We start from the raw sequence: 72,089 nt of genomic DNA, 5'->3' as shown, positions 1-72,089 counted from the left end.
GTAGCTCGAGCTATTGTAATAAAGCCCTTTTGAATCGGACACCACGGACTCTGCCTCTCATTTTATGAGCAATCCCTATTAATGTATAGAAATTATGACTGGGTAATTAATTATTTTTGAAAGCGTGCACTGACGGCTGGTGGTGTGTGTGTGCCTGGTGGAAGTGTGCACTGCCGGCTGGTGGTGTGTGCCTGGTGGAAGTGTGCACTGCCGGCTGGTGGTGTGTGTGCCTGGTGGAAGCGTGCACTGCCGGCTTGTGGTGTGTGTGCCTGGTGGAAGTGTGCACTGCGGGCTGGTGGTGTATGCCTGGTGGAAGTGTGCACTGCCGGCTGGTGGTGTGTGTGCCTGGTGAAAGCTTGCACTGCCGGCTGGTGGTGTGTGTGTGTGCCTGGTGAAAGCGTGCACTAGCGGCTGGTGGTGTTTGTGCCCAGTGAAAGCGTGCACTGACGACTGATGGTGTCTGTGCCTGGTGAAAGTTTGCACTGACGGTGTGGTTGTGTGTGTGGTTGTGTGTGTGGTTGTCTGTGTGGTTGTGGTTTTGTGTGTGGTTGTGTGTGGTTGTGTGTGTGGTTGTGTGTGTGGTTGTGTGTGTGTGTTGTGTTGTGTTTGTGGTTGTTTGTGGTTGTGTGTGATTGTGTGTGTGTTTGTGTGGTTGTACGTGTGGTTGTATGTGTGGTTGTGTGTGTGTGGTTGTGTGTGTGGTTGTGTATGGTGTGTGTGTGTGTGGTGTGTGTGTGTGGTGCATGTGGTGGTGGTGGTTGTGTGTGTGGTTTTGTGTGGTTGTGTGTGTGGTTGTGGGTGTGGTTTTGTGGGTGCTTGTGTGTGGGTGCTTGTGTGTGTGTGGTTGTGTGTGTGTGTGTGGTTGTGTGTGTGTGTTGCACAAATACTTTACTCATTGCTTTGGATGATAAGTCTGCCCGCTCTGCGCCAAGTCACCAGAGGGTGAGCACAGGTTATCTTCATTGTGTATCTGGCTTACGCTGACTAGAGTGGGGTTTTTTTCCTGGCTTAGGTACATAGTTTAGCCAGCCAGAAATCCCATTTTTAACTGGGACCTTTCATTGGATAACCCCCTTAGGCAAACCGCGGCAACAGAGGAAGGAGTGGAGGTAGAAGAAGCTTCCTGTCCATGCCCATCAGATCTTTATGATTCTGCCTCTTCGCGCCTCTGTGGATCATCCAGGAAGTCCCTTCAGTTGTATCTTCTCTGGGTCTTTGAAAGGCCTCGTTGAAATCTTACAGAATTCTTTAACAAGGAAGGCGAACAATACAAACTGCACAAGGGTGTGTTTGAGCCTCATTTATCCCACAGTTAAAAAAACATTTTTTGAAGAAAAAATATTTTTTCCGGCAACAAACAGAACAAAATGTGCTGCCTGTATTGTAAGACAATGAGTGAACACATTTTTCAAAGATTTGCACGGTTAAAAAATAATAAAACATCTAAAAGGTGAAGCTCAGTGCTCCAGGTTTCTTGCAGTAGGAGCTGGAAAACAAACTAGTGGCCCACCTGCAATCTACAGGGCATGATGGGATGCTGGAGGTATCCTATGCCTTCAAGGAGCAGCAGAGCTTTACCAGCTTCTCAGTCTTGAGACTATTAGTCAACATTGTACCTGTTTTTTTTATCCTTCCTTTAAAAACGCTTTGTATACCTAGTGAGTACCTAAGAATTGTTTTTCGGTAAATAGCAGAAAATTGGCCTATATAGCACTTCATAGGTTGCTCTAAAACTTTTCTTCTTCTTTGGTGTTTTCCAAAATAAAAGCGTAAATTGATTTCTCATTTGTGTTTTTTTAAGAATTGCTTGTGGATCAGATGTATGATGTTACAACGCATGTTATTACAACGGGTGCTGTTACATCGTGGTCGTTACAACGACTGCGATGTTACCACGCTATGCCTTTACAACGCAAGTCTTTACATCGACTTGCGCTAGGTGGCGTGCTAACATTATAAAAGTGTAATTTACTATTCCAATTCTAGTCCACTTATCAGTACGGAAGGTGTTGGGATAGTAAACTACACTACTTTTAATGTTAGCACGCCATCTAGCGCAAGTCGATGTAAAGACTTGCGTTGTAATGGCATAGCGTGGTAACATCGTGGTCGTTGTAACAACCGCGATGTTACAGCATTGCGGTGTACTGTCCACGTTGTTAATGATGTTTCCCTGTGGATCCCACACGTGGGTGGGTCAGTTCAGTGCTCATGTCTAATAATGGCGATCCCCTCGGGGGGAGCAGAGTTGAAGCCACAGGGGGTGGCTGTGACTCGATTGGGATGAGGAGCTGTAATCAAGGGCTCAGACACACTTGAGGTGGATGACCTGTTTCAAAAGAGACAGAGTGAATGTGGGGCCCAGGTTGTGACTAAGGTGCTCAAGGAGCGGCAAGGGCCAAGGTTCTCCCTGTGGTCTGTATTGCTCTGATTCTGATTCTTAGGTTAACCTTCGGATTTCTTGAAGTTTGCCTGTAGTTCCACTTGTATGGCTGGTAAAGAGGCATCCAACGCCATCATTGCTGAAACAGGATTATTTCCCTACGCATCTCCTGGAGCCGCAGTTTGAGTCACGTCACCTGGGAAGCAAAACTATTGTGCTCAGCTTGCAATCAAATCACTAGCCTGCTTCTCCACAAGCAGATTTTGTGAATCATCCCAGTCACTCTCCTGGTCTGCAATAACATAACGTGTATTTGTACAGTGTGCGTTCACCCAGAAGGGCCTCTTGGCACTGAATAATAGAGGTTTATTGTTACCCAACTCAATGGTACTCATTTTATCAAACTCAGAAGGAGTAAAGGCTGGGTGGAACCACCGGGATTTGAACCTAGGACCACAAGGTCAACGACTGGCCCCTACAGAGGACGCATTTGTCTATTAAGCCACCAGACCTGGCTATCAATCACCACAGTAGCCAACTTGTTTGACTCAAAAGAGTGCACATGACCTGTAAGCCCCATATGTGTCACAGTCAAATCAGTGCCCTGCTTTCTGTGGTAAATTAAGTGAGCATCTGTCCATATGCACATGGAGAACATGGCGGAAAGGACACATCTTCACTAATATAATTAGGGCTCCCGGTTTTATGGTATTTATTTATTTATTTATTTATTTATTTTTTTGGTGTAAAAACTTTTATTGATGTTCATCATCCATTTTACAACAAGACATTTACACAGCAGTCATGACAGGGGAGAAAAACAGGATGTCCCGTAATAATACACAGCTATTTAGCCGACAACCCTCCGGTCCGGCAGCAAAGGATGAGGATGATAAGGCAGACCATAAGGAGAATGACATCGGAGATATGAAGTTTTACTTTTTTTTTTTTTTTTTTTTAAAGTGCATTTTCGTTAACTGTTCCATTTATAAAACATTGAAGAACAAACCAAACAAAGTGGCTCAATAATAGTGCTTAGATGCGAAGCAATATAGAACAGGAGACGCTAGTAGGACACACCGACCCCCCACCCCAGGCCTAACCCCTCCACCCCCCGCGGAATGTGAGCAATAGTTCCCATTATATGAGTACAGCACAAGTCCTGCCCCGTAGCAGCCCACAGGTTAATCAATCATCCCCTCCTCATCTTCCGAGTCTTCATCTTCAGCCTCCGGAAGCGGGTCACACAGGTCCCCTCTATATCTATTCCAGGCCTCCCACACCCTATTCCATTTCTTTGGGTTCGCTCTCAGTTTGTAGACAGTTTGTTCAGTTAGCATCAATTTGTCCATGTTTTGGCACCATAGCGACAAAGTAGGTAATTCAGCCACCCCCCACCTCTGTGCCATATCACGTTTAGCCAACATTGTTCCAATTGTAACCCATTGCTGTTGTCTAAGGTTAAGATCAGTGCCCTCCCAAACATTCAGAAGACAGAGGCGCGGTTCGGGTGTGAGGGAGGTGTCAAGGGCCTGGGAAATCGTGCGCATGACCTGTTGCCAGTACCGGGCAATGAGAGGGCAGTCCCACAACGTGTGCAGTAGTGTGCCATCCTCCCCACAACCCCTAAGACAACGAGGGGAGTCAGCCCTGTGCATTTTGTGTAGGGTGGTCCTCGTGTAGTACGTTCTGTGTAGTATTTTCAGTTGTATGAGTCTGAACCTAGCGGAGATGCCACAGCAGCGTTCCAGTCCGTCTCATCCATAGCACCCAACTCATCCTCCCACTTTTCTCGCAGGGTCTGTAGGGGGTCAGGGAGATTGTTCAACAATTTACGGTAGGTGAGTGAGGTGGCTCTGGTTTGCATGTAATCTGTGAGGAGCCGGTCTTCTAGGGGCGAGGATTCCGGGATTGTGGTTCCCGGCTCCAACACCGCCAGGAGAGCGTGCCTGATTTGGATGTACCTATATGTTTCCGTGGGGCCCAGCGAGTATTGTTGTTGGAGTTGCTCGAATGGTACCACCCCAGTGGACGTCCAGAGGTCTCCCACTGTAGAAATGCCGATGTTGTCCCATTGGGTGAACCCTTTACTGGTCCGCAGGCAGCCCAGTTTTTTAGTATCCCAAAGCGGGGTAAGCTTCGTAATGACTCCCTTCCATTGTAGCTTGGTGAGTGCCCTGTACCATAGGGTTATTGTGTGTTTAGTGGGGCCGATCAGGTTCTTGAGGAGACTGGGGTTGTAGAGGGGGGCCAGGAGGCTCTGCGTCCCGAGTTGGGCCCTGTCCGCCATGTAAGCCGGGTCAGTGTGTGGTGCATGGATCCATTGGTTAAGTACTTTAAGCTGGGATGCCCAATAATAAAGCTGTACGTTCGGTAGCGCAATGCCACCATCGTACCAGCCGCGGTTCAGTTTGAGGTGCGCTATCCTCGGGGGACGTTCACCCCAAAGTAGAGTGGTAACCATCGCGGTAATTTTCTGCAAGTAGGAGGGCGGGATCATTACTGGCGCATTTTCAAAGATATATAGGAGGCGCGGGAGCGTCATCATTTTGAACAGCGCAGCGCGGCCTAGGAGGGTGAGTGGCAGGGACGACCAGTGCCGCACGTCTGCCTTCAAACGGAGGAGGGGGGGCGCCAGGTTTCGATTAGCGAAGACGGTCGCATTGTTAGTGACATGGATACCCAAATATTTAAAGGAAACATCTGTCACTACCAACGGACAGTGTTCCGGGAGGACTGGTCGGGGGCCCTTCAGGACATAGAGGACCGATTTCGTCCAGTTAATTGTGTAACCAGAGGCCGCACCGTGTTTGTCACAAAGCGCCAATAAAATCGGGACACTCAGTTCGGGTGCTGATACATACACCAGCATATCATCCGCATACAATGATACTCTATCTTCCCAGGTCTCCGTCCATCTGATGCCCTTCAATAGTGGTGTCGTTCTGAGGACGATCGCGAGGGGTTCAAGGACCAACGCGAACAGCAATGGGGATAGGGGGCAGCCTTGGCGGGTCCCACGCGCCAAAGAGATCGCGCGAGAGATATGGCCATTGGCCGCTATGTGAGCTACTGGACCTGTGTAGAGTAATCGGATCCAGGATAGGAACTTCAGACCGAAGCCCATCCGGTGCAGGACTGCGAACAGGTACTGCCACTCCACCATGTCAAAGGCCATCCTGGCATCCAGCGACAGGATGGCTGCTGGCTCTGTCAAGGAGTGCGCACGTGCCAACGCGCCGTGTACTCTGCGGAGATTTAATGCAGTGCTCCTGTGAGGCATAAAGCCGGATTGGTCTGGGTGGATCAGCTGACCAAGGTGTGGGGTCAATCTAGTAGCGATCACCTTCGCCAGGATCTTCGCCTCTGCATTGAGTAGCGAGATCGGGCGGTAGGATGCACAACATTCTGGAGGTTTCTCAGGTTTTGGGATAGCTACTATCGTTGCCAGGCGTTGATCCAATGGCAGCGTCCCGGTCTCACGACAGTTCTCAAACATGGCCAGTAGCGGTGGGCCCAGTGTGTCGGACATCGTTTGGAACCATTCGATTGGAATTCCGTTGGGGCCCAGCGCTCTGCCCGTGTGCAGTGCGCCTATCGCCATACGGAGTTCCTCCACTGTGAGATCTGCTTCCAGCTCGGTTTGCGCCTCTGGCGTTAGCACCTCCACCTCAATCTCTTGGAGTGCTAGTTCCGCCTGTTCCGGCGTGACCACCACTTCTGGGGTGTACACTGATTGGAAGTGATCTGCCAGGAGGTCAACTATCTTGGGAGGGTGCGTGTGAAACGTCCCCGTGTGGTCTTGTAACTGTAGGATATGCCTGCCTCCTTCCCGCCTCTTGTCCAACCAAGCCAGCAGCTTGTTGGCTTTGTCGCCTACATCGTAAACCCTGCATGCCGTCGATTCGATCCGCTCTAACACCCTACGGCGTAGAAAGTCGTCATGTTTTAGCTGGCAGAGAGTCAGCGCGTGCCTGGTGGCCTCTGACGGTGTGGCCATGTGAGTCGCATTTGCTCGTTCCAATTGCAGTTCCAGTTCGACCAATTCCAGTTTTTGTTTACGTTTATGGTCGGCTACGGTCGAAATGGCCTGGCCCCTGAGCACCGTCTTGTATGCTTCCCAGAGAACCGTCGGCGAGGATACCGACCCAGAGTTCTCCTGGAAGTAGAGTTTAGTGGCAGTTTTAAGGGATTTTCGGATCAGGGGAGTTTTAAGATAACTAGGGTAGATGGGAAAGAGACGGGTGCGGGCCGTGGCAGAGCAGGACAGTGTAGCGACCAGGGGAGAGTGATCTGAGATATCCCGCGGTGCGATGTGTACTTTGTCAAAAGTGAGTTTACCGCCCCCCAGTGTGAGAAAATAGTCTATGCGCGACAGACAAGCGTGAGTGGAGGAATAGTATGAGTAGTGGCGATCAGTAGGGTGAAGCTGCCTCCAAATGTCTACCAGACCTTGTGCCTCTAGGAAGTCCCTGAATTTCGTTGGGCCAGTAGGGAGGGGGCGGGCCGGGAACCTGTCCATATCGGAGTCAGCCAATGCATTGAAATCTCCGCCCACTAACAAATCCCCTTCCGGGAGCTCCAAAAGAAATTTACCCAGGGCCGGAAGTGTCGATGAATGTAGCGCCGGCGGGATATACGCAGACACCATGTTGATGGGCACGCCCTCCCATTGTCCGCACACCGCCGCGAAGCGGCCATGTTGATCTGTTTTTGTGGAGTGGTGAATGAAACGTGACGACCTTTTTACCCACACCCCCGTTCCCCGGGATCCCGAAGTAAAGTCCGAGTGTATCAGCATGCGGTACCCTCTCCTATCCAGGGCTTTGGTAGCAACCCCCACTAAATGTGTCTCTTGGAGGAGGGCGACATCACAGTTCAGTCTCTTAATACATTGCAGGACCAGCCCTCTCTTCACTTTATCTCCCAACCCCCGCACATTCCAGGACACTACCCGAAGCGGTGGTACCGCCCCCACCCCAGTGCCATGCGGTATTACATCAAGTCTCGGGGGATTTGCCATATTGTGGTCAAGTGTACAGTTGAGTGCCCTAGAGGGTGGGACGGAGTCATAACAGATAGGGAAGTCCCCAATCCTGTGCAAGTAAGCATGTGTGTGTACCGATACGATGATCCAGGAGCAGAGGCAATATGCCCGGTGTAAGGAATATGGTCAAGCGTGAACACCAGCAGTTCCAGAACAAGAAGTTGAGCCAAACATTTCAAATTAAACAACCAACACAACCCCCCCACTCCCAACAACCCCACCCTCCCTGCTTCCCTGCTACACGGACTCCAAACTGCCCGCCACCCCAATTTAGCAGAGTGCTTCATCCCACCCCAAGAAAACACGAAGTTACTTGCTCGTTGGGGGTGAGGAGCGCTCCGGAATCAGCGGCCCCTCATACCCTCCACGGAGGCCCTCGGCCCAGTGTCCATGACGGTTCCAGCCACAGTTCCAAACTTTGTTACAGCATACTCATGTGGTCAAGGGTCCACCTCCAGACTCAAAGCAGTTTCATCTCTTATCGGTGAGCTTCTGCCACTGTTCGTACCCTCGGCCCCTGCAGCGGTGGAGTCAGAGTGAGGCGAGCCGGTCTTAGTCCGTCCAGGACGACGAGAGTGAGAAGCAGGACGCCAGCCGTCCAGCCAGTCTCGCGCAGTGCTAGGGTCATCAAAAAACCATGTCCTGTTTTCCGCCACCACCCGAAGCCTGGCTGGGAAGATCATAGAATATGGAAGTTCCCGTTTCCTAAGTTCTTTTTTAATGTCCAAGAATGTTTTTCGCCGCCTGGCCACTTCCGCCGTGTAGTCCGGGAAAAAAGCTACCGTTGAGTTAAGAATTTTCACCGGCGGCGATACACGGGCCGCCTGCAGGATAATGTCCCGGTCACGGAAGTTAAACAGTCTCGCTAGGATCGGTCGCGGCGTGGCCCCCGGTTTCGGTTGACCACCCGGGACTCTATGGGCTCGCTCCACAGAAAAGAAGGCCGACAGGCCCTTGGGTTGAAGATGAGTCTTAATGAGTTCCTCCACGTAGAGATTCATAGCCCTCAGACTCCGGAACGCCAAGAATGCGCACATTGTTCCGCCTGGAGCGGCCCTCCTGGTCGTCGAGCTTGTCCTTAAGGTGCTTGTTCTCCGCCATGACCGCTTCCATGGCCGTCTGCAGTTCCGAGACATCCTCCACCAGCGACTTCGTGACGAGCTCCAGAGAGCCTACCTTTTCCGCCATTTTGTGAAAGTCGGCGCGGATTAGGGTGATTTCTGTCGAGATGCAGCCCACCGTTGCCTGGACCTGCGTGAGAGCCTTCATGATATCGTCCAGCGTCGCCTTCTTCGGTCCCCCGGACTCGCCTGGTTTCACAGGGGGGGTTTTTCCCTCCGCCGGAGGGGAAGCGGTCCTGTCGTTGGTGAAGCGGTCAATGCGAGTCTGGGTTGTGCCGCCTTTCACACCTTTCCCGGCCATCGTTCGGTCACGGAGGGAATACAGTTCGTCGGTCCGGTGGGGAGTCAGATAGTCGGGCGGTTGCTGCGCTGCTCCCAGTGCCGGATGGAAGGACCTCCGTCGCTAGAAGTTAGACTCCCGTACTGTCTGTCGGGCAAAGTACGGTTGATAGTTTCGGTTGTTTGCGGCCACTTTTCCAATGAGTCGTCGCTGGAGAGAGCGAGTCGAATGACGCAGGACAGGACCGTTACTGGGTGTGGGGCTCCTGCACCGATCACTTCCTGTCCGCGGCTGCCTGGCAGGCTGCACTTCCGGTCGGTCTCAGATAGCACTTGAGGGCCCGGAGGTGGGCCTAAGCTCCGGTCGATTCAACTTTCGACGATAACTCTGGCATTTAATGTCCGATTGTCGTCTGGAGACCTGCCGCCAGTCCCGCCCGGTCCGGGGCGTTCGGTGCCGCCGTTGGAGGCAACAAATCTTCACGGATTATCGTGCGGATAGATGGAGAGGTCGCTTCCCCGCCGGAGCTAGTCCTCTATGCTGCCGCCATGTTCAGCCGCCAGCCACGCCGGTATTTATTTTTTTAACATTTCCGTCTGTATTTATCCTTATTAATTTTGTTTGTCATTTTATCTGTATATATTCGCATTTATTTTTGTCACAAGCCAAAAAAGATGCTGCAACTAGTATTTTTCCACATTTATTTAAATAGGCAGTGCACACAGTTGTTATAGGATTAGCTATATGTATATGTATATATGTATATATGCTCCAAATTAAGTAAACACAATACAATGTGTGAGAGTCCATTATAGACATTTGGAAGACCAATGTTGTGTATGTTTCATACAACTTTCACAAAAAAAAACTTTACTGTTAGATCGAAACAGCACCTCGCATATGTGAAATGGGAGGGTGTCACAGAGATTACTTGCAGTAATATTAGTGTCAGCTACTGCTGTGTTACAATATTGAAAACACTCTCACAGGCCATAATAAACACTTTTAGAATATAGATGAGTGCACATGTGCACTTTCAGTTACCTGGCCAAAGATTGCATGAAAGTGCTGTCTGCGTTCTTCATATATTACAGATACTGAATGCCTCGTTCTCCTTATTGTTAGTTTCATGCGTCTCTCTGTGGTGCGCGCTGACTATCCACAGCTGAGAGAGTAAACTACCTCCTCTAGTCTGAAGCAGGGAACTCTCATTTCAGAAATAAATCTCAATTTAAGGCCTGAAAGTATTCCAAAGCTAATGCAGCTTAATTTACCTAATGTGTTTATGCCTCCGGACTTTCTGACCTTTTTGGGTCACACTCATTTCTGCCAGTCCTACATTTGCGCAAAGTACTTGCGCTGCTAACACCTTTCGCCGCCTTCTCAAAGTTAAACTGCCTTAGAGGTGCAAATACATATTCACCTCCACCCCCACCTTTTCACTTCACAGTAACTTAAAACAGACTGCTGTGCTGGCGCAGCGCTCACTACAAAGCCAGAGCTCCGGAGATGATGAATGATCAGCTGATTGGCTAAAGAGATGTAACAGCCACATCATCAGGGCTATAGTGGGCAGATCAGAGGCAAGAGCTCCTAGGAAATGTTTTCCCGCGCCTACCAAAGATTAATGGCCCAGCAGGTGTTAAAGTGGGCAGGCATACAGGGCAATCAGGAAGAGGGGCACGGGGAGGCATCCCTGGCTGCAGCACGATCGAGCAATTCTCAGACTCCAATTTGGTTGTATTATTCCGTTTCTATGTATAAATACAGACGGAAGAAAAATATTTTTCCGTCTGTATTTATATGTAAAAATCTGTTTAAACGGAAAACCGGGAGCCCTAATTATAATGTAAGAAGGCGTTCTTGAGAGTGTTAAAGTATAATGACATTCATCCTGCACTCACATAGAATTACTGCCTTTAACCAATTCATCTTGGTTTGTCCGTCAGACGATATAGTCGTAGTTAACGAAGAGTTTATCTCCAGGATGTTTCTGTTTAGCCAGACACATTATATGACAGGTTCGATTGCGATCATTTCAGCAATAGAGAACAGTTGTTTTAAAAATTAACTGCTGCCCTGAAAAACAGCTGCACAATGAAAGACTTGCAGGCACTGATTACGACTGAATCAAGAGGAATAATTCTGGAATATTATCTATTATCGTTCACAAAGATATATTTTGGTCCCTCTCATATTATTTGTGTGCATCGACATAAGTACGTGTTTATAACATCACAGTCAGGCCTCTCTGGAACAAGACCGAAAAAAGATAATTTTACTGTTTTTATCAGTGCCGGCATCCAAATCTTCCTGAAAAATGGGTTCTGCTGTAAGAATCTCCCTGGTATATTATCCTTGTGTACTACAGAAACAGACAATGAAGCTGATCAGATAAATAATGACTACACATACAAAATCCCACCAATTTGCCTCTTGAAATGCAACAGGTTAGCTATTACTCACCTTATACAGGCATATGTGAAGATCTTTACAAATATAGAAACATATTTTACTCTCACTAAGGTCCACTCACTAATGCCAGAAGAATTTCTTGCAACACAGGTGTCCATATTTTGCACTGCCAACATTCTGACATGTGCATTCCACACGTTTTGAGCAAACTGAAGGACAAGAACTCAGCACCCCTCAGTAAATCAGCTGTTTGAATAATACCCTTGAATGACCTCCATTATCAGTATCTTCTTCCGAAGTGATGGGGATTCATCCAACCACTATATTTTAATAGGAACCGTGTCCGATGACCGGAAAATGTGGATTACGTGCACAGTGTGGCTTGTGCCTTAGGCAGACCAGTAGCCATGGACGTTGCTATGTGAAAGATCACTCGGCGACTTCTACATCAATAAGATAGATTTCTGCACACAGTATACTTTTATACTTGTAATGTACTTGTAACACTTAAATACTTGTAACGTACGTGAAATACTTGTATACTTGTAATGTACGTGTAATATTTGTATACTTCAAATATACATGTAGTGCCTGCATACCTGTAATATACGTGTAATACTTGTAATGTAGCTGAAGTACTTATATACTTGTAATGTAGGTGAAATATTTGTATACTTGATATGTATTTGTAATACTTCTAATGTACGTGTAATACTTGTAATTTACATGTAATACTTTTATACTTGTGATGTATGTGAAATACTTGTAATATACGTGTAATACTTGTAATGTAGCTGAAGTACTTATATACTTGTAATGTAGGTGAAATATATGTACACTTGATATGTACGTGTAATACTTGTAATGTATGTGTAATACTTGTAATGTATGTGAAATACTTGTATACTTGTAATGTATGTGAAATACTTGTATACTTGTAATGTGCGTGTGATACTTATAATGTACGTGTGATATTAGTAATGTACTTGTGATACTTACATGACATATTCTACATCATGTCAGGTTCAAGGCAAAAGTAAAATCTAATGTATATCCATTTACTGTGGATTTGGGCCAGTGGAAAAATGTCAATGTTTACTGGTAATGTCAACAAATATATTATACTAGGGAAGTCCTATTACAAATAAAAAAAGAAGAGAGTATTTTCAGTGTATTCTACATTTGCAATACATTATACATACATGGTTGAAATGTACTTTATAAACTGATTAATTTCTTGGCTAATTATATAAATTTAAATCAAGGTGTGATTGTTTCCATTACAAGATTATCAGGAACTGCAAAAGGGCCCATTTTGTAATTGTTTAAAAGAATTCTGAACAAAGAAATGTGTTTTACCTGCACTGCAAGAGGCAGGGAAATACTGATTTAAATGCAATTATTCCCTAGTAAAACACAGCAGATTACAAAAAATATGTCTTATGAGCCAGTTAGTTCAAAGACCACGTAGGGTAGTACAAAATTACATATAATGCTTGCAAAATTTTAGTTCACTCTGTTGAAGGAGAAGTCAAACGTCAGAAGACCGGTCGCCGAATGAATTAAGGGACAACAACGATGCTGTACGTCAGTGCATTACATAAGATCAATGAATGTCAGCAGAAAACGGGATGTTGCCAGCATAGTTAAAGGATCTGTGTCCTTAAGGAGCTGCACTCTCCGTTACACCAACTCCATCTTTCTTCTCCACGTGGAGTCTCAGATGTCGTGAAAGAGATTGTTTTGCTGTGAAACTCTTCTCACACTCAGTACAATTAAAAGGCCTCTCTCCTGTGTGTGTTCTCTGGTGTTGTATTAGAGTTGTGCTCAGACTGAAACTCTTTTCACAGACAGTGCACTTGAAGGGTCTTACACCTTTGTGTGTTCGTAGGTGTTGTATGAGGGATGGTTTCAGAGTAAAACTCTTATCACACTCGGTGCAGTTAAAAGGTCTCACTCCTGTGTGAATTCTTTGGTGTTGTAAAAGAGCGGTCTTATCAATAAAACATTTCTCACAGTTTGTGCAGTGAAAGGGCCTAATCCCCTTGTGAATATTTAGATGCCGTAATAGAGCAGATTTAACAGTGAAACATTTTGCACACTCGGTGCAGGTAAAGGGCCGCACTCCTGTGTGTATTGTTTGGTGTTGTGTAAGAGCTGTTCTCACCCTAAAACTCTTTTCACACTCCGTGCACTTGAAGGGCCTCACTCCAGTGTGTATCTGTTGGTGTCTTAGAAGAGAACCCTTTTCAGTAAACCTTTTCCCACATTCTGTGCAGGGAAATGGCCTCACTCCGGTGTGTGTTCTCTGATGATTTAGGAGATTTCCTTTTTTAGTAAAGCTTTTCCCACAGTCAGTGCACTGAAACGGCCTCTCTCCTGTGTGTATTCTTCTGTGAATTACGAGATCAGACTTTAGAGTAAAGCGTTTTTCACAGTCTGTGCAGGGAAAGGGTCTCAGACCTTTGTCGAGTCTCTGATGTGCCTCAAAAAATATCTTAGTCCTATATGCCTTCTCCCACTCACTGCTGGTCAAGCGTCTTTCTGATGTCTGGAGATCGTATTGTTGATTTAGGATGAAATTGTCAGTAAACGCCTTACACTCCGTGGATGTACTGGTCTCTCCCCTGTTCACACTTCTTTCTTCTGACTGGAAGGCTGCTGAATGAAAAGAAATGTAAAAAAACAGGGAAACAGTTTACATAAACGAGCACCAATGTGTGATATTATATCTCAGTGGTTGGCAGTACTGCTACAGGAATGTTTTGCATGTTACAATGAGAGACAGTACCAAGGATTCCTATGATACACAAATGTTGGACACTCAGGTTATTTCAGATAGATAACAGACTCTTGTCGCTCATGAGACATACTTATGTCAGTCATGTGACAGACCCACATTAGTCAAATGAAGGACGCATGTTGGACAGCCATGTGGTATGCCATGTTATGCAGATTTGTAGATGACACTGTTCTGGCCCTGAGCAGGTTTGAGTCTAACCAAACCTATGGACTAGTGGGACGACTCGAAAAGTCAGGTCTTCATCTTATTGTTGCATTCAAGAAGTGAGGGGGAGGTTCTTATGTGTAGTGACAGGTCCTTCCACACTTTACGAGTGAAGTAGGAGATGGTGGGACTGGCAGATATGGTTTTTCGTGTCTGTGGGATTTGAGCAAGGAGTGCGGACGAGCAGAGGTGTCTGGAAGGTTTCTTTGAGCAGATGCAATTGTTGAGGCATGCTGGCCCAGTGCTATGTAATGCTTTGAAAGTGTGGGTGAAGAGTTTGAATTGTGTTCGTTTGTGTATGGAACAAGAGAGGGGGTCCTTCAGGTGAGGAATGATGTGAGTTCGGCATGGGAGCTTGAGCGTAACTGGCCTTAGAGTTCTGTGAGTTTTTTGTTGATCCTGGCATAGAGGATGTTCTCGTAGTTCAGCTTGCTTGTCACCAGGGTGTGCATGACGGTTTTGCTGGTGCTGATTGAGAGCCGTTCAAAAATTATCTTCAGCATCTTCAGGGTATGGAAGCATGAGGTTGTGACGGCCTTGCGACCCACCACCACCCGCAACAGGTTCCCCGACGGAGCTGGAGCAAGATCACCGCCGAGCAGCTCACCGCCTCCCTCAGCCAGAACACCCCCACCAACACAGCGGACCCCAACGAAGCAGCCAGCAACCTCACCAAGTGGCTGACCGCCTGCGCCGACGACATCGCACCACTAAAGAACCCCCCCAGCAGACCCGGCAGCAAGAAAACCCCCTGGTTGACCAGCGAACTCAAGGAATCCAAGAAGAACTGCCGCACCCTGGAGAAAGCCTGGCGGCTCAACCAGACCACAGACAACAGGACCACCTTCAAGCACGCCACCCGCAAACACCATCAGCTGATCCGTGCCACCAAGAAGTCGGCACTCAAAGAACGACTGGACAACAACGCCCACGACAGCAAGGAACTTTTCAGCATCGTCAAAGAGTTCTCCAACCCCAGCACCGGAAACAACGACATCACCCCCCTCGCAAGACCTCTGCAACTCACTCGCCGCGTTCTTCCACCGCAAGATCGCCGACATGCACAACAGCTTCGACGCACAGACCACGCACCTTCGACGCACAGACCACGCACCCTATCACCGAACCAACGCCCGCCACCACCACCCTCTGCAACTGGACCCCGATCAGCACCGAAGACACCACCCGCACGATGAACTCCATCCACTCCGGATCACCAACCGACCCCTGCCCACACCACGTCCTCAACAAAGCCGACGCCATCATCGCACCCCATCTCCGGAACATCATCAACTCCTCCTTCCACACCGCCACCTTCCCGGAGAGCTGGAAGCACACCGAGCTGACCGCCCTCCTGAAGAAACCAACGGCGGACCCCACCGACCTCAAGAACTATCGTCCCATCTCGCTCCTTCCCTTTCCGGCCAAAGTCATCGAGAAGACCGTCAACAGACAGCTTGCCGTCTTCCTCAGGACGAACGGATCCCTCGACCCCTCGCAGTCCGGGTTCCAGGCCAACCACAGCACCAAGACCGCCCTAATCGCAGCCACCGACGACATCAGAACCCTGATCGACAACGGGGAAACAGCGGCCCTCATCCTCTTGGACCTCTCTGCGGCGTTCGACACCGTTTGCCACCACACCCTAGTGAAGCACCTCAGCAACATCGGGACCCGAGAGAAAGCACTGGAGTGGATCATCTCGTTCCTCGCCGGAAGAACCCAGAGAGTCCGCCTCCCCCTGTTTAGATCCGAGGCCACCGAAGTCATCTGCGGCGTACCACAAGGATCTTCCCCCAGCCCAACCCTCTTCAACGTCTACATGAGCCCCCTCGCAGCCGTCGCACGCCAACACAACCTCAACATCATCTCCTACGCTGACGACACCCAGCTGATCCTCTCCCTCACCAACGACCCCACCACCGCCAGAGCCAACCTACACGAAGGGATGAAAGACGTCGCCGACTGGATGAGGAACAGCCGCCTCAAACTGAACTCAGACAAGACGGAAGTCCTCATCCTGGGATCATCACCCTCGGCCTGGGACGACTCCTGGTGGCCCCCGGCCCTGGGCACCGCTCCCAAGCCAACAGACCACGCACGCAACCTGGGCTTCATCCTGGACTCCTCCCTGTCGATGACCAGACAAGTCAACGCCGTCTCATCTTCATGCTTCAACACCCTGTGCATGCTCTGCAAGATCTTCAGATGGATCCCCACTGAAACCAGGAAGACCTTCACCCAGGCACTCGTCACCAGCCGCCTGGACTACGGGAGCACCCTCTACGCCGGAACCACAGCCAAACTTCAAAAAAAGACTCCAGCGCATCCAGAACACCTCCGCACGACTCATCCTGGACATCCCACGACACAGCCACATCACCGGACACCTGAGAGGCCTGCACTGACTCCCCGTCAGCAAGAGGATCACGTTCAGACTCCTCACCCACGCACACAAGGCTCTCCACGACCTGGGCCCCAAGTACCTCAACGACCGCATGACCTTCTACACGCCCACCCGCCAGCTACGATCGACCAGCCACGCCCTCGCCACCGTACCACGCATCCGCAAAGCCACCGCCGGTGGAGGATGCTTCTACCTGGCAGCCAAGACCTGGAACAATCGGTGAACCCAGGACCATCTCTCCTTCAGAAGGCAGCTCAAGACCTGGCTGTTCGAGCAGTAGCGTTCCCCCTCCCCCAGCGCCTTGAGACCCTCCCGGGTGAGTAGCGCGCTTTATAAATGCCGTGATTGATTGATTGATTGACTTGAGCTGTCATGTTGAGTTTGCTGTCGATGACAAGCCAGAGGTTCTTGGTGTGAATGGTGGGGGTGAGTGTCAGTCCAAAAACTATTGCCCACCACGTAAAGCCCCATGGTGAAGTGCTCTTCTCAAAGATCATGATTTCAGTCTTGTCAGCTTTAGACAACTGGTCTTCATCTAGTGGGTGATTTCAGTCATTCTGGTCTGTGAGGCAGGGCTTGAGCTGTGTGTCGTTGGCATAGGAGAGGATGTTGGGAGAGGGGATGATGCTGGCTAAAGAGATCATTTCTGCGTTGCAGAGGGTCAGGCTCAGGGAGGATCCTTGCAGAACTTTGCAGATGAGGTCACCGGCATCCGAGGAGTGTGGTGTCAGGCTAATTGCCTGGGTCCATCCAATCAGGAAAGAGCAGATCCATCAGATTGTGTGTCCTTAGATTGCAATGTTGTGCAGGCTTTGGATGAGGATGGGGTAGGGGACTGTGCCAAATGCTGCAGAGTGTTCCAGGAGAATGAGGCCACCATGTCTCCTCCATCCAGAGTCATACGGATGTCATCTGTGGCAGCGATGATGGCAGCTTCTGTGCTGCTGTTGGGTCTGAAATTAGACTGAGTGATGTTGAGCTCTGGTCCTGTCTCCTGATATGACCTGACCTCTGGTCACCCCCCATGCCGCACGGCTCCTCCTGGTTGCCCGTGACTGCCCCACTGCTGCTGCTGCCGAGGGTTCGCCGCAGGTGTTCCCCTGGTACCTGTTTCGTTGGTTCTGTATTGTTGCTCTGTTTTTTCCCCATACCTGGCTGTTTGTTTTGTTTTACTGTTCCTCTGATTGCCGTTCCTTTGCGCCCTTGCCCTCTGTGCCCCCTGGCTCCCCGCCGCTGTTCCCCTGCGGCACCTCCCGCTCTTTCCTTCTGTGTCCCATGCCGCCGCCCCGCTCCCGCCTCCCAGCTGCTCCTCCTTCCCACTTGGCCTCTTATAGAGGGCGCCGCGCAGCAGTGAGTGTGACCTCACCTCTGGTCACCCCTCACGGCTCCTCCTGGTTGCCCGTGACTGCCCCACTGCTTCTGCTGCCAAGGGTTCACCGCTGGTGTGCCCCTGGTACCTGTTTAGTTGGTACTGTATTGTTGCTCTGTTTTTTCCCCATACCTGGCTGTTTATTACTGTTCCTCTGATTGCCGTTCCTTTGTGCCCCCCCCCGCTCCCCGCTTCCCGCCGCTGCTCCCATGTGGCCCGCCCCCTCTTTCCTTCTGTGCCCCGTGCCCTCGCCCATTGGCCGCGCCGCTCGCGCCTTCCAGCTGCTCCTCCCTCCCACTTCGCCTCTTATGGAGGGCGCCACGCAGACGCGCAGCGGAACACGCAAAGCGGGCACGCCGCTGGAGCACCGAAAGCGCGCCAAAGGCAAGCCCGTCTGCGTCCGTCCCCGCCTGGACCGTGCCCAGCGCCAGAACCCCTGGACCCTGCACCCCCGCAACACCAGACTGCCGTACGACTCCAGCACCCTCCACGCACGCAACACCGGACGAGACCACCCCTGCTACCAGGCCACCCCAAAGCGCACCCAAGGGTCCTTCACCTGCCGGAACTGCAGATACACCAGCATCCGGCCCGCCTAACCATCAACCAGAGAACCCAACCACCTCCGATGCATCCTCCTCAACACCCGCTTCACTCGCAAGCACGCCATCGAACTCTGGGACCTCCTAGACTCCACTGCCCACGACGTCGCCTTCCTGACGGAGACCTGGCTGAACGCCACCTCAGCCCCAGACATCACCATAGCCATCCCACAGGGCTACAAGATCTCCCGCAGAGACCGCACCAACGGAGTTGGAGGGGGAATCGCCATCATCCACAAGGACACCCTCAGAGTCTCAACCAGCACCGACGACACCCTCACCACCGCCGAGCACATGCACTTCCAGATCCACACCGACCCCAACACCACCTTCAGAGGGACTCTCGTCTACAGACCACCCGGACCATGACCACAGTTCTGCGACACCATCGCCGACCTCGTCAGCACCCACGCCCTCGCCTCCACAGACTACATTCTCCTCGCGGACCTGAACTTCCACCTCGAGAACAACAACGACGACGCTAACTCCACCGCCCTGATCGCCAACCTCGCCAACCTCAGACTTAAACAACTCGTAACGACACCCACCCACGCAGCTGGACACACACTAGATCCCATCTTCTCCACAAGCCCCCAGGTCTCTTTCAACCGCACCACCGAACCCCACTGGACCGACCACAGATGCCTCCACTTCACCTTCAGGAAACCCACCACACACCACCGCACCCAACAGATACCACGCCGCTGCTGGGGCAAGGTCACCAAGAACCAACTGACTACCACCCTCGCCCTGAGACCACCCGCCGACCCCACCAACCCAGACACCGCCGCGACCAACCTCAAACAATGGATCAGCGACTGCGCCAACACCCTCGCCCCTCTCAAGACCACCACTACTAATCAACTCCGACACCCCCACACCCACCACCGATTCCACTACCCCTGCGATCACCACCCGTACATGCGCCTGACCGCCTGGACTCACGTCAGCGACGAAGACACCATCAAAACCATCCGACCCCTGCCCTCACCACGTCTTCAACAAAGCCAGCACAACCATCGTACCCCACCTCCGAAAAACAATCAACAGCTCCTTTGAGACAGCAACCTTCCCGGTTAGCTGGAAGCACACCGAGATCAATGCCCTTCTGAAGAAACCCAAGGCGGACCCCAAGGACCTCAAGAACTTCCAGCCCATCTCCCTGCTCCCGTCCCGGCAAAAGTGACAGAGAAGATTGTCAACAAACAGCTGACCCGTTACCTCGAAGACAACAACGTCCTGGACCCATCCCAATCTGGCTTCCGCAGCAACCACAGCATTCAGACCGCCCTCATCGCCGCCACCAACAACATCAGGATCGTGATGGACAAAGGAGAAACAGCCGCCCTCATCCTCCTGGACCTATCAGCTGCCTTCGACACGGTCTGCCACCGCACCCTATCAGCCAGCCTTCATGACGCCGGAATTCAAGAGAAGGCCCTGGCCTGGACCACATCCTTCCTCTCCGGCAGAACCCAGAGTGTCCGCCTCCCTCCCTTCCGCTCAAAAACCACCGAGATCATCTGCGGCGTCTCACAGGGATCCTCCCTCAGCCCGACGCTGTTCAATATCTGCATGGCTCCACTCGCCCACGTCGCACGACAACACAGCCTGAACATAATCTCCTAAGCCAACAACACCCAGCTGATCATATCCCTCACTGAAGACCACAACACCCCCAAAGCCAACCTCCACAGAGGAATGAAGGCCATCGCCGACTGGATGAAGGACAGCAGACTGAAGCTGAATTCAGACAAACCAGAGGTCCACATCCTCGGACCCACCCCATCAGTCTGGGACAACTGCTGGTGGCCCACATCGCTAGGCACACCCCTGGAACCCACCGACCATGCACACAACCTGGGCTTCATCCTCGACTCCTCCCTCTCCATGACCAAGCAAGTCAACGCCGTCTCTGCGTCCTGCTTCAACACCCACCGAATGCTCTGCAGGATTTTCAAGTGGATCCCTCCCGACACGAGAAAAACCGTCACCCAGGCCCTCATCACCAACAGACTCGACTACGGAAACGCCCTCTACTCAGGAACAACAGCCAAGCTCCTGAGACGACTACAACGAATCCAGAACGCCTCCGGACTACTGATCCTCGACGTCCCCCGGCGCAGCCATATCGCACCCCACCTGAGAGGCCTGCACTGGCTCCCAGTCAACAAGAGGATCACCTTCAAACTCCTCATCCTCGCACACAAAGAGCTACACAACACCGGACCATCATACCTCAAAACCGGCTCAGCTTCCACACCCCCACCCGCAACCTCCGCTCTGCCACACTCGCCTTCGCCACAGTTCCTCGTATCCGGAAAACCACCTGTGAGAAGTTGGCCTGATATATAATGTTCACTATTCTAGTGAGCACTTTGTATCAGTCCAAACCAACCTTATTGATGATTGGTTGTAAGTCAACCTTATAGACCAGCTATCCTAGTAGCATGGATACGTGCAGTCTTCGGGCTAAACTCTAGAGGGCGTGTTAAGCCAGCTGTAATACCATCACATATACCCCTTGAACACCAAGTGAAAGGACACCACACAAGTGTTATGAAAATAAACAGTGTATTTATTTAGATCACAACAGCCCTGTACTCTTTATGAGGACAGGGTACTAAGCACACAACAAAACTCTTACGAAAATATTATAAGTTGCACAATTTACACAAATGCCCGAGAGGCACGAAAAACCATATACTATAAAAGTGGAATGCGAAATTACTAGCAGGTAAGTACTAATCTCATAGGGTTTGGAATCGCTAGGACTGGACTACTGAACCTTCAGATTACTAGCAGGAGGCCTAGGGGACTCGGGTGCATAGTGTGCACTCTCACGCGGGATGTGGGACAAAGTCTATGGATACTAGTAAATGCAAAGTTAGTGTTCTCGGGCGAACCCGACTACGTAGGTCAAAAACGAAAGTGGATCTAGGCACTTAGAGAGTTGTTCTACGCTGGAGCACCGGGGTACTCGGTTTACCTAGCCCAGGGGCTGCGGCTGCATAGGGTTCAAGTGTCGTCGGAAACCCTCGTTGACGAACCAGGAGCCTGAAAGAAGAAGTTGCTGGCAGGCGACCAGTGAAGAAGTTCGAAGTGATCCAAGCCTGGATCGAAGATGGAAGACACCTGTAAGCAGAGGGGACCAAGTTCTGAATCACTAGCCAGTGATTAGCTGGGCACCAGGATGGCACCGGACGAAGTCACCTCGACCAGGTGAGTGGGCGACGCTGGGCTTTGCAGTCTCACGGACCAGGAGGCGTTGTCGGCGACAAGGATGGAGGTGCGAGCTGTCCCACGATGGTATCTGCTGTCGACTTCGCTGGACCCAGGATTTGGGCAACAAGTCTTGGCAAATGCAAGCCCACGCGGTGGAATTAAAATGGCGTCTGGAGTGGACCAGGAGGGTCCGAGGTGGTCCTCTTTTGGAGGGGAGCAAGGGCCAGTCTGGAGCAACCAGACCAGCAGCGGGCTAGTAGCCAGAATACGCGGTGAGCAGCAAAAAGCAGAAGGGCCCCACGCAGATCTGGTGGATGCTGGAGGGCTGAACTTCGGTGCTGGAGCTGCTCAGGGCTGCAAGCGTCGTGCAGTCTTGAAGATGGCCGGTTCCTCGAGGTCTCGTCGCACCCACGGATCTCAGCTGAGCTGACGATGTGGGTAGAAGTCAGTGGTGCCAGGGAAGCAGGGTCTCGTCGTGCTGGTCAGTCGGATTCCGGAGGAAGGACGTGCAGCAAACCGCAGTGTTCTTGGATGGTGCCTGCGGGTGCAGGGTGACTACTCCTTATTAACAAGGGAGAAATCTTGAGAAGAAGTCGAGAGTTCCTTTCGTAGAAAGTAGTTTCAGGATTCAAAGATGATCTCATTTGGAAGGGGGCCCGCTCCTATCTTTATACTAGGAAAAGGGGCTGGCACGCGACTAGGTCCTGCCCATGGGTGGGACCAGGAAGGGGGGTGGTTACACCCCTCTCCCATGCCGGACTTTCCCCAGCTCAGGGGCTGGTGTGCCCCTGGAACTGGTTCTAGCCGGCAGATGCATAGTGAGCACCGGGGTGCCACTTGCAGTCACCTTCCTCTAAAGCCCTGCCTACCCAGGATACACAAAACCCTGTCTGGGATGGTGCTAGCACCGCCCCTGACAGGAAACCCTTTGTCCAAGCTCCCCTTGCTGGAAGGACTCCCAGCTGCAGGGGGTCAGACTTGTGTCTGTGGTGGCAGCATCCATTTTGTGATGCTGAGGCTTGAGTTAACTTTAACCGGGGTTCACAGTTACATACATGTCATGTCCCTCTAGAAGGGTGGAATGCTAACCCCGTCGCCAGAATTGGCAAGGGGTTAGTATTCCAATTCGTATGACACCTTACTCGGCATGTTTTGATAAAGCGATACCAGAGATAGCATATAACCGCAAGGATTATAATGCACTTAAGAGTATATGGTATGCGTTATCATGGAACAGCTATTAGGACTTGGTTCCGCAAGCTGCAAACGGGCTCAGCTCATGCCAGAGCACCATCTCACACGATTCCAAGCACTCTGCCTTCAGGATTGATAAGGCCTGCCATAGGAGTGACTGATAGGAATACATGTGTCCATTTTAGGGTTAGATATAGGAATACTATATCTAAAGCAAAGGGTGTTTACACCACCTTGCCCCAGCTGTCGTGCAGCCAGTTGTGTCAGATTTAGATGGCCAGCCAAGGGTAGCATAATACATGCTGTAGCCCCTGGTAGGCCCTGGGTACACCTATGCCCTGAGTTACAGGGTCTGATAAGGTGGCCCAGTACCAATTGGTTATGTACCTAAGGTACAGGGAATCCATTTTACAGAGAGAGCAGTAGGCCTGGGGCCCTGAATAGCAGGGTCCCAGGTCAACTAAGTCGGAAAACCAGCAAAACACCAGGCACAAAGTTGGGGGCAACCATAGTCAGGATCTACCTTCCTACACCACCGCCGGCGGCAGATCCTTCTCCTACCTCGCCGCCAAGACCTGGAACGATCTCCCTGCCAGCCTACGACAGACCCAGGACCTGCTAGCCTTCAGAAGACTTCTCAAGACCTGGCTCTTCGATCAGTAGTAGCCCCCCTTCCCCCCCCCCACCTCAGCGCCTTGAGATCCTCACGGGTATGTAGCGTGCATTATAAATGCTTGATTGATTGATTGAGAAGTTTGTAGTCATTGAGGTATTCAGTGGGGAGTTTGTTGATGATTTTCTCTAAGATCTTGGACGGGAACGGTAGCAGAGAGATTGGTCTTCAGTTGGTAAGCATTGACGGGGCAGTGGGGGGTTCCATCAACAGTGGGAGGACCAGGAGGAAACATTCAGAATGAGTGTGAGCATGGTGCTGATGGAATGCAGTACTCTGGAGATGGTGTGGTAGGGGCAGGGTTCTGATGGGGCTCCTGAGTTGATTGACTTCACGCTGGGAGCAGTTCTTATGAGGTGATGGCGAGCAGAAGTTATTTGGATAAGATCGGGAGGACTTTGGAGAGGTCTGTCTGGTACATTTGAGGGATAAAGTTGCTGTAGATAGTGGTGATTTTGTTGCTGAAGAACTGAACGAGTGTTGCAGAGGTCCTGCGAAGGGGTGATTGAGTTGAAGGCAGCCGCCTGTGAGGTCAAATCCTTCACTACGGTGAACATTTATTTGCTTCTGTTGGTGCTGGTATTGATGCGATCCACCAGAGCGGCACGTTTGGTGGTCTAGTTCCTTTGGTGGACTTGTCTGAAGGTGGATTTGGACGGTGCTCCTGTCTGCATTGTCCTGGCTCGTTCTCCGTTTGCTCTCCAGTTGTTTGCAGTGGTGATTCATCTGTCTGAGTGTTCGTGTACCAAGTGTCCTGGGGTCTGGATCTTGCTGTGCTGCTGTGTTTGGGGTGAAGGGGGGAGGAGTCAGTGCAGGAGGTGACAGATGTACAACATTGGGCAGTGGTATGACACACTCATGTTGGACAGTAATATGATAACTGTGGCAAACATGTGATATACGAATGTCAAGGCATCATGTGACAATCACATGAGGGACAGTTATATGACACTCCCAAGTGAGACAGACATGTGACAGATCCATGACAGTCATGTGAGAGACCCATGTCAGATTTGCAACAGAATGATGAAACAGGCCCATGCCAGTTCTGAGTCAGACCCATGTTGGGCATGTGACAGACCCAAGTCTGCACTTTTAAAAGTAGACAGAGATCTCCTTGCAGGTAGGTGCAGTGAGTGACTGCACCGGCCAACAAGGGGACCCCTATGAGTCCATGGTGCCCATTCCCCCCTCCAGAGGCCTGCTCTCAGGAGGCGCACTGTCAGCACAACTCCTGACAGCTTCTTTGCCTGTGCGCCCGCGTCCCATGCAAATGAGAGAACACACTCTGGTGATAGCATTGGCACTATATTGGCGCAAGCACTATCTGTATTACAAAAAGGACAGCACAAGCATCTGTGGCCCCTTCAGTAATACCAAAGTGCCCCAGGGCACGTAAAGTGGGCAACCATGTTCATTGTGCCTCTGGGGCACTTTCCATAATACGACCCCGTAAGTGTAGATGGCCAGGTGCTCGGTTGGTGCACGTCTTCCCCTAATACCAGAAGTGAGGATAGGCAGACCCTTACTGGAGGCATGTGTCACTGTAATCCCAGCTGGAGCCGTCAGCCTGCGCGTGATTCTATGTAGGAAAGCATCATTTCTTACCTGGAGCACAACTGACATTTTGTGTTTCCTCTGGCCTCGGATAGGTAGTGGGATGGCTCTCCTCCTCCTCCTCCTCCTCCTCTTTAATGACGACCGAAATTATATTGGTCATCGTCCCATAGCCTAAAATGAATTCAAACCAAAAAATAATTACAACATTTACATTTCAATGTACTGTCTGCATGAGTGTGAAATGTGCTGACTGACTGCATAAAGCCCCAATACTCTGCACAACTGGAACATAGAACTCCAACTTGATGAGCAAAGAATGAAGGGAGAAGGAACTCTTTACACAACTCCCCTAAGTGTATCTGTGCAGGTGCCGTATTATGAAAAGTGCCCTGGGGGCTCAACAGGCATGCGTGCCGGCTTTGCACGCTCCTGTGGCACTTTGGCATCACAGGAATGGCCGCAGACGTTTGTGCGGCCCTTTCTGTAATACAGATAGCGCTGACGCACACATAGCGCCAGTGCAATCACCAGAGGACGTTCCCTCATTTGCATGGGGGCATGGCTTCTTGCAAATGAGGGAATCTCTTTGGCTCTGAGCCCGCATATGATTATAGACATTGGCGCGGAGGCAAAGAAGGTGTCAGGAGGCGCTATGACAGTACGCCACCTAAAAGGTGGTGCACTGTCAGTGCACCCCCAGAGAGCAGCCCTCTGGAGGGTGGAAAGGGGGGTTTTATGGACCCCTCAGACATCCCCTTGCAGGCAGATGCAGTCACTCACTGCACCCACCTGCAAGTGCAGGCGGGTTGCTGCCTGTCCAGTGAAAGACGGGGGGCTGCTTCAAAGCCGCGCTGTATTTCACTTGAATGCGCAGCCCCCAGGGCAGAGTCTGCAGCTGCCCCGGAGGGCAGCGCATTGAACATAAGAAGGCACACTTTCCCGGGTTGCACCTGGCACACCTTTTAAAAGCTCCACCCGGCACTAACAAGGAAAATGCACCACATTTAAAAACGCATCTCCAGGTCTTCATGTGCATCTTGGCTATGAAGCCGACTCCTAAAAGTACAAGCTTCTCTTCCTCCTGAACGATGGACTGACACACTCCTCTCTCACCTCCTAAGCGTGGCATGAGTTACAGTCAAAGTGTCTGCTGCGATGTTGTGATGCATCCAGCGTTCAATCAGATTGACGTTATTGTTTATTGCAGTCGGATCTTGGTTTGTATCTTTGGTTTATGTGATTTGTTGTACGGGTGTCAGTTGAGGAGTTAGATTGGAGGGATTGGATATGTTTTTCCGATGCGGATTCATCCGCTCGTCTTTAAACCAGCGGCCGCCACATCCCTCACCCTCTCTAGTAAGACAGAGGTACCCAGATTGTGAAAAGTCCCAGAAACACAAACACATCAGTCGCTGGGGTGAAAATGATACTCTTTCTGGGGTGGTTTTGAGCAGAAGTTTGAATCATAGTTGGAGGCCTGACAAACACCGGTCTCATCTGAATTACGCCCCTACCCAGCAGTAACAGCAGACGACAGGGTGGAAAGCAAAACACTTAAAATTTGTTTAAATAATTGAATGGAAGACAGCTTGTCACACCCCTTTCTACCTGATAATCTGTATATATTGCACCGGTAGAGTTCAAAGCAGGGGAGCTAAAACCAACTGACACCGAAGTACATCAAACTGATTAAATGGGTTTGCAAGAAATTTCAAACTTGTATTAATGTAATCTGTTTTGTGAAAATAAAGACATGTACTATCCATGTCTCATAACTCAAGTGACCTCTGAGTTCCATTATCTTGCAAAACCACTTGCCCTTCAGCCGCATTCATCTGTTGCGCAAGGGAAGTCCTTGGTGACTAGTAATATGTTTATAATTACAGCAGAGGATACTTCATCCTGTTTTTAGGTCTCGCCTAGGCAGCGCTTTCGCTGTCTCTTCGAGACAGGCAGTATCTAGGGTAAGGGATTGAAAAAACGCCCATCTTTTTCACTGGCTCCTATTGCTGTCCTTTAGAAATGCTGTCGTTTCATTGGAGAATACACTTAATAGTCCCTGCTTTTAGAATGTTGTATCCTCCCATGAGGACTGGCACTCTTTCACATGTTCTTACTGTTCAGGGTATTTATACTTAGACAGAACTCATTTTTTTTATTGGGCTGTGTCTTTGCTCCTTAAGTGTTCTGTTTACTTGTGCAAATAAACTTCCTTTTGCTTAATTTGCTTGCAGTGGGGTCCCAGTGCCTCCCCCTGACTCCTCCCACAGCACTACTCCAGACCCCGGCACTCCTCTGAGGCCGTTGATGTTTTCCTCACAACACTGCTTTTATGATATTTAAAAAATGTTGCTTTTATTTATATAGCGCACTTGCTCATGGGGGGGAATTAAAGAATCCAGCTGACGGCAGACTCTATTCGGGATCCCCAGCTTCCCAGTTGGCAGCTTCCACCGCTGCGCCATATCCTTTCCTCGGCCAGGTTGCAGGTGAAGTACTATATGCGGTCAATAAGATCCCTCAGGACACCTAGTGACAATCTGTGGTACTGCACCCTCACAACAATGCCTGTTTTTTGCTGAAGTGAGGCTCCTTGCATTGCAAATGTTTGGACCGCATAAAGACAAGCTACATTCTTGCAGGGAACAACCAAAAAATAAGTGTTCTTTGTGAGTGCCAGAAGCACCTGTGTGCCTCTGCTTGTGCATGTCGTATGTTTGAGTAAGGGGAGTTTGGGAAGTTGCCGGAGTCCTTCCTGCTCGGTTATAAAGAAGCTTGCACAGCCAGTGCCCAGGCTGCACCTGTTCTGTTTTAAGGACTCATAGTTCTTCTGCCTGCACTGTAACTAATCTGCGTGCGAGGGGAGCTTGGAAACCACCCATGCCTATGCTCCTGTCCATGCCACCCGTGCCTATTCTCCTGCCCATGCCACCCGTGCCTGTGCTACTGCCCATGCCACCCGTGTCTGTGCTGCTGCCCATGCCACCCTTGCCTATGGTGCTGCCAATGCCACCCGTGCCTATGCTCCTGCCCATGCAAGCCGTGCCTATGCTACTGCCCATGCCACCAGTGCCTATGCTACTGCCCATGCCACCAGTGCCTATGCTGCTGCCCATGCCACCAGTGCCTATGCTGCCGCCCATCACACACATACCTATGCTACTGCCCATGCCACCAGTGCCTATGCTACTGCCTGTGCCACCAGTGCCTATGCTACTGCCCATCCCCCCCATACCTATGCTCCTGCCCATGCCACCCGTGTCTATGCTCCTGCCCATGCCACCCGTGCCTATGCTGCTGCCCATGCCACCAGTGCCTATGCTGCTGCCCATGCCACCCTTGCCTATGCTGCTGCCCATCACACACATACCTATGCTACTGCCCATTCCACCCGTGCCTATGCTACTGCCCATGCCACCAGTGCCTATGCTACTGCCTGTGCCACCAGTGCCTATGCTACTGCCCATCCCCCACATACCTATGCTCCTGCCCATTCCACCCGTGCCTATGCTCCTGCCCATGCCACCCGTGCCTATGCTACTGCCCGTGCGACCAGTGCCTATGCTACTGACCATGGCACGTGCCTATGCTACTGCCCATGCCACCAGTGCCTATGCTACTGCCCATGCCACCAGTGCCTATGCTGCTGCCCATGCCACCCTTGCCTATGCTGCTGCCCATCACACACATACCTATGCTACTGCCCATGCCACCAGTGCCTATGCTACTGCCCATGTCACCCGTTCCTATGCTACTGCCCATGCCACCAGTGCCTATGCTGCTGCCCATGCCACCCTTGCCTATGCTGCTGCCCATCACACACATACCTATGCTACTGCCCATGCCACCCCTGCCTATGCTCCTGCCCATGCCACCCGTGCCTATGCTACTGCCCGTGCCACCAGTGCCTATGCCACTGCCCGTGCCATCAGTGCCTATGCTACTGCCCATCCCACACATACCTATGCTCCTGCCCATGCCACCTGTGCCTATGCTCCTGCCCAAGCCACCTGTGCCTATGCTACTGCCAGTCCCACCAGTGCCTATGCTACTGCCCATGGCACGTGCTTATGCTTCTGCCCATGCCACCCTTGCCTATGCTGCTGCCCATCACACATATACCTATGCTACTGCCCGTGCGTATGCTACTGCCCATCGCACACACGCCTATGCTACTGCCCATCCCGCACATGCCTATGCTACTGCCCATGGCACGTATACCTATGCTACTGCCCATCCCACACATACCTATGCTACTGCCATGCCACCTGTGCCTATGCCTCTGCCCATCCCAAAAATACTTATGCTACTTCCCATGCCACCTGTGCCTATGCTTCTGCCCATCCCACACATACCTATGCTACTGCCACGTGCCACCCATGCCTATGCTACAGCCCATGCCTATGCTACTGCCCATGCCACACATACCTATGCTACTGCCCATGCCACACATGTCCTACGTGTGAGAAACGTGTGCTGTGTTTGATCTGTGTTTGCAATCCTGTTCGCTACACAAAAGCCAAAATGATGGCCTTTGCCACTGCTTGTTTTATTATTGTTGCTGCGTAGCGTTGTTGTTGCTGTTCGGCCATTGTTGTTGCTTGTTATGCAATGCACTATGTTGGCTTAGTACAGTTCAAGGGCTTGCAGCGCCTGGAGGTCCTGCAGAGAGCCCAGTTGGTTTAGTGGTGGCACATGAGCCCCTTCTGAGATTGTGTCCGAGGGAGGGGAGTGATTGGGCATGGGGTAAGGGGGGCACTCCTCTCTTGCCGCCGCTTTATGGTTGGTGTGTTGTCCACCTTCATCCAGTTCCATTAGCCAAGCGTTGGCTTTGTCTAGAATAATGAAGTGATTTAATTTACTTTTCCTGACATATTTTGTCGGACTCCCTGCCGGGATTAATGCATCTGATTTCAAAGGGGGTTCTGGGAAAGCAGAGCGTGCAGCAGGCGTAAAAAACAAAAAACAAATACCCACTACTATAAATGAATGAAAGTTACAGTTCTGTTGAACCTAATTCTATGGCAGTCCACGGCGGCTTCAGATTATGCTTCTCTTTCTTTACTGAAAAAACACCGCAGCCAATCAAACTTTAAATAGCATAGCCCGGAAGGACTGCCCCTCCATAGTATGCACCAATCAGGTCCCCCCAAAGGTATAAATGTCCTGAACACTAATCTTCTTTCTCTTTCTTTGCTGCTGCAGCAGCGAGTTAAGTGCATTTATTTTACTATATCTAGAGTGATATGTGGTTACTATGCGATTTATTTCAAACGTATACTGTGTTTTAATGGTCACAATCAATCCTAGTTACAAGTAAATTGCTGTATTGTTGCCGATATATATTTACTGGTGGCTTGAGTGGAGCAGGACAGACGCGCTCTGGCCGCTCGGGGAGCAGTCCCCTTTTCATTGCCATTGGATTCGTGCATGCGCAAACTGCCGTATCAGGTTTTTATTACTTATCGGCTGAGCGCGCATACGCGTCTAAGGACAGCTCAATCCCCGGTCCTCAGTGAACGCCCAACGGGGCGGATAAGCGTTGCAGGGCACTGCCCTAGAAGGAATAAAGGGGTGGCTCCCTCCACACTTAAAGAAAATAGTTTTTCCTAGTTAGTTAGTCTCCTAGTTAGTTGGGATACAGAGGTTTGGCAAATATATTGGATATAAAAGAGATAGGCTTTGGGCCTGGAATAGCTTATAATCAGGTTAGGGAGGGATTGTAGGGCCTTTGTCACCACTGGGTCACCCCCTCTGGAACCTTCTCCACACCTCCAATAGCATGATGGCGTACTACCCCGAGGCGGTTGACCAGTGGGCAGATTTTAATCTAAGCCCCTGGAGAACTATGGAAAGCGCAAATTTAAGGCATCTCTGGGCGAGCCATCATTTCACTCTTCAGCTGAAGTCTTTTCCCTGGTGGCGCCTAATGTCATTAAAGACCATAGCTATGGCGGGTCCCTCCCTTCTGGAATTTCAGCTCTATTGAACCCAGGGGAGGCGGAGGAGTCTCCTCCTGCCGCCCCGGACATCTCGGACTCTGAGCAGGACAGGACATGGAATGGCAAGGCCATATTTGCATCAGTCCCAGAAGTAGTGATAGAATCAGTTGCCAGCAGATGGGGCTGCAGAGCCCGCAGCGGCTCTGTGGAGATGAGGGGCAGATGGTCCGTGGAGGAATTGAAACTCCATATAAATTGTCTGGAACTTTTGGCGGGCTTGTTTGCGGTCAGGAAACTTTCTCCACAGAAGGCGAGTTGCTGTATTCTCCTGCGGATGGACATTTCTCAACAGTGAGATACATCAATCGTCTAGTTGGCACGAGGTCCTGTCTTTTAGTGGAAATGGCCATAGAATTTTGGCACTACTGCCTCCTACATCACACCTCGGTGACAGCGGAGTACATTCTGGGCAAGTGAAATGTGGTGGCGGATTGAAACTCACGTTTCCTTCGAGACTCCAGTGATTGGAAACTTCATCCCAGGGTATTCCAACAGCTAAACAACAAGTGGGGCCCTTGTTCGATTGATCTGTTTGTGTCCAGACTGAAGACGTAATTGCCTCAGTGTTATAGTTGGCGACCAGATCCTCTGGCGATCAACTCAGATACATTTCTTCAATCGTGGATGACGGATATGCTGTATGCATTTCCTCCGTTTGTCAGTATCCAGAGAGTATTGGTGCAGATCTGTGGGCTGGAAGGTGAGGTGTTGTTGATATCTCCGTGTTGGAGAGCACAAGCTAGGTTCCCGGCAGCGCTGACCTTGTGTTGTACTCCTCCAAAAAGTCTGCTATATATGCAGAGATATTGACGAACCCTCTGGGTCAACCGTATTCATTAGTGGTTCAGGAACAATTGTCCATCATGGCATGGAAACTTTCAGGAGACGTTGGTAAATGCCGGGAGTTTCGCAGGAAGTAACGCTTTTCCTGTCTCAATCTTGGGCTCCCTCTACGCATAAACAATATGAATTAGCTTGGCGTAAGTGGGTTGGTTGGTGTTCTGAACGACAGGGGGATCCCGTGGGTTCCGGAATTCGTATGATAGTTAATTTCCTGTTGGAGATGGTGACTAAAGGTTTGGCCTATCAGACAGTTAATAATTTAAGGTCCGCCATCTCAGCCGGTCATCTTCATGTGGACGGTAGGCCGGTGGGGTAGCATCCTTTGGTAAGTAAGATAGTGAGAGGCATCAGATTGGTGAATCCTCCAAAACTGCGATGTTCACAACTGTGGGATGCAGACGTAGTTCTGTGTTTTCTCAGGAATTGGTTTGCAAATGATGGTTTGTCGCGTAAACAACTGTCGGCAAAACTGACACTTTTTTATGTTTAGTTTCATGCAGAGGAGTATCTGACGTGCGAACACTGGACTTGGCAGGCAGGGTTTTCACGCCTTCGGGGGTCTTATTTACAATCTCAAAAAACAAACTCTAAGTCTATTTCTTATCCTGTGTTTCCTCGCCATAGTAAACTGTGTGTTGCACAATGTTTAAAATGCTATGAGAATTGTACTCGATAGTTTAGAAATGACGTTGCAGGACAGTTGTTGATTTCCTTATAGACCTTTTCGCCCAGTCACTGCAGCAACCTTAGCCGGGTGGATCACTAGGTTATTAGGTCTGGCAGGTATTGATACTTTGGTTTTGGGAGCCCATTCGGTGAGAGGAGCTACAGCTTCTAAAGCTTTCTCTGAAAGTTCTCGATTAGAGGACATTATGACTGCGGCAGATTGGTCTTCCGATTCTACTTTTAACACATGTTATCATAAGCCATTTTTTGATGTGGCATCTACAGTGGGGGAGTAACTTTGAACTAGCATAATCCGAAGCCTCCGTGGACTGCCATAGAATTAAAAGAATTCTAGCTGACGCGTCAAGAATTTTCAATTCTATTAAGGACACGGAGGCGAGGATTATCCCACCCTAGAAACATTGATATTCAATATGTGATATGGATTGTTCATATTGGAAATTGTGATTTCATGCAATGTTCTGTATACTGATGTTGGGTTTCATCCCGCCTGTAATAATGTTTGAAGTATATCCAGTGAGTGGTATGATACGGCTTTCTCTGATCTCCTGAAAATATAGGAGAATATAAGCCGTAATATACCACTCACTGGATATACTTCAAACATTATTACGGGCGGGAAGAAACCCAACATCATTATACATAACATTGCGTGAAATTACAATTTTCAATATGAAATTTTGATGTTTTGTAAAGAAAGAGGAAGAAGATTAGTGTTCAGGACATTTATACCTTTGGGGGTTACATGATTGGTGCATACCATGGCGTGGCGTGGCGTGGCGTGGCGAGGCTGTCCTCCGGGTTATGCTATTTAAAGTTTGATTGGCTGCTGTGTTCTTTCAGTAAAGAAAGAGAAGCATAATCCTCGCCTCAGATTCCTTAATAGAATTGAAAATTCTTGACGCGTCAGCTAGAAACATTTTTATCCATGTGTTTCCTCTGAAAGGCTGATGTAGTTGATTATCTTTGATTTCTTTTGGAAACTTATTTCTTGCTTTGGGAGTCTGAATGGACTGAGTGAGTCCTTTGTGGTCTTTGGCTGTTTTACAACGGGCGGCTGTGGCTACAATAGCTCTCCTCTGCGCCTTTTTGCTGTGGGGCGGCTGTGGCTACAATAGCTCTCCTCTGCGCCTTTTTGCTGTGGGGCCGCTGTGGCTACAATATCTCTCCTCTGCACCGTTTTGCTGTGGGGCCGCTAGTGCATTAAACGGCCATGCATGCGCCGTCCCAACCCAGTGCCCCGATCACAAAGGTGGTAAATCAACTTTAATGGAAACCAGAACAGCACCAAGATATTTTTTATAAACTGGGCCAACTTTTTATTCTGCAGCAAAAATTTCTAAATAGGTTCGGTGAAAATAGTAGAATTTGATAAAAATGCCCCAACGATACATGTACAAAATATTTAAATCTGGCGCAGTGGCCATGAGCGGTGTGAAATAACGTGCCCACACTTTGCCTAAAGGTGGTAAAATAAATGACTTTATATTTTCTGGTGAATAAAAACAGCATGTACTCTGGAAAGACCCTTCCAAATTAGATCACACATGCTCTTCATTTTTTCTCACATAGACTGCACACTGGTGCCAGCCTTACCCTTGAGCATACATCACGGATGGGAACTCCACCACTGCCACCTCCCACGCCCAGTCTCCAGCCGGCATGAAAGAGCCAGTGAACCTGTCGACAGGAGAGGTGGGAACAGATCTTAACTCCAGTCCCCATCACATACCAGAGGGCCACATGCGTTAAACGCTCAGTGCTGACAAATGCAGGTCACGAGTAAGGCCAACTCACGCTTTCATCCTTTCAAGGGTGGCAAACTGAGTGCCATTAATTTAAGTTTTAGAAACACACCTTATTTATAGCACTTTGAACCAGTAGAAGTACTGTACAAAGTGCCACATAAAGATGTTATTATAATAAACTGATTTTCAATCTCAAAAACAAACCTGATCTTTGGAAAAGCTATATTAGAAAAAACTGAAGCAAACTGAGTTTGCACTATTTAAGCTACGTTTATAATAGGAAACAATAAAAATTCATTTTGACCAAAGTATATTTTCACCATTCAAACTTTAAAAGTAGAGTCTGCCCGTTTGTTCCAGTGTTTTTAGTATGAACGCAACAAATATAGAGCACATGGAGTTAGATCTATTATTTTAAACTGACAGTGGACCTCAGGCCCGCCCATTGCTTACCATTGGTTGTCTTTACTGTTACTCACATTTGCTTGACTCTTATTAGTCAGCTTTTGTGGCGTTCCTTCCTCTTCTGGTGCTTGCTCCTCTCCTGGAGTACAGACTGATTACTTGCATCTCTCCACTGCTCCCTTTTCAGGCTTCTACTTTTTTATCTTTTTGGTTGAGCATTCTAGGAGAGTGCATGGGTTTTCCAGCTGCACTTCGAGTTCCTCATCCTCTTTCTTGCCTTTGGATTTCCCCTTCACTCTCCTTCTGTTGCCCTTCTTGCTTCCTTAACTCCCACCCACCTTCTTGCCGTTCTTGCATGCCACCACCCTCTGATGTCTGTGCGCGTCCCTATCATTCCTTGTCCTTTTACTTCACATCAACACCCACCCTAGCTTCGTTGCACGTGCGCTTCCCAATGGCCACTTACCTTCCATTGTCCATGTGCTTCCCGATCCCTGCACGCCCACCCTTTGTTGTCTGTTTTGCGCACTGTCTGCTATCCACCTGCTTCTGTATCGGTTTCCAGCAGTAGCTTAAGTAATATAAGAAAATCCACAAAACAAGGAAAGTGTGCAGTACGACAGCTGTTACTAGGTGTCCCTGTGGAGTTGTAAATCCATATAGGGTACTGCACCCTTAATGCAATTATAAAGAGAAAGATTGCAACTGAGCAAACGTTTCCATTTGTTATTATTGGAAATGAGAAGCTAAATAAACAACAATGGTGCATTTTAAAACGCAAGGCAAACAAAATCTCACGTCCAATAAAAACAAATAGAAACATGTGCTCAGCTGCAAGGTTTCTCTTTATAATTGCAGTAAGGATGCAGTACCTTATGTGATCAGTAGAGGTCCCTTTACAATGCCACAGGGACACCTAGTACCAGCCTGTGGTACTGCACCCATTCCTTGCTTTGTGGATTTTCTTTTATTCCTTATGCTACTGCTGGGATATTTTTTCACAAACAAAAATAATTTAGCAGACATTATCACTTGCAACGGCAATAGCTTAAACTTTCACGAATGCGAGACCTATTGCATTACAAATGCTTGCCTATATATGGGGGTCCACAGTAATATGGTGTGGCCAGAAGGTGGGACTTATGAAACCCAGACCTCCTCTGTGAGTCCAGACATGCTGTCCAGTAAAGAACAGTTACAGGGAGAAGTCCCACCCACCACAGACCGTATTGTGTTCAGTCTGGAAGAACCACAGGGAGGGCGTTTTTAAAGGGCAGGGCCTGCGGGTTAGAAGCAATACAACTTAACACTCTGGCCACATTAGGGCACCCCTGACACCCAAACAGGACCCTCAGAGAACCTGCCCAGATGTCAGCAGGTGGTAAGCTTCCTTGGTGTGTGTCATGTGAGACCACGTGTGTGTTTGTGCTCTGAGACTTCCACCACATGTCACTCACCTGAGGGACAGTCGCTGCTAAGTTTCCTCTCAGCGTCATCATCCACAGGCCTCAGATCTTCTGTCTCTTTTAAAGAAGACACACAGGAGGCGGTCATAGAGTTTGTTTCAAAGGAGCACAGCATTAATATTATCATAAAAGTTAAAAACTAACCTAATTTAAGAAATAAAAACATTTACTAAATAAATCAACTAAACTAACCACATGGCTTCTAATTAAATGTAGTATTATTTAAAAACTAAAACTAAAACTAAAAATGTCAGTGAGGGTAGGATTTTTTAAATACAATTATTAAATCGTTATTTTTAAATTAAACTAATATATTTAAATTAGTTATTAAATAAACATTTAATCTGATGAGTTGTTCTGCTAGAACATTTCTTTTTATTCGTTCTAGGTGAATAAAAATACATATTGCTCATTATTTTTTAAAGATCAACACATTTTAATAATTTTCCTTGCACTTTCCTATAGGGAGATTTCCACCACATTGGCAAAGACCCCCACCTAAGTGTGAAAAGTTACTATTAGTACCATTACCCTTGTAATTCGTTTTGAAGAAAGCTTCACCCTCTTAATTTGAGGGGGTGCAGACATGTAAGTCAAGTAGATGTAAATGTGCACTCAGGAATGGTGAACCTCAAACAAGTGCAGATTTACATCTGGGTGCAGGAGTAAATCTACACAAGTAATTGTACCTATGTGACTTGGCCACTAACTAGGTTTTGTGCCAAACAGAAGAGTGTAAAGTAAGTTTTTTCACTAATGCTAATGGCCTTTTAATGTCGCTGCCACACCCCTGCAGGGCTCCTTTCTAATCTGCACAACGACACCAGGGCTGGACTGCGGTCACTAAACCGTCCCAAACCAAAAGAAGGGGGTTCTCAGTGTCAAGTGTAAGCGCGTAGACCTTATTCGCAGCTCCAGAAACGATCAGTAGGTCACATTGTCATGTTGCACCGGTTAACAAAGTCAGTTGCGCAGTCACTCTACATCTCTGCTGCCCCGTGGCGGTGGACTGGTTCCAGAGGGCAGCGGTGTATGACAAACTATGAAAGGGACGTCTCCTGCAACGGTACCGCCAGAACTAAAGCTTGCTAAGCTGGGCTGCCTCAGTGTGTGCTGTGTTGGACTGCCTCAGTGTGTGCTGTTTTGGACTGCCTCAGTGTGTGCTGTGTTGGACTGCCTCGCCGTGTGCTATGCAGGACTGCCTCATGGAAAGTGCTATGTTGGACTACCACAGCGTGTGCTATGCTGGACTGCCCAGGGAAGAGACTCTCCCCTAGCAGACAGTATAGGTGACTCTCTCTCCCCTAGCAGACAGTATATGTGACTCCATGAGACAGTACAGAACGCTCTTGCCCCTAGCAGATAATATAGGTGACTCAATGAGACAGTATAAAATGCTCTTGCCCCTAGCAGACAATATAGGTGACTCCATGAAACAGTTCATAACGCTCTCACCCCTAGCAGATAGTATGTGACTCCATGAGACAGAATAGAACGCTCTCGCCCCTAGCAGACAGTACGGGTATGGATCCATGACACAGTACAGAACGCTCTCGCCCCTAGCAGGCAGTATAGGTGACTCCATGAGACAGTACTGAACTCTCTCGCCCCAAGCAGACAGTATGGGTCCATGAGATAGTATAGAACACTCTCGCCCTTAGCGGCAGTATAGGTGACTGCATCGTGCAGAGTACAAGGCCCTATGGGACTGTCGGTGCATTGGGGTGTCCAGGGCAATGTGCAGAGTATGAGGAGAGTTGGATATCAGGCATGGTCTGCAGGATGTTAGGAGAGGGCAGACCACGCCTGATATTCAACTCTCCTCAAACCGAGAACAGAGACATTTTCTGGTTTCAGACCCTTTTGTACAGTGCACAATGCCCGAAACCACTCCACAACCACAGCCCCTTCTTAGTTTCCAGGGCCCTTGCACTGGACATATTGTCCCACACACCACATCACACAGGCTCCATCTTGTACGCAGAGGTTCTTGTAGGGTGAAAAATTGCCCGTCCCAGCACCCGCAGCCCATGCCTTACACCTACAGATATTGAAATGTGCACAGTAACCAACAAACCACCACCACACAGCCATGTACCCTTCTGCGTAAAACACAGACTGTGAAATACCTGGCATAGCTGGTATTAGAACCGATTCCAGAGTTCTTCTCGCCAATGAGCCTGTGAGAGCCGTCCCACCTGCACGCAGAGTGTCCCGTCCGAGGCATGATGTGGGCGCGGATGTACTGTGGGCATCAGTACATGGTGATACTACCTTGCAATCCACGTCTGCCTCATGTACATCAGGACGCACCGGCTGCGTGCGCTGGTTCCACTCTGAGCCACGCCCACCAACGGCCAATGGTTCTGGCTTTAGGTGTTCACCTGGTTCCTTCCCATCTGGAAGCATTACTTCTAAGCTGTGGTGCTGCTGTGGTTCATGCCCTGGTTCCTTGCATGGGTCCCGCTGCAGTCCATGTCCATCTGGAAGCACTCGTTGCAAGCTGTGGTGCTGCTGTGGTTCATGCCCAGGTTCCTTGCATGGGTCCCGCTGTAGTCCCTGTCTAGATGGAAGCACTCGTTGCAAGCTGTGGTGCTCCTGTGGTTCATGCCCTGGTTCCTTGCATGGGCCCGCTGCAGTGCCTGTCCAGATGGAAGCACTCGTTGGAAGCTGTGGTGCTGCTGTGGTTCATGCCTTGGTTCCTTGCATGGGCCCCGCTGCAGTCCCTGTCCAGCTGGAAGCACTAGATGCAAGCTGAGGTGCTGCTGTGGTTCATGCCCTGGTTCCTTGCATGGGTTCCGCTGCAGTCCCTGTCCAGCTGCAAACACTCGTTGGAAGCTGTGGTGCTGCTGTGGTTCATGCCCTGGTTCCTTGCATGGGTCCCGCTGCAGTCCCTGTCCAGCTGGAAGAACTAGATGCATGCCAAGGTCTTGCCCCCCCAGCAGTCCTGGTTGTAGGCGCAGGTCCTTCTGCTGGTCCAGCCGAGTCTGAAGCACGGGCCCTGTATGTTGGTCCTTCTGCGAGTCATGGACCCCTGGAGATGGTGGCTTTATTAAATGGCTGTCTTGTGGGTCCCAACTATCAACAGACAATGGCTCTTGCTTCAAGGGTTCATCTAACTCCGGCTCACTTGAAAACACTGGTGGTAAGCCGGGGGCCCGCATTGGGTCATGACTATCAGGAAAGACTTGTAGACTTGGGCTAGGCACCCCTGGGCTCGCTGGACGAGCAGTTGGAAGGGACCTGGGGAAGCTACAATCTCTGACCCCTGCTGGACTCACTGCCTCCAAAGACACTGCACCGCCTTCTAGGAAATCTCGACCCTTTTCTACCCAGATTTTTTCCATAAGATGTGCAACTCGAAAAGTGACCTCTCCCACTGAATTGTGCAAGTTATCGAGTTTGGCTTCCAGCCGCTCTAGCATGGCCAACATTACCAGAGTGGGAGGGTGCCCCACATGAGACTCTGGATTAGGACCACTGTGCGCATCGGAGGTCATGTTAGGGGGGGTGCGAGTCCTGCTTACAGTTGTGCTGTAGTTGTTTACATCCTTCTCCAAAGCATTTATGAGGATGCTTTCTTGGCAGGACCCAAAAAGCAGAGTGTCTGGCATTGGTAGCTTTCCAAACTCTTCCTGGGCGGTCCATCCACAGATCTGGGAACCCAGGTTGTTGTCGCCTCCAGGCCTGTGGAGATCTTCAGGTCGTGGTCTTGCAGCAGAGAAGTTATGACTTGGAAAGGCTGCAAGTGTTGCTCTTAGACCTTCAGGTGAATTTGGGACTTTTCCATCACTTTCTGAAGCCTGCGCTCTCCACATTCTAAATGTTGATGTTCTGCGATCCAGTGTCTGCAAAGGGGATGAAAAAAAGAACAGAAACATTTTAAAATGAGAAAATCAAGGCAAAATGTTCAAAGTAACAAGAGAACGGCCAACCTATATAAAAACTCCCTTGGTTTTGTGATGCACCTCACTCCTTATACAATCTCCTCAATAGTTTAAACTGAAAACTGAGCCTTATGCTCACAATGTGTGCAACTCCCCTGCCCCTGCCGTTGCTCTGGGGCGGTTAGAACAACCCAAATACACTTTACCAACTGTAGGTTGCACCACCTAACATAAGAAGTCCATAAAGAAGTAAATATACGAATGTCCGCCCAATGTTGAGAAAAATCAGAGTTCTTTATTCTTCTTTACAATATTGACAATTGTACACCAAACAGCCAACACGTTTCATTCTATACGAAGAACTTCATCAGGGCTGTAAAACAATATTTAAAAACACATATGTAGGGCGTGGCCAAGATGGCGGCTTGAACGGACGGCGATTTCTGTGGTTCCCCGTCCCGATCCCCATTGCTGCCCTTTATATTGCGGTTTAATCCCCCCCCCAGCACCACACAATCTGTCAGCCTTGCGGGGACACCCTACAACTGCTCTCCTGAGCCCAGGTCCTGACCAGCGCGATCTCCGGGCTTCCTCCAAGCGGTGGGACACTCGCTGATGAGGGCAATCGTAATGGCCGCTGACTCTGCCGAGTAACAGCGGCCGGCCGGGTTCCCTGCTGCCGACCGAGCCCACCCACGGCACATCGCCAGCCGTGCTCCCGGCCCACCTGCTTGAGGCTGGGGACCCGCGACAGCGGCGAAAGAGAGAGCACCCGCTGACGCGTCACCCCTGACGGTGGGAGGCAGAGCCCGCCGGGAGTAGCAGCACTCGAGGCCCCGGCTCCGGGCCTCTGCGGGACCCGCGGCGAAGACCTTCACGGAGCCGGCACTACGCGGGACCCCTGGCGGCTCCTGGGAGACCCGAGGAGGCAACGGGCTCAGGCCCACACGAAGGTGAGGAGGACAGCTCGGGGCTGGTGGGAGCGGAGAGCTCGGGGGGTGCAATCAAGCCACCGGCGAAGGGCCCAGCTAGGCCCACAGACCGCAAAGCGAAGGCGGCGAGGAACGCGCGCCTGAAGACAGGGCCACTGAGAGGCGAGGCAGGGAGCTGAGAGTGGAGGGGTCCTCACAAACCTCCGCCAGGCGACCAAAAAGGTGGAACTAGGGGGCCCTGCACACCATAGCGAGGGACCTGCCCATGACGCAGTGACCGTTTGCCTCGGGGACAAACAGCCCCTCACAGACTCCTCGTGGTAGGGCCCTGGGGCTATAACCACAATAGAACCTTGCCTGACTACCAACACCCTCTTGCCTGGGAAGCCAGATCTCCGTACCGGCCGCTTCACGCCGGGACCACCCATCACCGGCCACTGAGATCAGGAGGACGGAGACCTTGCCCTTGGTCGGCGCTGCCACCTACCACGATATCGGGGACAACTGCGTTGGGACACACACACACCCAAAATTCTGCCCTAGGGGCCCCGACGGGCAGGGCCACCGGTCTGACGGAAGCGCAGCGGACAGTTTGGCGGGTCTCAGGAAGAACGGGGAACGCACGCTTCCAGAGATGCTTGCGAAAGGCAACGCCAAACACGACAAAGGGCCACCCTCCCCCGAGGTCCCCAAGTCACGACCGACGCCCGCTGAAAATAATGTGACAATCACTAAATCTTTCCTGGAGTCCTTGTTTAACTCCCTTAGAGACGACTTCAAAGCCCTGAAGCAAGAGGTGGCCGGAGAGGTTAGGGACCTTAGGAGAGATGTGGAGGGCCTGGGAGAGCGCGTGGCGGCCATTGAGGAAGCCGATCAAACGAGAAGCGAAGCGGTCGAGCAACTCCAGCAGGAGGTCCTACGGCTCAAAGATCAACAGGTGGACCTCCAGGCCCACGCGGAGGACTTAGAAAATTGGTCCCGCCGTAATAACATAAATGTCCGGGGGGGCCCATAAAAAGCAGAAGGGACGGACGTCACTGGCTATTTACAAGATCTTTTCCGTGAGATACTGGGAGAACCCTCAGATAGACAGGGCACACAGAGTGGGGCTCCCCAGGCGCTCATCTGCCCTGCCCCCGGATATTTTAGCGTTCCTCCCTGATTTCCCGCTCAAAGAAAGGATTCTCCGAGAAGCTCGACGGAACCAACCCCTTCAGTACCGCGGCCACCCCATCGCCCTGTATCAGGACCTTTCTGCTATCACTCTCCAGAAGAGGAAGACATTCAGGGTGGCTACGGACTTTCTGCATCAACAAGAGGTCCCCTACTCCTGGGGACACCCGTTACGTCTGATCTTCAAATGGAATGGGGCCCTACAACAGCTGCGTTCCCTCAAGGACACCTGCACACTACTGGGCATTGAAATGGTAGACGACGCATCGCCAGTGGGGCCCTCCCAGGGGTCCTCCCTTGGAGGCTGGTAAACAGTGGGCCGAAGACGATCCTCGGATCTACGCTCCAAGCCTGAAGCTCATCTCACAGGAGAGAGCTACGGCCAATCTAGAAGTGGCCAAAGAGACATCATCCGCTGATTGACTTCTCTGACGGGGGAGGGGGGAGTATCACCGCATTGTTGCATACTAAGCGGAGGGGACGGGCGGGGGGCCACGAAGGCCGGCATTGGACATCACCCCAATAGGTATTGTTACCACAGACCTGTGTTGGACTGAAAGGACTGGGACATTGTATCCACAAAGTTGGGAAGTTGGATCCGGGTGGAGGGAAGCGGGGGACTGGTCATTGGGACTGGGGGTTTGTTGGGGTTAGGGATGGAGGGAGGAACAGGAGTTTTTGGGGCGGTGGGCGGGGAGGGGTGGAAGGGGAGGGAGGGAAGCCGGTGTGTCACAGGGAATTCCACATTCTGGGCTTGTCGCCCTTTACCCTCGTTTCAGAGCACAGCGCTGTCATCCTCATACAACACCTCTCCTTTACCTGATTTGTAATGGCTAATTCTGCCTTGAAAGTGTTGACCCTAAACGTGAAGGGCTTGAACAATCACATCAAGCGAAGGGCAGTGATCTCATATCTAAAAAACTCAGGGGCGGGGATTTGTCTACTTCAGGAGACCCATTTGCTTACGAAAGATTGGCATAGGATGCGCTCCCGCGCTTTTCCACAGCAGTTTTTCTCCTCACTCCCATCGAAGAAGGCGGGGGCGGCCATTCTGATTTCTAGGCACTTCAGAGGGCGGATAGGGGATAAAGTGGGGGAAATTAAGGGCAGACTCCTGGTCTACACCTTTCACATTGGCGATCAACACCTCACCATTGGTTCCTTTTACGCTCCTAACACAGGTCAAGAGCCCTTTATGAAGGGTGCCATTTCAGAGGCGCTTCAGTCACCCGACCCCCTCTTGCTCCTTGGGGGGGGATCTCAACCTAGTGTTGGACACTCATATGGATAGGTCCGGCCACAGATATGGGGACACGGGCGCCCTTTCCAGTGCAGGTAAGGCTTGGTTACAGGAGCGGGGCTGGGTGGATTTGTGGAGGGCTAAGCACCCTACTGCGTCCCAATTCACTTTCAACTCCCATGTGCACCGCACTTACACCAGGCTCGACTACTTCCTAGGATCCTCCGACCTGGCCACTTCCCCCGCTGACGTCAGCATTGTCCCTGCCGCCCTCTCCGATCATGATGCCGTGGAGATATTGCTCGAGCTTCCTAGCTTTAGTCGCCCCCCCAGGGGCGTGGAGACTACGCAAGACTCTGTTACAACGCCCAGAGGTAACTAAACAAATCCATTCATGTATCACAGATTACTTAACCATTAACGACACACCGGAGACGCCAATCACGGCTCTGTGGGGAGCGCTGAAATCGGTGGTCCGTGGCGACCTCATTGCCATAGCGGCAGCAGAGGCTAAGGCTCGTAGAGCGAAGCAAGAGGACCTCTCTCTCCAGGTCTCTGAACTCGAGAGAGTTCACAGTCGGACCGGGGCTCCACGGGTGTGGAAACAATTGAAGGCCGCCAGTGCCCAATTAGCCAGCCTAGATACCGATAGGGCTGAATTCGTGGCTCTCCGACTGCGCCACTCGTACTACATCAGGGGGAATAAAACAGGCCGACTTCTGGCCAGCGCGCTGAAAGCCAAGTCACAACACTTGAAGATTTCCGGCCTTCGAGACGACAATGGTGTGGCGGTTGAGGGGGGAGACAAAGATCGCGGAAACATTCAGAGACTTTTATGCCTCACTATACTATGCTGATAACGCCCCGAGCGGGGATATTGACAGCTATTTGGAGACAGCGGAGATTACCGCACTCTCCCCGGGAACGGTGGATACCCTGGAGGCCTCCATCTGCCTGGAGGAGGTGCTGGTAGCTATCTCTCGCCTCCGCCCTCTTAAATCTCCGGGGCCTGACGGCTTTTCGGCCGGTTTGTATAAGATCTTCAGCTCACTACTTGCTCCTATCCTGACCAGCTCTTCAATTCCTTCACCGGCCCGGGTTCCATCCCCCCCGGTATGCTGACGGCCGAAATTGTGGTGTTGCCTGATCCCGGCAAAGATCCCACACACTGCTCGGCATTTCGCCCCATTTCTCTTCTCAATTTAGACCTGAAGCTTTTCACTGGAATATTGGCCACGCGTCTCGGGCCGTGTCTGCCCGGGATTCTGGAACCCGACCAATCAGGCTTTGTCCCGAGCCGCCAATGTAGCGATAACACCAAACGGATCCTACATTTGGTCGACAAGGCCCAGTAATCGGACTCGGCTCTTGTCGCAAGCGACACAGAAAAAGCGTTTGACCGCGTCAATTAGAACTTTTTACAGCGGGTACTAGCCCGCTTTCGGCTCGGGGATCGCTTCCAATCCTGGATTGCGAGTTGTTACCATCACCCCTCCGCACGGGTCCGCTTGGGCGGCTACCGTTCTAGCCCCTTCGAAATACAAAGAGGCACAAGGCAAGGGTGCCCACTCTCACCCCTTTTATTTGCCCTTTACGTCGAGCCGCTGGCGCAAAAAATTCGTGATAACCCCAATATTCACAGCATCACTTTTGGCGGGGAGCCACACACGATTGGCCTATACGCCGACGATATTATTGCCGCCCTCGATAACCCGGAACACTCTATCCCTGCTTATTTGGAGGAGATTGACACCTTTGGCGCCATATCTAGCTTTAAAATTAACAGGGAGAAGTCGCTGATCTTGCCCCTGGGCAGGAACGCCTGAGCTCTAGGCGATGCGCCATCATATAGCGGAGGTCTGCAGACGACAACACAACTCCCTTATTTGGGCATCATGCTCACCTCCTCCACGGAATCAACGGTTTCCCTCAATTACGACACCCTCTCCTCCCGAATTCGAGCTGACCTTGTGCAGTGGTCTAAACAACCGCTCTCTTTGCTGGGCCGTGTCGCGGCAGTGAAAATGTCGGCACTGCCCTGGATTTTGTATATCTTCCAGACCATTCCGGTAACTCCTCCAGCTGGGGCTATCGCACATCTCCAGACTGCCTTTCACCATTTTATCTGGCGGGGAAAGCGCCCGCGCCTACACAAACAACTGGCATATCGCGGTGTCGATGAGGGCGGCCTCGGGATCCCCAATCTCCACCAGTACTTCTAAGCCTCCCAACTCCGTTATCTGGTGGAGTGGTATAGGCCGGAATCTGAAAAGAGATGGCTATTTCAAGACAGGGCGATGGCCCAGACGTCCCTTTGGAAAGTCCTGTACATCCGCCGCCAAGACCGACCGAAATACCTCCAGAAATCTCCTATCACTTGCACCATCTTACGCGTTTGGGACGTGGTTGCAATTAAGAAAAAATTGACAACTTTTCCTTCCCCGCTCACCCCCCTTCTGGACAACCCCGAATTCCCACCGGGCACTGACCCCCGCGCCTTTTTGCAATGGCGAGGCACGAGCTGCAGGTCGGCGGGCCATCTCTTCGACCCGCAGGGTTATGATGTTGTCTCTCCCCACTTGTTTCAGTACTTTCAACTCAGGCACTGGCTCACGCACCCGGATTATGCTCCCCTGGTGAGCAGGCATATGACAAATTTTGAGCGGTGGCTGGTGACGAGAGAAACCGACAAACATCTTATATAGGACCTCTACGAGATGCTCACACCCCCAATCGCCTTGGGTCGAGTGGCGGACAGCGACGCTGGGAGACGGAATTGGTGAGAACATTGTCGGCCCAGGAATGGAGCTCCATATACTTTAGGGCCTCTCACACTACACGTCACACAGCGGGCAGAGAGGCGGCGGTGAAGCTAGCCCTTTACTGGCACCTTACTCCTGTTAGGCTCAACAAGGGGAACCCGGCTCGTAGTGCGCTCTGCTGGAGAGGCTGCGGGGAACAGGGCACCATGACTCATCTCCTCTGGGACTGTCGGGAGGTCAAAAAAACTGGACTGCAGTCTTAAATGATATAGATAAGACATTCGATACCGAGATCCCACGCTTCCCTGCCTATGCTATCTTACGCCTTTCCCAACGCGCTCGCCTTCCCCTTGAAATCAATCCGAGGGCGCCAGATGGGAATTGCGATGCAGGCAGCAACACAACACATTCTGTCACTCTGGGGATCCTCCACCAAGCCCACCCACACGGGATGGCTGCATAAACTCTGGTTTACGCTAGGCATGGAGCGCATTCAAGCTATACTCACACAGTCCGCAGACACGTTTCGGAAAGTGTGGCTGCCATTGCTGTCCCTCCTCTCCAGCGAATTCAACGAGATCACGTGTCCCAGGTATCTCCGCTTACTGCGCCTCACAGAAATCCCTGAAGATCCTCCATGACCTCCTGATGGGACAAACTATACCCCTTACGGGTGGCTTAACGTTTGTTTCTCAATTTTGGCACACCGGCTGTGGTGGGGGGGGAGTTTGGGGTTGGATAGGGGGGAGTTGGAGGGTTTTGTTTTCAAAGTTGTGCGTCTCTGCTATACTTGGCATATATGAGTTGTGCAGCTCATCCATAACCTGGCTCATGTACCTTGCTTGCAACTCGATTTGTGGAGAAGCCTTATATGTCTGTACCCGATGCTTCCTTTACATGATGCCTTTCTACTGCGATGCATTGTCTGTCATTGTTTTTGAAACCTATAAAACAAATTTAAAATTAAAAACACATATGTAATACAATATAATGAAATGCATATTTTTATACAAATAATTCATTGTATACAAACAATTAATAGCATAGCCTAAAAAACAGGAGGCTATGCTATTAATTGTTTGTATACAATGAATTATATGTATAAAAATATGCATTTCATGATATTGTATTACATATGTGTTTTAAATATTGTTTTACAGCCCTGATGAAGTTCTTCGTATAGAACGAAACGTGTTGGCTGTTTGGTGTACAATTGTCAATATTGTAAAGAAGAATAAAGAACTCTGATTTTTCTCAACATTGGACGGACATTTGTATATTTACTTCTTTATGGACTTCTTATGTTAGCTGGTGCAACCTACAGTTGGTAAAGTCAAGGCAAAATGTTTCATCCAGTCTAATGCAGCTCCCGAAGTTCTACACTTAAGTTATAAAAATAAAGACTGATCACTTTCCGTATTCATACAGTGGTCAGCTCCATGCTCCAGACAGGCAAACCGTGCACTAAGCACTATTGAGAAGGTCCTTGCTGGGATAATCTTGTGTCACCTAGATACTTAAATTGGTATTGAGTGACATCGTGTGGCGTTGGAAACTGATTTTGGAAAATAACATTCCCTCTATGATCTGGTTTGGTCAGCTCTTAAAAGCTCTTCAGATGCTGCATAACACATGGGTGGCAATGAGGCTCTACCATGACCAAGCACAGATTAAGAATCCTTTTGCCCAGTCACTCGTGCACAGTGGGATGTTTTCAATGTTTATTGAACCAACGTGATTCTTGTGTAGAGTATATGTGCTGCAATGATCAATAGACAGAAGCAAATGAAAGTTATTAGAAGTATTAGGACAGTGAACAGAATGAAAAGTTCCACCATCGTGCTAAAACAATTTATACATGCAAGCATATAAAGCAATATAGAAATCTGGCGTACTCCGACTATGCCTCCCTAACCTAAGTGTCAAGGGCATGTGTGTGTTCTGCCAAGAGTCCACGTACTGGATGATCCAACCCTTGTTGCCTGAAGGGAAAGAATGGAGGTCTCCATCGGGGTCACGAGCAGGACACGCCTTACAGAGATATCAGCAGGCTGCTGGGCCGAAGCATCAGCATGTAGAGACCTCGCCAATGACGGCAAATCGCTCTTCTTACAACACTAGGAAACGGATGTTTATTCATAATGTAAAGCATCCTTGCGAGTCCTGTGCAAGACAGCGTTGTTATGGTCTACAGATAGCTATGTCGACCATGAATGAAAAATAGAACATTTGCACAATGTATGTCGGGCCTTGGTGTTCAAGGAGTCGTGATAATCTTAAGCAAAGTGGACGCTGTAAGCGAAGAGGTTTCAAAGAAACAAATCGAACATTGTCACACATGCAAATGTGTGTAAAAGGTTATTGTGTGAAAGGGAAGGCAACTTAAGAAATATGTTCAGATGAAAGACAGCATTGTTTCTATGTGAGCCTAAGAACTTTGGAGAAATGCTTGGGCAGGGTCCATTTACTTCCCAACACTGACCCTTTGTTACAAGACACATAATCGCTCTTGCATCCCGCAATCAATGACCTTACACAAGGCACCAAAGCACTCTTGCATCCACTATCAATGCCTTTATACAAGACACCAAAGTGCTTGTGCATCCCACTATCAATGCCTTTATACAAGACACCAAAGTGCTTGTGCATCCCACTATCAATGACCTTACACCAGGCACCAAAGCACTCTTGCATCCCACTATCAATGACCTTCTACAAGACTACAGTAAGTGAAACTATTTTTCATTTTTTTTAAAGAAGATATCTCTAGTGATTTCTCACCTTCCTCAGTTCCCTTAAGGGCACATCCAGATCAAAGAGCTAGGCTGTTGCTGAACGGAGACCTTGTACTCAAGGGCAGAGATCTCGAGGTCTGACAACCACTTTCCCCACTATAACCAGTGCTCCGTCCAGGAGTGGATTCTCCAGCGTACATATTTGCCCTTGGAATAAACTTGGAGATCTTACCCGGACAAGGTCTCTGAAACCCCTAATAGCCTTGTCCACCCAATCACATAAAGTTAAAGGAAGCTACCTATGGCATAGTACTAGAGCATAAAGACTAAGCCTAAGAGATTTTTGGGAAATTATGATCACTTTTATAAGTTTAAATAATTGAAAATATTAACGAAGATTTTCAGAAACTTCATAAAATAGGCGTGAGTTAGTGAAGATCCTCCGAAAGACAGAAACGTATTCACCGTGGATGTGACAGCAAAGTAACTCATCTAACATTTCCAGAGTTTATTGAAAGGACGACTGAGTGACAGCAAGGAGAAATCCATCTATTATGACCAGAGGTTACTTAATACGGCTGAGTGACAGCGAGGATAAACCAATCTAACATTACCAGAGGTTACGGACAGAATGGCTGAGTGAAAGCAAGAACAAACCTATCAAGCATGACCCAAGGTAACTTAAAAGGATGGCTGAATGACAGCAAGGATAAACCCATCTGACATGACCAGAAGTTACTAAAAGGACAGCAGAGTGACAGCGAGGAAAACCCATCTAACATGGCCAGAGTTTTCTGAAAGGACAAATAAGTGGCAGCAATGGGACCTTGGAATCCCAGGTGAAGAGCATGTTGTTGATTGAAGTCACTCATTTCGAACATAAGCTACTGTTTTGGCCCTTGGTAGCTCTAGTACCTCCCCTTGCGATGATACACTGCAGGATTTCTGCCATTGCTATAGTGGGTTGCGTGCTGTCTGTAGAAATATGTATTTGCCGTCGGACATCCCAACCTTTCATTGTATTGCTGCCGATAAGAGGGCTGCCATTGAGTTGAGTAATGATCTCCCGTCTTGTTTCAAAACCCTGAGTCGCTCGTTCTGAGTCCCACGGGAATTAAATTGCTGTGTCATATTCCTCGTCTCATGCGCCTTGCAGAGGCATAGTTATCAGTGGGACAGCAGGTACAGTGCCACCGGGACCCAAAGCGGGTAGAGGGACCTGAATTATGATTCTGACACAAGCCCATTCTTGCGAGGGGTGGAGCACCCTTTCTTTACCAAGTATGATTTACTTCTGTACCCGAACTGTTCCTGAAGGTGTCATGTGTGTTTATGACGGGGGGGGGGGGGTAGACTTGTTTTTAGGTCGAGCCTGCAATGGCTGTGCATGTTTTTTAGTCAGTGTCACTAGCGGACTTTAAGCCCCGCCCCTCTTTCCAATTGGCCGGCGTCACCGTTTATGCTAAACGGTGGCCAGCCTTTGGGAAATAGGTCCTGGTGACGTATTCTTTTCTCTATTTCTGCCGTCCCACTTGGACGGACTGCCCTGATTTCCTGCTGGTGTAAAAGGTTTGTTATCTTTATGGGGCCAAAAAGATGGCCCCATAAAGAAGATAATGCATTTTTTACGCCAGCAGGAAGTCAGGCCAAGTCCGTCCAAGTGGGAGGGCAGAAATTGAGAAAAATCGGCGTCATGGCGAGCGTGTTTCCTCACTCCTGCTTGTGTTGTTTTCACCTGACTCACTGTGACTCTGTTTTCTCCTCTTCTCTCTTTTGGTTGCCTTCCTATCCTTCATTCCGTCTCTTTTCCCACCTCATTCCCCTCTCTGCTTCTACTTCTCACGTTCTCTCTTCTTTTCCTGTCCCACTTTGCCTATCTTTAGTGTGCTTTTCGGAAGACGGTCGGGAGGGCGCCGTTGCACCGCTGACAGATTCACCGCTCTAATCAAGCATACATAGAAGGAGTGGAAGAAGACTGGGGATGGATACAGGGGAACTACTTTGCAAATGCGCTTAGAGTCACTGCACCCCGATACTTTTTAAAGAAAGACACTTAAATCCTTTTCATCGTTAAAAGACATTTCATTGACGCTTAAAAGGATCGGCATCGGAGGATAGATAACCCCTGAGTTACCGTATCGACTGTAGAAGCGTTTGGAGCCCCAAGGAGCCCGCTTCATTTTTAACAATTTCCCAGCAGAGGACACACCACCCTGCAGGGAGCGTGCCAGCACCAAGATATAATTGGAGCCCCAAGGTGCCCGGCGAATACATCTACATTGTGGAAACAGTTCCTGAACCACCCCAGTGAGATTGTGAGGATATACTGGTGTTTTTAAATTGAAAGAGAACATTCTATATACATTGTCCTGAGGAAGGTGGCGCATAATAATATAAAGGCCATCGAAACGCGTCAACGTACTTTTGGGTGTTACATCCAAGGATTTGATTGGGTATTGACTAAATGAAATGATTCATGGACACCCAAGAGATAATACAACAATGAAACCTACATGGAGTAACAAATTCTTGATGTTTTTTTGATTATACATTGTTGTTTGTTGTTCTCTCATTTTTTGTTTTATTGTTTATCTTTCTAGCACACTGGTGTTTTTTATTACGTATGTATAAGATGAAATACCTTTTTGTGTAAGTACTTTTAATCATTGTGTAAGTTCTATACATTATATTAAATTCATTTACTTTTGCATATCATGTGTTTATGAGTATTGTTCTGCCTAGCTGACTATTGGGGCCCTGGTTGTCTCTATTTGTGGTTGTGATCGGGGACGTTATAATCTTGGGGATAAATGGTTTTGAGTACATGAGTATGGATGGTTAGGATCAATTAGTACAACGAAATCAATTTCCCAGGAGAGATTTGCTCTTTAATTACCTGTGGTACCCCTTCTCTTGGGTGTGGCGTCGCTCCCATTCTCTATTTTTATCGTCTCTTTATTGTGCACCTGTCTTCATTCCCTTCTTCCAGCGGTGCGACGCGGCGGCGGAGGGACGAGGGTGTACGGGGACTTGGAGAGGAGCCCCCTCGGCCCCCACACAAGCTCGGTTCCGGTCTCTGCCCCCTCCCTGGTGCTCCCCAGTCTCCTCACTGCTCCCTATCCCTATCCCTACCCCCTGCCCCGGTGCGCCGGTCCCCGCCTCCCTCTGGTCTGCTCGTCACTCCCTGGCAGTGTCTGCCAAGGGCACCTCAGGACACATCCCGGCTGCTAGTAATTAGGCTGAGAGCCAGGGGAGCCCTGGCATGGCCGGGGCTGGAGGGGTGAGTGCGCACGAAGCGCAGCCCCTCCTCGCCAGAATCTGTGGATGGGGGGTCAGACTGGCGCCGCCTCTCCCCACACCTACCGATGCCCCCTCCACCTACACAGATGATACTGAGCGGAGTAGTTCATGCTGGTGCTTAGTTTCAGGATTTCAGTGCTCCATGATTTCAGCACTCCGACCTCTTGATCAAACTGCTCTAGCCGCTGTGAAAAGACTCCCGCGAGACTCCCTACCAATAAACCCAAGGGAACGACATCAAACGAGCCCTCACATCCCACCAAAAGGTAAAGCACCCAAACTATCATCCACATGTGCGTAAAACGCAACCCCTGGTAAACGACTTCAGTGCACCCCTCCTTTGAGCATGACCACCAACATGTGCTGGCAGCAGATAAACAAAGTAAGCGCCATCAACATCACCATCAGATGAAGGACGATGTAGACGCCAGTAAGGTCAACTCCCAACCAGCCCCCTCGTCCATGCATGTTCCCTCGAAACAGCCCCACTTTCCAACAAATTCGATTTAAGCAGTCCCCACACCCAGCCAAAATAAGACCAATTAACAGCTACTTTCCAACATCCCGTGTGTCTGAGTAAGTCCAACCCTCATATCCACCCACCCTCTTCCAAACAAACCTTACTATCAGCACAGCCATGCACCACATGCAACCAAAACAATACCAATCAAAACTCAATTTCAAGGTACACCAAGCCCAACGTCCTGAACAACCCTCCGCAACAGCACCCATGCAATATCCCATAGTGATTCCACGTTCAATCAAGAGCAAACCACCAAATGGACTGACACCGTGGCAAGCTCTTACCAAGCTCTACATTGCATAAAACCAAAATAACACTTCCCCAAGCAGTCCCAAAAGCCAAGCAAAATTAGCCCTGTGAACACCCATATCTTAAGGAGAATACCCCATCCATTCCCCATATTCAACCATATAGCCACCTGCCCGACCCACATCCATTGGAGACTGCCCCCAGCAACCCACATGCCTACACAATACCCCAGAGAGCCCCACGCCCAAAGAAAGCCAGCCCCAACAGCCCATCAAGCTCTTCACAACCAGTCTCCACTTCCAAGCAAACTATTTACCAACGAGCCCCCCCCACACACATGCAATGAAAATAACAACCCTCAACAGCCATTCGATGAAGACACCCAATAGGTTTGTGTCCAAGCAATACTCTATTGAGCCACAACTTCCAAGCAGGGACCCCCCATACACACACACATGTCTAGTCAATCACTTTCAACAAGTCACACCATACTAGAAGGTTCTTCACCAACCATCGCCACACCAAAACAAGATTTCCCCACCTGCTCCCACATTCAAACAAGACGGCCCCAAGTAGCTTCACGTACTCCCATCCACAAGCCAACCCATGCAACAAGGCCCCTCCAAACAGCCCCTCGAAAAACTAAGCTCCCCACAACAAGCTCCCGCATACAAAGATCCCCCCCCCCAAACACCATCCCCTTGCAAATAAGACAAGCATTGGCATAGCCAATAGGTCTCGCCTTTGGGACCGTATAAGTGTTTAGCCATGGAACAGTTGATGTTGTTGCACCAAGGATATTGTGCTGCATAGCTAAATACTTATAAGGTAGCAAAGGCGAGACCTATTGGCTATGCCAATGCTTGTTATTACAAGTTTGTGTTTTTTTCTGTGGTAAACGGAACAAAGCATTATGAGAACGCCCCTCTCGTCGCCCACATACTGACGCAATTCCACGCATCTCTTAAAGCGGCTTTGTGAAATAGCCCATCAGGAGTGGGAGCCCCCAGCACTGCGCCCAACACTGACAGCACGGGGAAAGAGGTATTTTACTGTAACCTGCACTAGTGGGTGTAAGACAGGGGAAAGAGGTATTTAACTGTGACCTGCACTAGTGGGTGTAAGACAGAGAAAGAGGCCTTTTACTGTATCCTGCACTGGTGGGTGTAAGAAGGGGGAAAGAGACTATTACTGTAACCTGCACTAGTGGGTGTAAGACAGGGAAAGAGGCCTTTTACTGTAACCTGCACTAGTGGGTGTAAGACGGGGAAAGAGGCCTTTTACTGTAACCTGCACTGGTGGGTGTACGACGGGGGAAAGAGGCCTTTTACTGTAAACTGCACTAGTGGGTGTAAGACGGGGAAAGAGGCCTTTAACTGTAACCTGCACTGGTGGGTGTAAGACGGGGAAAGAGACCTTTTACTGTAACCTGCACTGGTGGGTGTAAGACAGAGAAAGAGGCCTTTTACTGTAACCTGCACTAGTGGGTGTAAGACGGGGAAAGAGGCCTTTTACTGTAACCTGCACTGGTGGGTGTAAGACAGAGAAAGAGGCCTTTTACTGTAACCTGCACTATTGGGTGTAAGACAGAGAAAGAGGCCTTTTACTGTAACCTGCACTATTGGGTGTAAGACAGAGAAAGAGGCCTTTTACTGTAACATGCACTATTGGGTGTAAGACGGGGAAAGATACCTTTTACTGTAACCTGCACTAGAGGGTGTAAGACGGGGAAAGAGGCCTTTTACTGTAACCTGCACTAGTGGATGTAAGACGGGGGAAAGAGGCCTTTTACTGTAACCTGCACTAGTGGATGTAAGACGGGGAAAGAGGCCTTTTACTGTAACGTGCACTAGTGGGTGTAAGACGGGGGAAAGAGACCTTTCACTGTATCCTGCACTAGTGGGTGTAAGACGGGGGAAAGAGACCTTTTACTGTAACCTGCACTAGTGCGTGTAAGACAGAGAAAGAGGCCTTTTACTGTAACCTGCACTAGTGGGTGTAAGACGGGGAAAGAGACCTTTTACTGTAACCTGCACTAGTGGGTGTAAGACGAGAGAAAGAGACCTTTTACTGTAACCTGCACTAAAGGGTGTAAGTGGGGAAAGAATCCTTTTACTGTATCCTGCACTAGTGGGTGTAAGACGGGGGAAAGAGACCTTTTTCTGTAACCTGCACTAGTGGGTGTAAGACGGGGAAAGAGGCCTTTTACTGTAACCTGCACTAGTGGGTGTAAGACGGGGAAAGAGGACTTTTACTGTAACCTGCACTGGTGGGTGTAAGACGGGGTAAGAGGCCTTTTACTGTAACCTGCACTAGAGGGTGTAAGACGGGGAAAGATGCCTTTTACTGTAACCTGCACTAGTGGGTGTAAGACAGGAAAAGAGGTCTTTTACTGTAAGCTGCACTAGAGGGTGTAAGGCAGAGAAAGAGGTATTTTACTGTAAGCTGCACTAGTGGGTGCAAGACAGAGAAAGAGGCCTTTTACTGTATCCTGCACTAGTGGGTGTAAGACGGGGGAAAGAGACCTTTTACCTTAACCTGCACTAGTGCGTGTAAGACGGGGAAAAAGGCCTTTTACTGTAACCTGCACTGGTGGGTGTAAGACGGGGTAAGAGGCCTTTTACTGTAACCTGCACTAGAGGGTGTAAGACAGGGAAAGATGCCTTTTACTGTAACCTGCACTAGTGGGTGTAAGACAGGAAAAGAGGTCTTTTACTGTAAGCTGCACTAGAGGGTGTAAGGCAGAGAAAGAGGTATTTTACTGTAAGCTGCACTAGTGGGTGCAAGACAGAGAAAGAGGCCTTTTACTGTATCCTGCACTAGTGGGTGTAAGACGGGGGAAAGAGACCTTTTACCTTAACCTGCACTAGTGCGTGTAAGACGGGGAAAGAGGCCTTTTACTGTAACCTGCACTAGTGGGTGTAAGACGGGGTAAGAGACCTTTTACTGTAACCTGCACTAGTGCGTATAAGACAGGGAAAGATGCCCTTTACTGTAACCTGCACTAGTGGGTGTAAGACAGGGAAAGAGGCTGTTTACTGTAACCTGCACTACTGGGTGTAAGACAGGGAAAGAGGCCTTTTACTGTAACCTGCACTAGCGGGTGTAAGACAGGGAAAGAGGCCTTTCACTGTAACCTGCACTAGTGGGTGTAAGACGAGGAAAGAGGCCTTTCACTGTAACCTGCACTAGTGGGTGTAAGACGGGGAAAGAGGCTTTTACCGTAACCTGCACTAGTGGGTGTAAAACAGAAAAGAAGCCTTTTACTGTAACCTGCACTAGAGGGTGTAAGACAGGAAAAGAGGCCTTTTACTGTAACCTGCACTAGAGGGTGTAAGACAGGGAAAGAGGCCTTTTACTGTCAAACCGACGCACGGCCGAGTTACAAGAGTTGCAGTAAAAGGTCTCACATCACTGAGACGTAACGTGTTTCTTGGATAGCGTATGTTCACCTCGAAGGGTATCTTCCACAACAGATATTTTTTGCTGAGCGAATCATCACTAATAACATTCTAACATATGGTACAAGAATATTTGGATATGATATTTAAAAATATCTATAGAAGGCCAAGTCTGGGGTCCACTAAGACTCCCCCCCTCTGCCCACCTCCTCTGCCTCCTCTGCTCCTAAGATCCCCCTCACCCACTCCTCCCCGTCCCTCCTCTGCCCCCCTTGCCCCCCCTTCCTCTGCCACTCGCCCCCCCTTCCTCTGCCCCTCCCCCCTTCCTCTGCCCCTCGCCCCCAATTCCTCTGCCCATCTCCCCCCTCTCCTCCTCTACCCCTCTGTGCCCCCCTCCTCTCCCCCTCCCTTCCCCCCTCTGTGCCCCCCTCCTCTACCCCTCCCCTCCCCTCTCCCTCCTCTGGCCCCTTCCCTCTTCCTCCTCTGCCCCCCTCACCCCCTCCTCTGCCCACTCTTCCTCCACTGCCCCCTCCCTCCTCTGCCCTCTGCCCCCTTCCACCCCCTCCCCCTCCTCCACCCCTCCCTCCTCTGCCCCCTCCTCCCCCTTCCCTGCCTCCCTTCCTCCTCCTCCTCCCTCCTTCTGCCCCCTCCTCCCTCCTTCTGCCTCCTCCCCCTCCTCCTTCTCTGCCCCCCTCCTTCCTCCTCCCCCTCCCTCTCTGCTCCCTCCTCTCCCCTCCCCTCCCTCCTTAGTCTCACCCTCTCTCCTGGGTTTCTTCTCCTTCACTGTTGGAAACTCATGAACAGTTTCACTTCCGGATCACCCAGGGCAGAGTCGGCAGAATTAACGGAGCCGATGGAGCTCTCCTCAGGCCTGAGAGACGAACAGTGTCCGGGTCACCGGGGGCAGCGTCAGCAGAAGCAGCGGAGGCGGAATGAAGCTCCGCCCTCTCACACGTGTCTGCTTCCGGGTCTGCGGTGGCAGAATCAGCAGCATCAGCGGAGCCCAACCTGCAGCAGAGGAGGGAGAAGCCCTGGTGCTCTGTCCGTCTGTCCAGCGCAAGGAGGAGCCTGTCTGCAGGTCCCTTCACTTTCAGCAGGTCAGTGAGGCGTTAGATGGAGGGGGTGCCCCGAGCCTCTCACACTCAAGTGTGAATGCAGTAGGCAGGTGTGTGTGTGTGATGTTTAATAATTGTGAGACTACATGGCCCACTGTTCTATATGAATCCCTTCATTTAGGCATGGCTCTTTAAAGGACAGTGCATTATGATATTTAAACACCCCTATTAACAGTGTTTAGATCCGAGCTATGTATCCTTGCTGAAATTCAGGACTTGAGGTGTACTGTGCAAGGGGGTCACTTTGTGACCTTGTTATAATACATCAAAGATTTAGTGTGGCCTCAGTGTGTGGTCTTAACTCCTTTATATCTGGAAAATGGGAATCAACCTTTACAATGCAACCATTGCATCGCACTACACTTACAACACAGGCATTACAACACAACATCCTTTACAAGGCATGACACAACAACGCAGGCATTACAACGCATGATACTACATCGCAATTCACTACTACGCAGGCATTCAATCAATCAATCAATCATAACATTTGTATAGCGCACTACTCACCCGGCAGGGTCTCAAGGCGCTTGGGGGAAGGGGACCGCTATTGCTCGAACGGCCAGGTCTTGAGTTGTCTCCTGAAGGCGAGATGGTCCTGGGTCAGCCAGAGATGGATGGGGAGGGAGTTCCATGTCTTGGCCGCCAGGTAGGAGAAGGATCTACCTCCAGCGGTGGCTCTTCGGATGCGTGGTACGGCGGCGAGGGCGAGGCTTGTAGAACGTAGCTGGCGGGTGGGCGTGTAGAAGGTCAAGCGGTCGTTGAGGTACTTGGGGCCCAGGTCGTGGAGAGACTTGTGTGCGTGGGTGAGGAGCCTGAACGTGATCCTCTTGCTGACGGGGAGCCAGTGCAGGTCCTTCAGGTGGCCGGAGATGTGGCTGCGTCGGGGGATGTCCAGGATGAGTCGGGCGGAGGCGTTCTGGATGCGTTGGAGTCTTTTCTGTAGCTTGGCTGTGGTTCCGGCGTAGAGGGTGTTTCCGTAGTCCAGTCGGCTGGTGACGAGTGCCTGGGTGACCGTCTTCCTGGTTTCGGTCGGGATCCATCGGAAGATCTTGCGGAGCATGCGTAGGGTGTTGAAGCATGATGAGGAGACGGCTCTGACTTGCCTGGTCATCGAGAGGGAGGAGTCCAGGATGAAGCCCAGGTTGCGTGCGTGGTCTGTTGGCTTGGGGGTGGCGCCCAGGGCGGGGGGCCACCAGGAGTCGTCCCAGGCGGAGGGCGATGGTCCCAGGACGAGGACTTCCGTCTTGTCTGAGTTCAGTTTCAGGCGGCTGTTCTTCATCCACTCGGCGACGTCTTTCATCCCTTCGTGTAGGCTCGTTCTGTCGGTGGCGGGGTCTCTGGTGAAGGAGAGGATCATTTGGGTGTCGTCGGCGTAGGAGATGATGTTGAGGTTGTGCTGGCGTGCGATGGCTGCAAGAGGTCTCATGTAGACGTTGAAGAGGGTGGGGCTGAGTGATGATCCTTGCGGTACGCCGCAGATGACTTCGGTGGCCTCGGATCGAAACGGGGGAGGCGGACTCTCTGTGTTCTTCCGGTGAGGAACGAGATGATTCACTCCAGTGCCTTCTCTTGGATACCGATGTTGCTGAGGCGTTGAACTAGGGTGCGGTGGCAGACAGTGTTGAACGCTGCAGAGAGGTCCGGGAGGATGAGGGCCGCTGTTTCTCCGTTGTCGAGCAGGGTTCTGATGTTGTCGGTGGCTGCGATGAGGGCGGTCTCGGTGCTGTGGTTGGCTCGGAAACCGGACTGCGAGGGGTCGAGGGATCCGTTCGTCTCGAGGAAGGCTGCAAGCTGTCTGTTGACGGTATTCTCAATGACTTTGGCAGGAAATGGGAGGAGCGAGATGGGGCGGAAGTTCTTGAGGTCGGTGGGGTCAGCTGTTGGTTTCTTCAGTAGGGCGTTGAGTTTGGCATGCTTCCAGCTCTCCAGGAAGGTGGCGGTGTTGAAGGAGGTGTTGATGACGTCCCGGAGTTGGGGTGTGATGATGGAGTCGGCCTTGTTGAAGACGTGGTGGGGGCAGGGGTCGGTTGTAGATCCGGATCCGGAGGCATTACAACGCATACCATTACAATGCATACCATTGGAGTTAGAATAGTAATTTTTACCCCTCCACTATCCAACACTTACCCTATTGTTGCACCCCCTGGAGTTGGAATAGTCATGTGTATCCCCATACTATCCAATACGTACCTTAAATGCAATGCAATGTAATGGTTTGCGTTGTAAAGGTAGTATGCAATGTAATGAAATGCGTTATAAAGGTAGTTTTAAAAAATCCGATGTAGTGTCATGCGATCCAATGGAATGCGTTGTAGTTGTTGTTGCAATATAAAAACTGCGTTGTAAGTGAATGCGTTGTAAATGTATGCGTTGTAACGTCATACATTTGTCCAGAATGGGTCCATTTGGAGTTGTTACTGATTTTCACCAATACCTGCTCAGAACTTGTTCTTTGATGTTTGTATTCAGTGGGAGGTTGTCTCTGCAATGGATTAAGAGGTATGCTAGGAGGAAACAAAAGCATATTTTTACAGAACAATATTAGTTTCTTCTCTCAGAATACATGTCTTTATTAAGTACCTTTGTCCACAGTACTGTACATTGAACCCTTTGATATCCGCACGTTGTTCCCTATAGTAAGGTGGTTGTTTTATTCATAACTAGCATATGAAGCTGAGTTCTAGTTTGTTGATATACTAATGATTTGTGGGGCCCGGCCAACACATATTTAGGGCTCCCTATTTGGAATTGAAGCGTTGTGCATTTTTCCATATTTCCGCGTGTCGCTAATATATGAAGTATTGCAAGTCCATGGTGTTGATAGAAAGGAGGAATTTATATATTACAGAATGCTCCACCAACAGAACTGCTTCCTCCTCAGATACTGACACCTTCCAACTCCCTCAGCAGCATTCCTCATTGGGTGTTGCCTCAGAGACTCTGGGATGACACAGCTCTGTTGAAGAGACTGCAACACCTTTGTGAGAAGAGTGAGCCGTGATTATTTGGGGTGTTACATGTGATTGTACAGATCTGTGCCCACCCTGTGTGTAGGTCTCTCGGAGTAGTTGATGCCTGTGAATGGCTTGGTCGAAGCCTAACCTTTCACTACAAAATGTATGGAAGTGATTTGTGTGTGCGAGACAGTGTGTATGTGTTTGTTTGTGGTTGGTTGTCTTGGGTGGAACATTATATATGAGAGTGTAAGCGACTGATCCATCTGATTACTTATTTCCAGTGTGTAGGTCTTTGTGCCTGGGGATGGAATGTGTTTCATGTGTTTGTGCACAGCAGAGCACAATGCCTGTGTAATTGTGCAGCATTGAACATGTGGTTAAGAGATATCTGATTTGTTACATTAATCCATTTATAAATGAGGTGTGAAGTGTGAGGCTGTACAAGTGAGAGTTGGAGTTTGTGTCACATCTGTGAGTACACAATTGAATGGACTTTTTAAAGAGCAATTTATTTTGTGTGCGTGTTTGTTGCAAACATTTGGCATGTGAGTTGCAAACATTTTGCCAAAGACAAGCCTGTCTGCTTCCAGGCACACCTGGCCGCCACTGCTGGGACCAGAAGTCAGGTAGTATACTCAATATTTCTCATATTCTGCATAAGATCTAAAGTCTTTCAGGTACACAGATTTTAGTATCTCCCCCATGTTTGTCTTGTTTTTAGAGGCAAATGGCGTGTATGCCAGCCACACATACTGGTACTCAACAGCCCTCACTGCGGACCAACAAACAATAATACTCTTCTACATCCTCAGATTGAGGAGTCGTTAAAAGCGGCTTTACTAAACCCACCTTCCCTAGGCAAAGATAAGGTGGAAATACTCAAATTATTAGAATCTTCTAAGCTGGATATCCTGTTCTTAACTGAAACCTGGTTGTCAGAGGAATCTACTCCAGATCTCCAGAAGCCATACCCGAGATGACCAAAAGAGAATGAGCTCAGAGAAAGGAGGTTGGATATCAGCAATTATTCACCAGTGGATCCACACATCTCTTTTATAAATTACTCCATTTAAAAAAAAAATTTTTTTTTCAAGATTTGCAAAATATACAGAGTTTGACATAGTGGTGTCCCCCCTGCCCCCACCCCGTTTTTACACAATAGAAGGATAAAGTTCAAAATATTAATCAGGAACATCAAAGTGCATACGAATAAAGCATCATGAGAGAATTTCAAAAACTAGAAGTGTAATGGGACTTGCAGAACAGAGAGAAAGAAAAAGAAAAATGAAAAGAGACAAAAAAAAGAAAAAGAAAAGGGAGATCTGGAGGTTGGAGGTGCTAAGGAATTGAAGAGTTAAATATAGAGATTTAGTCTGAGCGTTCAAGCCATGTGGTAATATGTTCCCATATGTCTATCCCTCTCCTTTTCCCTTTCAGACCTTTTTTAGCGTATATCGCTTTCTCAAGATGACATGTCGCCATTAGCCTGGCTAGCCACTGAGAGAATGGTGGCGGGTCTGCGTCTTTCCACCCGTAGGCTACACAGATCCTCCAAAATGTCATAGCTACAAACACCAAAGCGCCTCCTCTAGTCCGCCTTAGTGTTTCACAGGTCCCTAGCATAATAGTTGTGGGGGTTAGTGTGTAGTCTTGTGAAACAACCTTTCCCAAGAATTCTTGTATTCTAGACAGGACAGAGGACAGTTTTTGGCAGGTAGCAAACATATGGATGGAGTCAGCTCCAACCGCTGAGCAGCATGGGCATGTTGTTCCCTCCCCCGTGCTCCACTTTGCAATTCTGCTAGGAGTTAAATATAAGAAGAAAATGGTTTTGAAGTGCTGTACTTGCAATTTAGCTGACAGTAAGTCTCTCTGTGAAAGTTCCAAGGATTTAAAAAACAGGCTACGTGGTGCTTCCAATTTTGATGACCACTTGTCAGCTATTCTAGGAAGATCATCCGGTGTGTTCAGAGTTAAAATGGCATAGATAGACCCTATTCGTGGGGCTACCGAAGTTGATAGCATATTAATAATTTTAACCTCTGAGAACCCAGCCAGTCCCCCCACCTTCCGTGAGAGAAAGCTATAAATAGCTGTGTACTTGAAGGCATCTTGCTGTTTTAACCCAAATTTGCTTTGAAGTTCTAAAAATGTGCTCACTCTCTCGTTTGAAATTAGGTCCCCTAGTTTTAAGATACCAGCTTTGTACCATTCTGCTAGGTAACTTAGGTAAAATATGCCAGGCAGATCTTGATTTTGAGTAAGGGGGGTGTAGTGATTAAACCTTCCAAGACCATAAATCCTGCGTATACTAGAAAATACCTTAAAAGAGTTCATCAGTGTCTTAAACCAAACTCGCTTGTAATATCCGTAGGATAGCTGTCTGAAAAGGCAGCCGCGTGCTTCCTCTCCTATTAACATCCGGAAAGGAGATGGCAATTCAGTAGAAGAGGTGCAATGATGTGTTGTGATTAATTCGGTACTATATTGTAAGACTGATGCCAATAATAGAGTACTATGTTTGGCAATGCCCACCCCAGTTCTTTAGGAAGTGTCAGTTGTTTCAGGGCCCGTCTAGGCTGTGAGTACGCCCAAATAAATTGTGTAAAAATTTGCTGAAACATTGCTAGCTGTATCCTGGTGAATTCTAGCCGAATAGAGCGAAAATAATAAAGTAATTTTGGAAAATAAGTCATCTTAATTATGTTGCATCTTCTCACTATTGTAAGGTGCAGATTGTCAATTGCCTTAAGGGACTTTTTCGTATCAGTGGCCAAAGGGACTAAGTTCTCTGCTACCAGGTTGTCCAAATTTGCAGTTATAGTCACTCCCAGGTACTTTGCTTTTGTTACTACCCTGCTGTTATTCCAGTGAATTTCACTATTAGTTATTATCTGAGTTTTGGAGCTGTTTAGCGCGTATCCTGAGATTTGTCCAAACCTATAGGCCTCTGCTTCTAGTGCCATCATAGCATTTTCGGGATCAGGGGTGGTGATGGCCAAGTCGTCTGCGTAAACCAGTATCTTTGTTTGCAGTCCCTCTGTGCTCATGGCTTGAATGGCCGGATCTTTCTCTATTTTTTTTATTAGGGGATCTATATAAAGAGCGAACAGCAGAGGGGAGCAGGGACAGCCCTGCCTGGTGCCTCGTGAGATACTAAAGTTTTTGGAGAGCCTCCCGTTTAACACTAGACAGGCTGTCGGATGGTAGTATAGTGCTTGCACTGCCTGCTTAAACTTTTGTCCAAACCCCATCCTCTCCATGATGCCCCACAGGAACCGCCAGGAGACCCGGTGAAATGCCTTTTCGGCGTCTAGTAAAATCAGGGACATCGGCTCTCCTGACACCTGTGCGGCATCAAACAGGGTGATGGCTCTCCGTGTATGCTCCGTGGTACCCTTTTTTGGAATTAATCCATGTTGCCACTTGGAGACCAGAGATTCTATTACCATGGACAGTCTGATTGCGAGCAACTTGGAGTAGATCTTAGAGTCGCAGTTTATCAAGGTAATGGGTCTATAAGAACCAATTTCTAAAGGTGATTTATCCTTTTTTGGGAAGATAGAATTTTTTGCATTAGACCAGGACGCGGGGGTGGCCCTCCGTTAAAAATAGTGGTGATTATGTCAAGAAAAATGCTTTATTTGGGGCGCAAAGACCTTATAAAATTCTACTGGGATACCATCTATACCCGCCGCTTTACCATCGGGCACACTGAATAGGGCAGCTGTAATATCGTCCCATTCTGGCACATTCTCTAACTGGGCAGAGTCGCCTGTATTAAGTTGCCTTAGTTCGATGTCCTGCAAGTAGTTAGTAATTTCTTGCTCTGCTAAGTCGTCAGGCTGGGTGTTTCCTTCTGAGTAAAGAGTTCCATATAAATCTTGAAAACCCTCTTGTTTCTTATTAAAATCACTGGTTTCTATCCCTAAAGGTAGACGGATCGTACATATTTCGCAGTTTACCGTTTTTTGTCTTGTTTTGACGGCGAGGTGATGGCCAATACTGTTGCCACACTCATATAGTGTCTCACCGGCGGCTGCCCACTTAGATGCAGCTCTTTCCGAGAATAATGCTCCTATTTTAGCCTTAATCAGTGTTGCTTCAGTTTGTATATTCTCTGTTTCAGCTCCGTTCTGGACTTTTTGGATTCATGCGGTTTCTACTGCAGTTAGCTTTATTTGTAGGTCGGTTATTAACTGCTTTTCTGTTTTATTTTTCCTAATTGAGAATCTTAGCGTCTCCCCCGGATACCAGCTTTTACCGTGTCCCAAACTACTGTGTTGGACGCTGACCCCACATTTATTTCAAGAAACTCCTGAATCCAGGCTTGCATATGGGTCCGATAGCTAGTATCCTGTAGAAGTTCTTTCTCAAAGCTCCACCTGGGGGTGTCCTTCCCAATCTCGAACCCCCTAACCGTCAGAATGAGTGGGTTGTGGTCTGATTTAAACGTGGGGATAGGCCTATTGTGCATTTGTCTAGCAGAGAAGACGAGATCAGGAAATATTCTAACCTGGCGAATGTTTGATGTGGAAAGGAGAAATATGTGTATCCAGGTTGTGAAGGGTTAAGTTTAGACCAAACATCCTTAAGCCCGTGTGTTTGCGCTAGGTTCATTGATGCGTTATAGACTAGAGGTTTCCTGCCTTTGTAATTCCTTTCACTCCCTAGTTCTAGATCGTGCTGCAAGTTGATGTTAAGATCGCCACATAGAATTATTGGAGTGGGCCAATGGGCTAGCTCCCCGGATATCTGATTAATAATGCTTGGGTTGTCAGTATTGCTGCCGTCGATTGAGCATAGTGTGAAGGGGGTGCCTGTAGGAAGATGACATTCCGCTATCACCCATCTACCTAGTGCGTCGGATTTCACCTTTGGGCTCTTAATAGATAGTTTTCTTTCAGCCAATATTCCCACCCCTTTAATTTTTGCTCCTTGTGTGGTAGCTCCTATGATTTTATAGCCTAGCGTGTCCAACAGCTGTTTTTGTGACCCCTCCAGATGGGTTTCTTGGAGACATATAACATCCCCTCCTAAAGACCTTAATCCTTGCGCCACTTTCTGTCTTTTCCCGTTATCATTCAACCCACAAACGTTAACAGAAATAAACCTAAGAATTCCTTTGCTAGCCATTAATGGTTTGTTTTAAAGAGATGGCGAGTCGGAAAATCTCTGCAATTGTATTGTTCTCCTCCCTCCTTTCTTTTCCAATTTCCCCCCCAGTCTCCTCTCCCCCCCTCTCTAAAGCGAATCTGGACGTAGTCTTCGTTACAAGTATCTAAATAGGTGAATAACTGTGAAACATAGGATGTCCCTGAAACATGCTGATCTTCTTTGTGTTCCCCTCCTCCTGCCCCCCCCCCCCGAGACCCGAGCACTCAGGTATAACCTGAGTGATGGTTGCCGTGAGTGAAGATGTAAAAAAAGATAAGGAGGCCCCCTATCTTGGTTTGTGGGACCAGGGGAGATAAGTAGAGAAACACAGGGGTGTCCCAAAATAACACAAATGTAATATCCTATCAATTACTGCAAAGCTTAATGCAACAAAGTGCAACTTAATTGATCACACAAACATGAAATACCGATTATGAGAGAGGCAAGGTAGAACTAAAGGTATATTGTTACAAGTTTGGTATAGTAATCATCTGCATCAGACCAACACATTAGCTCCAGAATTAATAAACAGTCTATTGTCAATGTAGTAAAAAATATTATGAATATTTATTACATATAGCTGTCTGGAAACAGTTTGCAATTTGTAATGTATTTAGAAAAACATATGCTAATCAACATAAGTATATACGAATCACAAAATTTAATAATCAATCACATAATACATAATTACATAGAGTACATAAATGGTATAAAAAAGATAAAAAATAATCAGGAACAAACAAGTGTCGACTCAGCGTTTTCGGCTTTTTGTGAATAAAACACCTTCTTCAGGACAGATTCTGCATTGTTACCAAACCGTAATTGGTCACAGACATTCCTTTTCTTTTTTTTAAAAAAACCAATACAATATGCTTAATCTAGTAAGCATTAATTACGAGGGGCAATTTTCTTTTATTGATTTAGTGCTACAGTTATGCTCATTCGTGTTCTTTTACCACCAACATACATTTTGTTCAATACCTTTTAATGCCTCTCTCTCTCTAACCTTATACTTGAGAAATAATTAGATCTTCCATCTGTGCAAACCACTATTTATTCTAATGTGTTCACCATAATTCCAATATGGTACGTACCTCAATGTTAAAAACAGGGGGGATGTGTTAGACTCAGTCATGTACTGGAGTTGTTGCGCTATTTCTTAATTCTTTATTTGATAAGAGTGTTCTGCTGGCATATCCCATCGATTTTGGGGACTGTAAGGTATAAGAGTATTTTTGCAGCCAGATTTTACTTAATATCTCTTATAGAATTGCCATTCGTTATTCAAATTTTTGTCATTTTTACCTTTGACAAATTGGTGCCAGCTATATGCTGTCCGGGGGAGCCACCGATAATGTGTAGAAAGATTTTTTCTCAATTAAAATTCTACAAACAAAGGGGAAGATAACGTTATGAAGGGCCCTATACCCTGAACCGGTATGTATAGATTGTTGGCATGAGTCGGCACTCACCTTTTATATAATATGGCAATCGCTGCAGCCGAAGGGCTTCTTTTTGCTATGGCACTACGGGCTTGGGGGTTGACCTCCCTGCATTCAGTTACCAAATCTGAAAAAGGGCAGGGCAAGTGCCTTTAATCAAAACCAGCTCAGGTTCAACATCCCCACATTTAATCACTTTTCTGTGTTTGCGGGAATGGAAGGAGTTGATTGACTTTGTAGCCAGGCCCCGGGGGTCATCCCTACTCATGACCATTGTGTTAAAACTAGTCTTCACATTAATATGGACATTGGTGTCCAACCACACTCTATGGGGTTGGGGAGTTTAGAAAATGATGACCGACAAACAATTGGTAATGAAGGCAGGGTGATCATTGATGAGGCCACCCACCGCAGGGATGGGAACCCTAAGTTAGCGCCCATAGTGGATAAGTCCACAATTTTAGGCTTAGGAGGTATATCCCCAGACCTAACCACTAGCAATGCTACTCCAAAGACGAAAATTATCAAGTTAATTTCTTGGAATATAGCGGGACTCCAGAAAAATATGTTAAAAGCAGAATGGAGTGAATTTATAGAGAGGTTCGATATCTGTATGTTCCAAGAAACGTGGAGTGTTTCCCCCCAATACAAATGTGGTTTCTCCACCTACTTTATTCCTGCTACTAGTATATGGAGAGGCCGACCTTCAGGGGGCTTACATATTTGGATCAATCTGATGGTCACTCCTCATTCCCTGCCATCCCGGGACATCTTGTATATCTCTGTAAAGGGCCAGCATTCCATAAACTCTTTTGAGCTGTTTAATGTCTATGCACATGGGTCCCAGGGAGGACAAATTTCACCCACTATAGCTCTTCTTGAGGGGACGCTAGCAGGGATTTCTCGACTGTCCAGTGTTGTCGTAGGGGGAGATTTTAATTGTACATATGAACCCCTAACGGTGGAAGACATTATGGACATAAACGAAGATGACTGTAAAAAGTTAATCCCACCCCTGACTCTCGCCCCTATTAAAAAGTGGACCCCAAGAGCGATCCAATTAAACGCCCTAACTGTAGACTATAATTTGCGTGCCTTAACCGGCAGGACAATTTCGGACCCAAATGGTGCTATGACCTATAATAAACTTAGATGCCCGTCCCGTATTGATTACATCCTGCTCGATACTAGCTCATGGAGTAGATTAGTGTATATGGTAGTCACACAGTCACAGGACAGTGACCATAATCCCCTCTGTATGGAAATAAAATGGGGGAGGGCGAGGGACTCACTTGAAGCTCCTTTAATGACCACAAAAGAAGTAGTCCCGTCTGATGGCAATCGTAGACTTAAATGGAACAGGGTGCTGTGCCAAGAAGATAGTCTACTTTGTATTAAAGGTTGGGTGGAATTGGAAGCAAGGGTATTTGCTTCTAAATCCATGGATCCCTACAGTGACCAAAACTTCAGCCTACTAGATTCCTTTAACACCCTAATAAAGAAAATTGGTTCCTTCTTCATGATAAAAGATAGTTCAAAAAGGAAGAACCCTGTAAAAGCTAGCACTCCATGGTATACAGCGCAGTGCAGGCAGAGGAGAAGGGCCATAGCAGATGCTATTAGAAGGAAGGATACAACTGCATTGCGGTTAGCTAGAAGGGAATATAAGATTTGCATTATAAATGCTAAGAGGGACTGGGAAGAGGAATTCTGGCAGGAACTAAAGTTGGCTGCCAGCACTAAGAACCTTAGCCCATTCTGGAACCTGATAAATACTCTAGATAGAAGTGGAGTAGAGCCCCTCGCCAACCTCATATATACTTATGTTGATTAGCATATGTTTTTTAAATACATTACAAATTGCAAACTGTTTCCAGACAGCTATATGTAATAAATATTCATAATATTTTTTACTACATTGACAATAGACTGTTTATTAATTCTGGAGCTAATGTGTTGGTCTGATGCAGATGATTACTATACCAAACTTGTAACAATATACCTTTAGTTCTACCTTGCCTCTCTCATAATCGGTATTTCATGTTTGTGTGATCAATTAATTTGCACTTTTTTGCATTAAGCTTTGCAGTAATTGATAGGATATTACAGTTGTGTTATTTTGGGACACCCCTGTGTTTTTCAGCCGTGAGTGAAGTACAGCCACCCGCCACACCTCTTTAATCATAGGGTCAAAAAACGGCTAAGTGCCACCCTGTGTGGCTGAGGCCAGTATTTTCAGCTAAGCTGAAGAAGTACCCCTTATAAAATATATCTCGCACGTGGAAAGGTGAAAAAGCAAATGCAAAAACCGTGATCTGAATTATTCTTAAAATTAGCATGACATTTTTAGAGAAAAAAGAAAGACATTTCATGTTAATATCTGTTAATGTCTATATTTGACAAGTTCCTTTAGCATTCCTCTTGATGCTTTTAATCTAGTTACTTCTTTTTTAAGATTTAATCTCGTCAAGGTATTCGCCGGCTTTAATTTCGGACAAGAAGACCTGAGAGTTCCCGCTAAAGATGACTTTGAGCCTGGTAGGGTTCATGAGATAGGCTTCTGCTCCTGCCTGCTGAACTGGAGAAATCAGTTGCCTTAGGCGCCACCTTCGCTCCACTGCCTGGTGACAGAAGTCTGGTTTAGCAAAGAATCTGATCCCATTAGCCCCTTTTTTGGAGTTAGGACGGGCTTGATCGTAGATGAGTTGTCTTAGTAAAAAGTTTCCAAAATAAACTAGAAACACCCTTGAGTGCCCACTTTCCGTGCCGCTGTTGCCGCCGACGCGCTGTCTCCTTAGGTTGAAGGGGAAGCGGTGGGCCCTCTGCACCTCTTGGTCCCAGTCCCAGGTAGGATGGTCAGGAAAAGAGTCTTGTAGGAGCTTCACAATAAACCTTCTGGGGTCCTCCCCCTCTTTACCTTCTGGAATGCCCAGCAAGCGTAGGTTGTTCCTTCGCTGGCGATTTTCCTGCTCCTCCATCTTTGTCATTATATCTCCTAGGCAAGCGGTGTTGGCTTCGCTTTGCTTTTTGACTGCCGTAACTTCGGTCTCCAGATATTCCGTGCACCCATCTATCATAGTAACACAATCACTTATGTCTGTTCATGTTTTATTTAGACGTCTGAGGCCACCTTGCACTTTCTTAGCTGCACTCTTTGCTGCCTGGCTGTCCGCCCACACCTCCTCTTGGAATTCTTTGATAGACGCCAGTATTAAAGCTAAAGAGGGTTCGGATGAATCAATGGCGGCTGCCAGTCTCTTTACCTTTTCCCAGTCGGTCTGCTGCGCCTCCTCGTCTTCATCTAGGGGGTAGGACATTTGCGAGTCTGAGTAGTCCCACTTCAGTTGGCTCCTTCTTTTTCCTTTGCTTCTTCCCTTTTTGGCGCGCACTGTCCCTGTGTCTTTAGCCTGTTCCTAACTGTCGCCATCCCCTTCGCTTGAGCCAAGGCCCCCTTCGTCTGAAGATGTCCTGGTACCATCAGAGACAGAATAAAAATGTTCGGGCCCTACATCCGGGATCCAGGGTGCTTGAGACCCAGCCGCTGTTTTCACGGCCTGGATATAGTTGATTATCCCGGTCTCCGGTGTACTTAGTTTGGCTCCAGGCTTCTCAGACCTCTGTGCAAGCAGAACTCCCTTGTGTGTTCCGTTTAGACCCAGTTGGCTTGCCTGGTCAGTGTCAGTGTTGGTGTCGGTGTCGGCTGGGAGAGATGAGGGAGTAAAGTCTTCCACTCCACCTACTCGTTCTGATGCAGCCACAGGGTTATTTTGAGACGATACCTCCAGCCCCCCATGTACTACGTCAATCTCAGGGTCCTGGGCTAATGTGGGTACAAGAGTTTTAGACAGGGTTATGTCCAGGTCTGGGGAGACTATCGGCAGAGGGTTATTGTTTGCACTAATGTTATGGCTTAACCCTTTACTCTGTCCTTTAATCTGCCCTTTTGCCCCTTGGAAGATTTTGGCTAGTGTGGGCGCGCCAATTGTATTAGTACAGTCTTTGCCTGCGCCTGCGTCTGCCCCGGCTCCACCGGGTTTTACAAGCAGTTTTTTAGCGCCACTAACCTCTTGCCGGGTGCGGCTGTTGCAGGTGCCGCCCTCCATTGAAGCATTCTCTCGAGGCTCCGTGGCGTTCTTGGCTTTGCTCCCTCTCTTGATCCCCTGCCGCTCATATTAATACAGTTTTTCAGGCCCCTCCGGGACTCCCCTGCTCCACACCACGAGCTGCAACCGGTCGCGAAGTTTCCCAGAATTATAAGGGCGGCCAGGGAGAAAACTGCCAACAGCCAGGTCAGCGTCTGTATTTAGTGGGTCCTCTGAGTCCGCTCCCGCTCCCGAGGATTGCGCGGGTCTCGAGGCAGAGAGTAGAAGCCCCAAGGACTTATTCTTGCCAAAGCTACCGCTCTGGTTCTTCTTAGCAGCGCGTCTCTCCTCGCTGCCTGCCAGCGCCTCTGCTCGTGCATCGCAGGCCGCCTAGCCAAGCATACGCAACTGGCGTGAGGCGGATGGCTGCTCGACCGCTCTTCACTCCGGAACCATCACCGCTCCCAAATTACTCCAACTGAAGGAGTAGATCTGCTTTCCGTTCTCAAGTTTTGAGTTGATGACGAAAACTTGGTCCCTAAAGATAATGAATTTGCTGATTTAATGATTTTGAATTTACACCAACACATTACATGCTCAGATCACATAAAACGAAATCCCTTAGATCTGATCTGGGCGTATAATTCGAATTGACTGAATATAATCATCCTTCCTTGCATATGGTCCAATCAGT

General features: G+C 49.0%; 1 protein-coding gene across 1 annotated transcript; it reads right to left on the bottom strand.

Moving 5' to 3' along the window:
* Positions 1-12,752: 12,752 nt before the first annotated feature.
* Positions 12,753-40,275, bottom strand: LOC147663858 (uncharacterized). Its single transcript, XM_086950146.1, has 5 exons — positions 39,347-40,275; positions 38,564-39,029; positions 36,426-36,530; positions 25,332-25,454; positions 12,753-13,907 (listed from the first exon to the last, which is right to left on the bottom strand). The coding sequence occupies exons 1-5, from the start codon at positions 40,250-40,252 to the stop codon at positions 12,910-12,912; spliced, it is 2,598 nt and encodes an 865-aa protein (XP_086806272.1). The 5' UTR covers positions 40,253-40,275; the 3' UTR covers positions 12,753-12,909.
* Positions 40,276-72,089: the final 31,814 nt, after the last annotated feature.

Source organism: Lissotriton vulgaris, unplaced genomic scaffold (genome assembly GCF_964263255.1).
Source record: "Lissotriton vulgaris unplaced genomic scaffold, aLisVul1.2 SCAFFOLD_1831, whole genome shotgun sequence".
Taxonomy (NCBI): domain Eukaryota; kingdom Metazoa; phylum Chordata; class Amphibia; order Caudata; family Salamandridae; genus Lissotriton; species Lissotriton vulgaris.
This window is presented reverse-complemented; position numbering and strand designations above follow the sequence as displayed.

Excerpts from the sequence above, each read along its gene's own strand:
- LOC147663858 (XM_086950146.1), bottom strand. The coding sequence starts at position 40,252 with ATGTGGAGAGCGCAGGCTTCAGAAAGTGATGGAAAAGTCCCAAATTCA. Across the intron at positions 39,030-39,346 it reads AAGACCTTGGCATGCATCTA|CACCACAGCTTGCAACGAGT; the intron begins GTTCTTCCAGCT and ends GAACCACAGGAG. Across the intron at positions 25,455-36,425 it reads TAGCAGCGACTGTCCCTCAG|GCTATGGGACGATGACCAAT; the intron begins GTGAGTGACATG and ends AATTCATTTTAG.